The sequence below is a fragment of the Amblyomma americanum genome, chromosome 2 (genome assembly GCF_052857255.1).
Source record: "Amblyomma americanum isolate KBUSLIRL-KWMA chromosome 2, ASM5285725v1, whole genome shotgun sequence".
Classification (NCBI taxonomy): Eukaryota; Metazoa; Arthropoda; class Arachnida; order Ixodida; family Ixodidae; genus Amblyomma; species Amblyomma americanum.
This window is the reverse complement of record NC_135498.1, coordinates 74,782,403-74,853,551: the sequence shown is the minus strand read 5'-3', so window position 1 is coordinate 74,853,551 and position 71,149 is coordinate 74,782,403. Positions and strand designations below refer to the sequence as shown.

The 71,149-nt window shown below is 46.6% G+C and overlaps 4 protein-coding genes across 4 annotated transcripts in view; all 4 read right to left on the bottom strand.

The window, feature by feature from the left end:
- Positions 1 to 18,263: 18,263 nt before the first annotated feature.
- LOC144121432 (fatty-acid amide hydrolase 2-like) lies at positions 18,264 to 36,397 on the bottom strand. Its single transcript, XM_077654621.1, has 7 exons — positions 36,077 to 36,397; positions 30,335 to 30,554; positions 28,197 to 28,406; positions 27,001 to 27,120; positions 24,439 to 24,593; positions 22,636 to 22,731; positions 18,264 to 21,394 (listed from the first exon to the last, which is right to left on the bottom strand). Exons 1-7 carry the CDS (start codon positions 36,263 to 36,265, stop codon positions 20,825 to 20,827), a joined length of 1,560 nt encoding a protein of 519 aa, XP_077510747.1. The 5' UTR covers positions 36,266 to 36,397; the 3' UTR covers positions 18,264 to 20,824.
- Positions 36,398 to 44,278: 7,881 nt separating this feature from the next.
- LOC144118693 (fatty-acid amide hydrolase 2-like) lies at positions 44,279 to 45,753 on the bottom strand. Its single transcript, XM_077651544.1, has one exon. It carries the CDS (start codon positions 45,671 to 45,673, stop codon positions 45,176 to 45,178), a length of 498 nt encoding a protein of 165 aa, XP_077507670.1. The 5' UTR covers positions 45,674 to 45,753; the 3' UTR covers positions 44,279 to 45,175.
- A 1,080-nt stretch (positions 45,754 to 46,833) lies between these two features.
- Positions 46,834 to 60,875, bottom strand: LOC144119794 (fatty-acid amide hydrolase 2-A-like). The gene is made up of 6 exons (XM_077652334.1): positions 60,612 to 60,875; positions 53,663 to 53,882; positions 50,151 to 50,360; positions 49,402 to 49,521; positions 47,822 to 47,976; positions 46,834 to 46,968 (listed from the first exon to the last, which is right to left on the bottom strand). Exons 1-6 carry the CDS (start codon positions 60,798 to 60,800, stop codon positions 46,834 to 46,836), a joined length of 1,029 nt encoding a protein of 342 aa, XP_077508460.1. The 5' UTR covers positions 60,801 to 60,875.
- A 6,464-nt stretch (positions 60,876 to 67,339) lies between these two features.
- Positions 67,340 to 71,149, bottom strand: part of LOC144119793 (fatty-acid amide hydrolase 2-A-like) — a 19,966-nt gene continuing 16,156 nt past the window's right edge. The window contains exons 5-7 of the mRNA XM_077652333.1: positions 71,007 to 71,149; positions 70,390 to 70,485; positions 67,340 to 67,906 (exon numbers count right to left, since the gene is read on the bottom strand). The exon at positions 71,007 to 71,149 is cut by the window's right edge and continues 9 nt beyond it. Coding sequence (XP_077508459.1) covers positions 67,340 to 67,906; positions 70,390 to 70,485; positions 71,007 to 71,149 — 806 coding nt within the window. The remainder of the gene's footprint in view (positions 67,907 to 70,389; positions 70,486 to 71,006) is intronic.

Genomic DNA, 71,149 nt, shown 5'->3' with positions numbered 1-71,149 from the left:
TCATTTGTTGTTGATTCAAGGCTGATTCACCTACTTTAAAACAATGAAGAACTGCTTAAGATCTTCCACACTAAGGTGAGAAAGGCAAAAGCTTGGAGTCGTTTGAAGGAGGCTGGATTTATTAAAACACTGAGCCAGAAAATACTATCAAATATAATGCAAGCGCAAAGCATTCCAATATCGTGCCAGATGACAAACCAAAGGAAACAACTTATCAGCATGACACCAGTGATTCCCTTCCCAACTATACCAGGTAAGCGTACATGCAGTTAGCGATATAGTAATGATGCCTGCAACACATATCAAATCTTAGAGAAGTAAAACTGAATTCAGGTCTGGAGTGTGAACTAAGGGTGCCCATGATGTCGCTTGCACAGCGTGAGAGTGGGGAGGGTTAAGGAGCAAACACAAGTTACTAACACCCCACTTGAGATGAAGAGAAAATGGGAATGGGCAGCAAATCATTGATTAGTAAAGGGGCACATCCAGGTCGGGATATGACATCAGGAACCTTGTGGGGTTAAGGCAGCCGCAGCCGGCATAGGTGGAGGAATATGGGAGAAGCCTTCATCCTGCAGTTGGCATATTGTACCGATGATGATAGTTGGAGTGAACACACCAGCCTTATTTCTTGATGATTGGTGGCTGCATGTTAACAAGAGCAGCGCACACAGAAACTACTTTGTTCATGTGTGGCATCAACTTGATTGGAATTTTGTTGCTCATAATGCGGTAGATTTTTATTCTCTGAACAACCTTCTCAACATGAATGCGAACGGATGCGATTTCATAAGTCTTTTCCATGGCTTTTTGAGACAGTTGACCACCTCCTACATTAAAAGGAGGCATAAGTAAGAGCGCACCTTTCCCCTCAACAGTAGTTCTTATGCTAGGAAACCTTTGTCACTAAGGACTAAATCCCCTGGCTTCAGGAGTTCCAAAACCCAGAATCTTGAGTTATAAAAGAATCCGTCTGACGCCCACCATACACATTAGACACAAATTCGATCATTCCATTCGGCATGATTCCAACAAAAAATTTTATAGTGTAGCCGCTTTTGTAGATTGAATACATCGCATACTGATATTCAGGATTAGACGGCGTTTCAGTTCGTACTTCCGTGCTGTCAATTATGAATGTAACATAAGGGTAATGTTCCTTGAATGGCGGTGGCATAGACAGGCTAATCAACTCTCGTGGAGGTACAAAAATCTACTTTTGCAAGACCGCACTCAGAATGTCTAAAGTCTTCACAAGCACATTTCATGCTGTCGTTGCTGTTACATTAAACATGACTGCCAGTGCGGCGTAGGCAATCCCGAGCCAAAGCTTTGTAAGAAACAAGCATAGTTTGTCCTCAGCTGCCATGTCACTTCTTCTGTACCTAGAACAGGGCATAAAGTTTAGTAGGAGGCAAAAAACCGGCAGTGGGACTCCACACCGGTCTCGCAGTGCTTCTTCGTTGTCTTTAAGAGAAGAAAATCCAGAAAACCCACAGCTTCTCTTTCACGATCCATCTGTCAGGGTCACCTTCATGGATGAAAATCAGTATTAATAAACCAAGCTGAAAAGACACCTACTTAAACGAAGCATTTTAAAGGTAAGTAATTAATAAAAACTACTAATTCACTGCATTAGAACACAGGTCCCTAGAACTTAACTACAAATAAAGATTAGCCAAACCTGGTCTGTCAGTTCTGTGTGAGACACCTGGGTGGATGCTTCACTCCCATTCGTCACAGACAGAAGCAGAATCAGCCTTCCTGAAGAAGAGGGTGCTCTTTGGCAGTCCTAAGAGAATAAATTTATAGGTGTGTAAACTTCAGGCACAACTATGCCGATGCTTCCCAGTACGATTCTAACCCCAGACAAAGTGCCACATCGCAAGGGCTTCTTAATCTATGGTGAACATCTCACAGATTGCAGTAGTTAATATTTCGTTATGAACACAAAAACTTACAAATTGGGTAAATATAAATTTCCACGAATCGCAGCTTTCCCCTTCCCCTAAGGCACATATTTTCCTTATAAGCAGTTGCAACACATTGGATTGCATTTTATTTGGACAATGGTAGGTGCATGAGCTTTAAAATAGTTTTGAGATTACTTCATTTCAAAGCAGCACGGCCGTCAAGGTACATGTGAATACCTGGTAATGAGTTTCAAGGCTTATTCCTGTTATGGTAGCATAATACCTGCATTACCGTTATTTCGTTTATTCCTAACCACCAAACACAAAATTTCGATTATATATGCAAACAAACATTTAAAGCCACACTTCAGCCGAGTGAGAAGCAGAGGCTGCTGCCCCAGCCCCATTCATCCCACAAATTAAAAGAATTTCCACGTTCAGCAGATTTTGTCTAGCAACTCAAGAATAAAACCTGCTTGAATGTCATTATCTTTGTTATAGCTTCTAGAACTGAAGGTGATAATGAAAGTTCCCTACAATGTTGCCAAGGTGTTCTCTGGATACACTGAAGTGTCTGCAATCAAAGATGTACTTACAACATCAGCATTTCTAGGGACGGGAGCTTCAGGTGCAGTGCTGTTCATAGACGCAAGCTGCAGGTCATCCATGGAGTTCGCTGAATCAGTAGAGTATGTAGGAGTGGAGTCATTAACCACCGCTTTCGGCTGATGCTGTGATACATCAGCTTCCTCTGGTGAGGATGCTGCCTGTTTAAAACGCTCCAGACACCTGTGTTGTAAAAGCAAAAAAAAAACTAATTATGACTGCCATCCTCTGCAAGCTGAATGAATACATGCTTTGCACAATTTCTTGATAGGACATCTATGCATCTTACCACTCTTTAAGAATTGTTGGTGTCACTCGTACATCCAGGTATACATACTTCTAAGGCATTTTTACATACCTTTTTGCCCTCTCTTGGTTTGGCATTTTTTTCCTGTAGACTGAAGGGAAGATGCTGGGCACATACGAAGGATGGTGACTGATATCACTCTTAGAGTTGCCCACGAAGTGGTCGCTGCAAATTCTTGATGAAGCCTTTGGCTTCCATGTGGTGCCGTCGTTACTGCATAAAGAACAGTACGTAGTGCAGTGAGACACCGGGCATAAGCCAAGAAAATCATAAAGAAACTGTTAAAGCTGTATTCTGTGCTTTACTGCATTTTCTAATGTAACAGCAGAACGAAGTTATATTTATCACTGTAAAAAATCACAGTGCGAAAAAAACTATTAAATCCTAAAACAAAGACGCTGAGCCTCCTAATTAAATGTCATTGATCAAAGTGCCTCTCAGGAGCTGTAGCCCATAAATGAGCATAATATTAATATATAGCTCAAACGCGGCGTGCCGGGGTAACACTAAACAAAAAAGTAGCCTTTGCAAAAGCTGTTCAGGAGATTAATAACGGATACTTGCTTTACCTGCCCTTAAAAGTGGCCACTCTACCTAGGCCCTCCCCCATAAATCAGCTGACGACGATGAATTCGCTTATCACGACACATTTACCGGGCGAAGCCAACAATCCGGTGCCTTCATGACCTGTCACTAACTACAGCCGAAACGAAAACTGTCAAGTGACTTAGTGTCATTTCGAAAAGCACCGCGAAAAACACGAGAAGCGATTCAAGCGTCTCTTGTCGTTCGGTGTTTCGTCCTGTTGCGCTGCTAATCTAGAATGAATCAAAAACCCACTCAAATCTCTAGACTGCAAATTATGCGGCACTGTCATATTCATTACAATCTACCTCCTAAAAACGCGCGCTGCCTTCAAGTGCGCGATAAACATAAGAGCCCATCCACACATTCAGCTGCCGTGCGCATCGGTTGCGGGCTAAGCCAGTCTTCGCGCTAGTTAGCCTCACAGGTATGATTGGGATCGCTAGTATTACTTCGCGATACGAATTAAGCTCACACTACCGCAAAGGAAACACTTACTTGATTCTGCGGACTGCTGAGATCCACGCTTGGCACCTCTCTTTCTCGTACCACTTGCCAGGGAAGCAGTAAAATTTCACCGGCGGTTCCCGGTTCTTCGTGTTGCGCGGACTGTTATTGCACTCCACAACGCAACAGTAATGGCTTCGAGGTTTCCGTGAACACGAAAAAGCTGTCGCCATTGCAAAACCTGCAATAGTATCACGCGATATGAGCGTTTGGCACTGTTAAGCGCGCCGCTGCGCTTGGTTTTCCTAGGCGCGGCACACCCTTCAACTTCGCCTCGCGCCGAAGCGGCGCTGCTGTCGCGCCGTCAAACTTGAGCTTGGGAGCCCTATAGGCTGTGACTTTACTGAACGCTGCGACTTTGCATAGTGACTTTAATTTCCTGCGACTGTCTTTTCTCCTTCATCTTTTTCTCTCCTCACCCCTTTCCCCCCATGCAGGGTAGGAAACCGGCTATTCATCTGGTTAATCTCCCTGGCCTTCCTCCTCCTCCTCCTCATTCCACCCAGTCGTATTGTTTGGCTTTCCTTTAAAAAGGTTGAAAGTCCGCGCCGTGTCCGTAGTAAGTACTCTCTTCTTGATGCATCTTTTTACGCAGCTTTGCCTCTGCTTACGAGACTTATTTGCCGATGACACGCCTTGGCCGGATGGCGTTAGTACAGGGTGTTCTGACTTGGTGGAATCACTTGAAATTTTGTTCTACGTTGCAACAAGAGCTTGATATCTAGTTGCTGTTATGACTGGGAACAGGACCGAGAACTTCACCGCAAGGCAGTGAAGTCGGCAGAAGACGAAGGCAGCCTGTAGGAGATGTAGCAAACTTGGATGTTCATTTTACATATTTAAAATGTATACGGAATACTTGAGAGCACGTAGACCAAGGAGACCAAAAGTGAAATGTGAAACGAATAATCACTCAAACTCGCCGGTTCGCGGTTCAAAAACAGTTAATTGTTCCCAGGCACCTAGCTAGGCAATCTAACGGTTTGACGAGCGTCCAATGATGTGGTAGCAACTTCATAGACTCCACCCCACCACACGTGACCACACACGCACACAAGGAGGACTCTTGGCGCCTTGGAGTCGCGAGGTGTTTTGTTTTCAGCAGCGAGGCCGACCAGGCCCAAAGGGCTGTCTACCTTCATGCGGTGAACGCGACCGTGAGAAGCGGGGGATCTGACGAGTCCCACCGGTGAATGCCTCCGCTCGGAAGGTGTCCATTTACACCCGCGCTTCATCCTTCGCTCCAGAGCACGCGGTCGGTGTCTTGCTTGCCGCCGCCGCTCTGGTTACTCATCCGCTGACTATCTGCAGAGCACTAGTCCGTACAAAGCGCCGTAATCCAAATCGTAGTAGAGCTCAGGCTTGGAGGAGGAGGAAAAGGAGGAGGAGGAGGAGGAGGAGGAGGAGGAGGAGGAGAGGAGGAAAACTTATTAAGAGAATTTATTAAAAGAATAAATACTGGGTTGGTTCAGTAGGAGAACCCATTGGTCGCCAACATAATCCGGTCCCTCTCAACCAGCGACTTCTGGTCGACGGGACTGTGGCTATGAAGGGTTGCCTCCTAGCGCTCATATGTCGGATCGGGATCGCTGTACAAGTCTGGGTTTTCTTGACATTCCCAAACTGTGTGAAAGAGTGTGCCAACTGCTCCACAGAATGGGCAGGATGAATCGTAGGTGTCTGGATACTATTTACTCATCAAGTGCTTATCTGAGTGCTTATTTGCTTTGCCCAATCCTTCACACTTGGAGAACTCACGTGCACGGATCCCAGGCGGGAAGCATGGAGAGGGCACTTTGTGCGCAGCGATCGTCCGTGCCTTGGCCGGCATCGGCGAACGGACGCCTCCGAGCGTCAAGGGGCACTTGTTTAAAGTAGGATTACAACATTGCAAATAGCCTATCTAGCGCACAGACCTTGTCATATTAGCTTTCCGTGGTAAGTAGTCGCTAAGTCATCTTTTCATTATTTTTCTCATTAACTACCCCGGTATCGTCAATAAGCCCACTATGAAGATAATCTATAAAAAACTATTTCTTACATGTGTTCGCACGTGCCTGATAGCCAAGCTTTTCATTTTAAGCTTCTGCGTTGACTACCTAATTAAATGCTCAGGCATGCCGAGGATTTGCTTTTTATCTCGCTGTACGAAATAAACTTAGCCATCGGGGGCGTGTTAACAATACCTTACGTTGGGCTATTACCTATAAGGATCTACTTGAAATAGATGTTCATTTGCCATTTAATTTTGATTGACGTCAGCCTGACGGCAGCCTCACACATAAGCAGCAAGTGGCCAGTCACAGAAATCTGGAGGTAGCGGGTCCCCTAGTCGACGACAGCCTTCACCAACCGCCGCACGCATCGGTTATCATAGGCTACGTATCGCAGCCATTTGCGAGATCGGGTTGCCAATGGCCCAACGGTTTGGTTGCTTCCCACTGGCGCTTCAAAGATGCACCTACGTCACCGATAAACAGTGACTAATGCCGGAGGACGAAATGAATCCGAAATGCATAATGTATAAATTGATCTTTATAGCATACAGCTCCTGGTGATAGCTTGCCGTCCTTTCGAATGGATGCTGCACCATTTTCTGGTGAGTGAGCAAAGCTCCTACTTCGCTCTTTCCGCCTTCTAAATAAGTGAGGAGGGCAAACAAAAATGTATTTTACTGGATCTGGAGTGGACGTAAGCGGGTGGACCTGGTAGCGGATGCGTTAAGGGACCTAGTTTTGGTACACAGCAGTAATTATCACTGATACTTCATACAACCCGACATGGAAACAATATGCCGGGAATTTTCGGGCACTTCGTGCAACTCGGGGTCAGCGGGTAGGAAAATTGGGGTGTTATTCTTCAGAAACAGGCTGGAAGTGTATCCTGTCTGTCGAGGGTTTTGTCGCTCATAATATAAAAAAAATTAAATATAAAAATTTTATCAGAGTAGGTTTTCATACAAAGCAATATTTGCATTTTGTGATAATGTCTGGGAAAAAAACTAAGGTGTAAAGCGCCTATGTGACACCTGACGGGACAACATTACCTTTCACACCAGATGGCGAAGAACAGTGTCACTGAGTTTAATTCAACGTTGTTTTCTCTCTCAGTCGCAAAAAATATTTATGGTGACAGTCAGAGTCAAGGGTGCTGCGAAAACTTCATTCAAGTAAAAATAGCTGAGTAGCAGCTCTGAAACCAGTTTGAATAATGATGCGACGATGAGAACGCGGCACAGCAAACATGCCAGATTATTAAAACACGAAATAAAACAGAACATTCATGGCACAGCCAACCGCAAAATGCTGCACTTCCTTATATATATTTTAGTCAGAATGAGATCCGGAAGGTTCGTTCATTGTTTGACTCTATCAGTGACTGAATCGTTTTCATTTTTTTAAGGTGTCGCTGCAGCGTTCGGATGATCCGCATTTTCGCATTATTTTCTTTTCTTAAGTCTTTTTTCCACATCTTAATTTTTTCTCGTGTACAGCATTGATGTTCTGACTGTTGCTTTAAATATTTACCCGCTAAAACGAGAAACTAGCTATTCTTAATTATTCCTGATTAACACCTTTTGTACTTGCATGTGATGCAGATATTTTATGCCCCCCACTCGATGTCTCCCCTAACCGTTAAAACCGATACTAGGCTTCATGAGCAGAAAAATGGGAAAAAATGATATCAGAGAGAAGGGTCTCGTCCTGCTTACACAGACAAGTCGAGTTCATTCGGTTCTGGTGTGTTCTGTTACTCTTCACGCAAAATACTCGATATCGGCAAAACCAACTACTTGGAGCTTAAGGTAATATGAAGGAATGAGAGTGGAAGCAACAAAGTAAAAATATTAGGCAGTCTGTAAGGGTCTGAAAAAGATATAAAAGAAATAAACAACCAGGGGCTGATACTCAAAAAAACCGTGCAGAGTCTTAGCGAAATATAAATGATGTCTTTGCATTAGACTTGCCCCGCTGTCTTAAATATTACTGACCGTTTCAATGTAGTGATTAAACACGAGGTAACCTGTCTTAATATTTTCCGAAAATCATTGAATGGAAGTGTAACAAAGTATATCACCGGATGTGCTGCCTCACTTCTGGTACCTTTCGGCGGATTTCCAGCTCTTCACGGTGTCTCTCCTGATATTGCTGATATTTCAAAGGTAAGTAGCTTACGCTAATTAGAACAAAATAAAGGCGACCTTGGGGGAAAGAGACATAAAGTGAAAAATACTGCTATATATAGTCTTCATTACGAGGACATGCAACACATGGAGAACGAAAACTTCAGTACTACAAGTCAGAAGTTTTCGGGATACTGAACTTGGAGGTGACCATGATAGTTTTCTGCGGTGCCTCTTTTGCGATACGCTTGCATATGCTTGTTCTTGCCTGCCGATTTTACATCTGTCGTTAAAGAGTGCCAAACAAGAAGTATGAATGGAGAGAGACGCGATGTATAGGATCAACTGGCGCGAGCTTCTATGCCACTCGGATACCAAGATATTGAAGTTAAGACGCAGTGCAGGAAGTGAACAAGGACCAAGAATTTGCAAAAGCAAAATTTCAGCAAAGACCAAATAGAAATACGTGCACACTCTGCGAAAACTTTCTTCTCTGAATAGAAAGTTACTCGGCGCGGAACGATCTTTATCAGTAAACTGTTACGAAGTACTTCGCGGTGCAGTGATAGGACGAAACGCTTAGAGGTGTTTGCATGGTGAGAAAGGAGAGCGCCTGCTCAGAGGATGCGATAGCCATTAAGGAAACCGGTGGGTTCCCAGAGATGGTTGAGAACGAGACCAACACTTCGTGAATATGAAGTAAACGCTAAGCCCGTAGCTCACCGCTGCGATTTCTCGTCACCTTTCTCGTCGGGGACGTATAACAAGACGCCCATCACACATAATCTGCGAACGATACCGAGCAGTCCTCAAAAGCTTGCATGTTGTCATCTGGGGCTCGTTCAAATGCAGTGCATTGACGATACCTTTGGCATGAAAATTTTCTCTTCCCAGCCTCTGAACGTGCTTGAACGTGGCGTCGAGTGTACGTAGTCATCAAAGTCGTCAGCTGCTTATTATACAGCTCATAGGACGTAATCACCTTCCAGGTATTTCCCGTGAGCTGAAGTAATGTCTCTATGCCGCTGTTTAAGTAAGGAACTGCAGTAGTGTGCCTCCGCACTACAGATCGAGGACTCTTCAGATCTGCCTTCCCTCACCTTTTTCCTGCCAGGTTTCTTCAAAAGTTTCTACCAGTTACCAGCATAAGATTTATTTTGTAATATCGAGTTGGCAAATGCATAAATCGCGGAAGCTCGTGGTCAGGAATAAAATTTTCTTTTTGAAACCATCAGATTAACAAAAATTCATTTCCTAAATTCTGGCTTCTAATGCGTGTTAAAATAAAAGTGTATCGGAGGTTTGTCGGACCAAACTGATTTTCCCGGTCTGATTGGGTGTCTTCACTGGGAGTGAACGCTAGAGTATTTTCAACCGCGCGAACTTCAGTAAGGGTAGCGGATCGGGCTAGTTGGTGCAGATTTGACATTTTCAGAAGCGCTAAAACACCGAGGACGCAGAGGGAACAGACAGGGACGAGCGCTCGTCCCTGTCTGTTCCCTCTGCGTCCTCGGTGTTTTAGCGCTTCTGAAAATGTCAAAACTTCAGTAACAATTGTGAATATTTTTGAACAACGGTAGAATCGCCAGCCTAATAAACAGAATCATACGATAATCCGTATATATATATATATATATATATATATATATATATATATATATATATATATATATATATATATATATATATATATATATATATATTGAATAATTGTTTCAGTATTTTATCTATACACAACTTCACTTCTTGTTATGAAATATAAATATAGACTGTTGCAGGCAGTTTTTGAAAATTTAGAAACTATACAATTTATGATCCTGGAGCGATGATTTACAATGTGTGAAATATCATAGGGATTTGAACACTGCAAACGTTCTCAGTCACGTTAAGTTTATTTTTGAGCAGCAAATCCATAAAACTGATAAGTTCAATAGTGCAGTTTAATGTTTTTGTACCCAAAAGTTTACAAAATCTTGACGTCTTGTAGAAACAATTACGTTGCGTCGCTACTTCTACCGGACGCGATAATGGAGGTGTGACATAAGTACACGAGACTTGCACTTAACAGCTGCAGCTTACAATGCCGTCTCTTTTAGAACGCTGCCGGAACTCTCCCAACACAAGAACCGTGTCGATGTGACCATAGTTCGGCCTTGCGATAATGCTAATACTCTTCCAATATTCCATTAAAGTTCTTCCCCTCCTCCTCTTTCAATGTCAATTATACAAGCCCAAACTGAGGTTGCATGCGCTTGTGATCAAATCAATACAAATCAAATCAATGTTTATTCATCTTTGTTCAGCAGATGAGTTTTCCTGTCCAACCTAAGCACAGAGTGCTTGTTGGTTGTTCAGGCAGTACGGTGAATCACCGAATGTGTAAAAAACAATTACACATAAAGCAATGACATTAGGCACACCAGTACATGCATATTATGCAAAAAATAAAATTAATATGTATACATATTGAGTAACTAGGAATACAACTAAAGAAAGAGAACCAAAAATGACCAGAGGACATCATAACAGCTTGAAATGTGCCATATCTAAACAAATCTAAAATGTAAAAAAACAAGGAAAGTAGAATACAGCATGCAAAGGCCATCAGTGATTTATCTGCAAGGATGAGCACCATTTTCTCATAGATTTAGTCATTTTACGTTTAGTATTGAGATTAAAAACTCTTCGCCAAACTCATTGAACATTTGTGGCACGCAGTATGTCCATATCTTTTTCCCATAATGTGTGAAGCATCGTGGCTTAATATAAGTTTCTACTTTTCTTAAGGCAGCGTTTTTCTTGACGGGCATTTTGAAAGTATTTGTAAAGTAATGACTTGTGAGCACTGCGTAATAAAATAGTTCCCTCATTTCTAATACGCATAGTCTATTGTATTTTTCCTCCTTATTAACATGATTATTCTATGTTACATGCTCATCAAATATTCTTACAAGATATTTAACTGAAGGCGCAAACGGTATGGCCTTACATGTGCATTACATGTGTGATAACACTGATAATTAAAAATCACAGGCACGCAAGTCAAGACAAGAGTAGTATGTGATTACATAGAAAAGAGGGTATCACACTTGTTAAGCTTTCATAAATGATTTGCCTGATTTGGTCACTGATTTGAGAATAATCACTTAGTTTTCTGGAATAATTTAAAAGTGCAACAGCTCGAGAAGTTCGTTATTGTTACTTATACGTTTAAATGTCCAGCGCGTACTGAATTATTTCCACGCAAATTCTGAACAGCTAGAGTACTTGAGCTTCTATTTATTTACTCTGTGAATGCCGCCTGTACATTGTGGTTACTGTCTATCGTAAGACGCCTATTAAGTGAACACATTCTGTGAGCAACACCATTCATTTGATATTTTCTCGCAACTGAGAAACGCATTCACTGGAGTCTGTGAAGCTAATTCATGACAAAGCATTGACGTCCTTCCTTTGATGACTGGACGACTGTTACCCATTACCTGTAATCCCAGAGTGTTTCCAGGATGCGGAAGATAAACATGCCACCACATGCAAAATAGAACGTGCCACGCATTGTTTACCTCTCGCCGGAGTGTACGTAACGCGTTAAAGTATATGATTATTTGTAAAAAAAAACGATTCTCATGAAATTCCGGAATTAATTTTTCGAACGTTAAAGTTGCGGATTATTCAGTTATATTTTTGTAACCGATTACTGGTAATCACTTGCTTTATTGCCAAAGACAAGTTGGAAACAAGGGCACAGCGTCGGAAACCTGAAGTTGGCAACAAAAACTGATACTAGGCAAGCTGGTTTCTTCGTGACAAAGCGAGAAAAGACCTTGTGCGGATAAGCATCGCTCGGCATCATGCCACCACCTAGTAACAGGCATCTCCCACGGCAGCCCCCATACCGATAATTATAACATGACCACTTTGTAGAGAGCCTGCGTCATGTCTGATGGCGCTGCAAGTTGCGTACTACTAAACCCAATTCGGCGACATCCACACAGATCACGGAAGCGGGGATGTAGCTCAAGGAGGCGTGTAAAGCAAGGATTGTGTCTAAACCAGCACTGTTAGAGTGCTTTGTAGTATCAGGGGCAAAAGTATGTGGGAAACTTGGGCCTCAATATTGAAAAAAACAAAACACCACAGGGAGCACAAAAACAAAACGACACAGCTAATGTGCATGTGTCCTTTGACTTCTTTAGTCCTTGTCTTTCTTCCACTTTTTTTTTCTAGTATGTGCAACTAACAAGACTCACGTTCTACACTTGATTTCTCAAACGTTCTACTGTAAAAGCGCTTAAGAATGCATCCAAAAATTCAGGGGCATGCAAAGGGCCATACGCCAAACAAACATATGCATGCCTACCGACACAGTGAACTTGCATGTCCTGCGATATCCTGCTGCAAGAACGAAAATATTTGTATCTGCTTCAGCGGTGCATCTACTTTTTTTCTGGTTAGTACCAATCTATATGCGCAGTGAAAGTTAGTGGTAGTATTACGAGAGTACATTCGAAAATTAATTAAGCACACGGCACTACTGTCGTTCCTCTGTTGCGTGCACAAAGGTAACATTAATATAGTTTTGCTACTCAAGGCGCTCTTCGTGGGTGGCTGGCTGCTTTGTCCCCACGAAGCTCTGGCGGTATGACGGAGTAGAGGGTGGGCAGGATGGTGGAGAGAGGTGGGCCGCACTTTCTCTGATGATATGACAGAGGGTACACAGGCTCATTTCCCTTTATTCTTCTTGTTTATTGTGACGGTCCTCATTTTTTCGAACCTTGCATACACTTCCTGACAGTCACTTGCGTTCCTTGCGTAGCGCTGCTATGGACAACGCTGTTATGTTTGTATGTTATGTGCATTTAAATGAGCACGCTTGGGTGCACGCAGAGTAGAAAATTTGACAATGTGAGGGTTCGGGCTAGTGGGCAGTTACTGGGAACGTTCATAGCGCATCACATATACGGCACGTAGGAGAGAAAACAACAATGCGTAAGAGCTAGCGCTAGTGTCCTGTTTGTTTCCTCACTACATCCCCGTGTGTGTGTGCTGCGCTATATATGTTCACACTACAAACTTTTAATACCCGTGGCGGTGGTTCAGTGGTTAGGGCACTCGGGTACTGATCCGGAGTTCCCGGGTTCGAACCCGACCACAGAGGCTGCGTTTTTATGGAGGCAAAACGCTAAGGCGCCCGTGTGCTGTGCGATGTCAGTGCACGTTAAAGATCCCCAGGTGGTCGAAATTATTCCGGAGCCCTCCACTACGGCACCTCTTTCTTCCTTTATTCTTTCACTCCCTCCTTTATCCCTTCCCTTACGGCGCAGTTCAGGTGTCCAACGATATATGAGACAGATACTGCGCCATTTCCTTTCCCCAAAAAACAAATTTTTATTATTATTGCAATAGTTTAATACAACACCCGGTCATATCTTCCACCAGGCAAGTCAGTATTTACAGAACAAACAAACCTCGAGCAGGAGAAGCGGTTAGTTTGCAGGTTTTATTACTGCTATTGCCTGCAAGAGGTAAGGTATTTCCTTGTAGCTATATGTTGTGTTATCGAGAAAGCCTTGTGGTAAGTCGAATGGCTTTAATCTCTGTAACCTATGGGTCTACCCGTTGTGGTCTAGGTAATTAACACTATAAAATTTACTCTGTTCGCAAGAAATATATGATTTTTTTCACTGGCTTTGTGAAAGGCCAGATGCGCGATCAAAAAGCACAGGCGAGGACAGAGCAATTACTTCTCGCACAGTGCACTGTTTAATGAGCTTGCGCTTTATTTCATGCATCGTCTGTGTGTTCCTTTGCCTTTGTCAGTCCTAACTATTTAGAAAGTGGCTGTAGTCTTAGGGAAAGAGGTCATAAAAATTAAGAGCGTTTTGAGCACGTTTTAATCATACAACTGTAAAACATTTTTAGCTATCGTTCTCGACATACTCAGGCGAACATTTTTTTCAACATGGTGCCAAACCTTAAGATGCACTTTGCTAATATTTTCGCCCGAATGGTATGTATTTAGTCTCATAATAAAGAAACAGGACTGCCGTGAATGGAAGAGCGCTGTTTGGTCGTTCCAAGGCCTTCAAGGGAGATTCAAGGGGCCACGCGCTGTAGCGTACGTGTTATCCAAGCGGCCTCACGGCTTTATTGCTGTATAGCCACTGCCTGAGGTATATACGCTTGCCGACGAGAGCTTCTCCGTAGTATTACCCGCAGCGCCTTATTAGAGCGGCAACAGTCGTGACAGTCGCTTGACTTTGGGACCCCCGCCTGTATACCAAACTTATGTACGTGCTTACCCAATATGTACTGAATAAATTCAATGAAAATTTAAAAAAAAACTAAAGGCGGCGCTTCACAAAGGACGGACACCATCATCGAAGCATTGCAGTACTACTAGCTGGTGGGCAAGGTCTTCAAACGTTACAAAACCACCCTTCCCTCCAGTGGGTACATCGCGAGAGAGAGGCAGAGAAATAATTTTACCAAGAGATTTGGGGCACGCAGGTTGCTGGGTCCCTGCACAACCCCACTGCGCTAAACGTTCATGAGTTCATGAAGTTGCATGACGTGGTAGGCCTTGCAGTGTAGATATTTTGCCTGGCCGGTTCCGTCAAGTGCAGTAGGGTCTCCCATTACTTCCAGGTGGTCAGGAGCTCCGGACCCCGCAGGGGGGCGTCCGCCAGATATTCAAGCAGAATGTGGGTTAGAGTAGAGGGGGGGTAGGAACACTGAGTAGAGGAGGGGGTGTATGCATCCCGGTAGATGCGGGAAATGAAACAGGGGGTGGAATGAATGGGGGGGGGGGGGGTCTGAAGGCGGCGCCATAATAACTGCTGGTTATTGTCCAGGGATTGGCGGGGATGGGGTATAGCTGGCATATTGCGGAATATATCTGGGACAATTCGCTGAAGAAGTGCATGCGATCCCGGGAAGAGCTTGACTTCGATTCCGCCGCCGCCCGGTTGATGAGACCTCGGGTTTGGTCATTGGCGGCTTCATTGCAGAGCTTCCTAGACTGCGCAAGCACCCAGATCAGCTAGCTCCACATGGCGAGGCGGGTTTGTGGGGAGGCGAGCTGAGGATGCGGACAGCAGTCGCAGGGAGTCACACTGGTGAAGAATTCAGGAGTGCGATTTTTGAGTCGGCAAAGACGTAGCGGGAACTAATGTGTCTGAGGGCAAGCGTGATTGCGGCCTCTTCAAAGGATTCCCGGGCCGGATGAGCCAGGAAGGTGGGGAGCCGCGATGGGATGGAGTATATGGCGAACGACTGCAACTGCCGCGTCTTCACCCGTGCAGGCCACGTCCACCCATACGGCGTCGCCTTCCGAACCGTGGTATTTGTGGAGAGCATGTGCACGGACTAGGTGTATGGTGTACGAAAGAACCTTTAATGTCGCTGCTGATATCTTCATGAGGAAACTGGAATAATTAGCGACGACAGCTTCGAAAAAAAACTTCTCGGGAAAATTAACAACGCGTGGCCTGAACAAGAGAACGAATCAAGCAGCCCACTCTAGTTCTTTTTAGTCGCAGTATATTTTTAAGATGGGGATAAAGTAGCAAAGAAAATATTTCAGTAGTAATCGAGAAGTTTTCTTTTACTGTTTAGTTATGTTTGAGTGGCTCTAATTCACCGCTGAAATTTGTTACATTCGAGATTAAGTAATTGTGATTGTAATCGGTTACTTCTTTTCTGTAACATGTACAAGACGGGCGGACGACAGTCGGTTGCGAAAAGAATCCAAACACGTCCCACAACACAAACGTGCAGGAACATATCGACGGAAAAATAAATGGTGCTTTTTTTCTTACAGCGCACCAGCTAGCTTAAATCCAGCTTTTCATGTGACTGGCGACATCTGCATAACAATCTGCGAAGATAAGAAATCATGCGAAGTGTGTCTTTATCTCCCTTTGAGAAATCATGACCGTTCATGGCAGTCATTTGCTTGAAACGTGCAAAATATGCGGCAAAATTTTTTTCAGCATACATTAACAACCTCACAGAGAAAAACAGCGAATTTGGTTGTCGATGTCCGCTTGGTACTCTGCTTGGTACTCTGAAGTTTTCTTCTGGGATGTACAAAAATAGCTTCAGTTTTATTTCAAAATATTTGTTGAATCGCTGCAATAAAGATTTCAGGTTGAAAATAAGGAATGATGCTGTAGTTTAATTTGAGCCTAAATGCTCAACTTCTAATACAGATGCAGGAGAATGGGGCACGAATAATTTTTTTGTTCAGAACTGCCCGTGATTAGTGATGGACAATAGCAGAAATGCAGCTTGAATGTAGCAAACATGAGCCCGGGTGAACTTTCTCCACCATCTTTTACTCAGGAGGTTCTTGTAGGTTGGGGTATGGCTTAAGCCTCCGTCTATTCCTGTGGTCTCTAAACGTGGGCACATTCCTTCATCACAATAGCAGGATGCTGGTCGTGGTGGCGTTTTGCCTCCTGCCGCTACTGGGCTGCGCTGTGAGAACAGTCGTTGTAGCCAGTTGGGAGCTTCCGCCATTCATAATCTTTCCCGGTCCCATTTTGCAGTGAGTGCCTATTGGAACTACTTATGCAGGTACAAAGAATAAATTTGCACAGTCTTTACGACCCCACAACGTGCTGCAAGACTGGTGCGCAAAAACCTGGTTTCCTGTTCGAATCACTTCCACAATAATGGCGAGAACACAGATAACCATGTTTTCAAAGTAATCGGCATCGCTAGGAATACCCGCCACATTCACCCAGATGTATGGCAGTCGGCTAGTGATAGTGAGCTTCTAAGGACGAGCTCGGAAACAGAGGTCCGATTTCGATGGTGACAAAATGTAAGAAGCCTCAATTGCTGAAATTTCTTAGTTCGTCAGAGAGCTCCTTTACACTTCACGACTCCTCCCTTCATTTAAGCGCACAGAAATATTGATAGATATTTTCACGACCTCTAAGGCTTGCTTTAAAATGAATTCATCAATGAGAATATAGTGAAAAATCATGGAGGGGCGCCTTGGCAGAACATTAAAGTTTAGTTTAGTTTAATTTATATAGGTTTAACATCCCAAAGCGACTCAGGCTATGAGAGACGCCGTAGTGAAAGGCTCCGGAAATTTCGACCAACTGGGGTTCTTTAACGTGCACTGACATCGCCCAGTACACGGGCCTCTAAAATTTCGCCTCCATCGAAATTCGACCGCCGCGGCCAGGATCGAACCATTTCGACCACCTGGGGTTCTTTAACGTGCACTGAAATCGCCCAGTACACGGGCCCCTAGAATTTCGCCTCCATCGAAATTCGACCGCCGCGGCCAGGATCGAACCATTTTGACCACCTGGGGTTCTTTAACGTGCACTGACATCGCCCAGTACACGGGCCTCTAGAATTTTGCCTCCATCGAAATTCGACCGCCGCGGCCAGGATCGAACCATTTCGACCACCTGGGGTTCTTTAACGTGCACTGACATCGCCCAGTACACGGGCCTCTAGAATTTCGCCTCCATCGAAATTCGACCGCCGCGGCCAAGATCGAACCATTTCGACCACCTGGGGTTCTTTAACGTGCACTGACATCGCCCAGTACACGGGCCTCTAGAATGTCGCCTCCATCGAAATTCGACCGCCGCGGCCAGGATCGAACCATTTCGACCACCTGGGGTTCTTTAACGTGCACTGACATCGCCCAGTACACGGGCCTCTAGAATGTCGCCTCCATCGAAATTCGACCGCCGCGGCCAGGATCGAACGATTTCGACCACCTGGGGTTCTTTAACGTGCACTGACATCGTCCAGTACACGGGTCTCTAGAATTTCGCCTCCATCGAAATTCGACCGCCGCGGCCAGGATTGAACCCGCGTCTTTCGGGCCAGCAGCCGAGCGCCATAACCACTCAACCACCGTGGCGGCTAGAACACTAAAGTGGAGGACAAGCTAAGGACAGAGCAATCAATGGTGCATGCAGCGGCCTCCAGCTTGCGCTTAAGACCAGAGCACCGATTGTGAGGGCAGTTTTCAGTCTAACTTTTGTGCTCTAGCATGGGAGAGAGTCATAGCTTCTGTTCGGTCCGGTACACGTGGCGCGGGAAGTGGTAGCTCTCCTGAATGTGTTGTCTGCGCTAAAGTAATCCGAGTAGTCTTCGAAGCTGATGCTGTCAAGGGGGTGACGTGTTATACGTCTGCCGATGCCCCAGATCACAAGTCGGCCAACAACATGAGAGCTCCTTTCTCAGTTATTTGTGCATAGATATGCTTTATTCTCGTACAGGGTGGTGAATAAAACGACGATCGAATAATACATGCGGCCTTACTATCATGCCGTGTGTTTCTTCAGCGGCTGCGTGACGTTCATTGTCATGGAGGACTTTATGAAGAGGAAACTAAGTAAGGCAACTGTTCAAATGTGAAATTACTAACGCTCACAAGCACAAGGGCTCTTTATCTATAAGAAAACGTATTGTGGCAGCCACCTGTTCCAGTTGAGCGGGAGCGTCCCTTGCTTGTGTGTGAAGGTATCTGCGCGTGGACCGTCGCTGTGGCTCCTTTCTCCTTCGCATAGAGGAACGAAACTCTGTTTAGGGCATAAACATATTTTCTGTTTCCATTGATTTAGGCCAACTCTCACTTGAACATTGTCCCGAGGTGAATATGACGACATAAAGAGTAGCAGAACACGCTGAATCCAACTCACTCCCCCCCCCCCCCCCCTCCAAAGCTTAGACGTTAAAATTTTTGTCCAAACGGTACCCAGCTAAAAAACAAAAAGTTCCTTTTGCTCCCAGCGGCCTTCATAGCAGCGTCGCGCATATCAAGTAGCTTCATTTCTCGGTGCCTCATAAAATTCGCTAATTGCTCCAAAAACCAGGGCATACTACAGGCAGCGCCACTCGCTGGCGACTAATTTATTGCGCGTACAACAAATGTCAACCAAGTGCATGAGTGTCCTCGTGTCACCATGTTCGCGCATTAGTAGACGACAGGATCTTCAAATATCAAACATGTTTTGGCTGCAGACTTTCCAACGCAAATGAAAAAAAAAGAAAGGACGGCCATTGATAGGTCTATACGACGGGAATGCCTGAGCATGATATGATTGGATTGCATGACTCACTTCCTGGGTGGCGCCACATTGGTATGATTATTTGCACTGGTCTGGCTCTTTCCTGCTCTCTGCTGCCGTTGTTGTTCAGCACTTCGAGCACGACGAAAGTCTGCCGCACTTACCTCGGCACTTGAAGAAGCAACTGCTTGCATCACGCCGACAAACTAGGGAAACACGCCGTTAAAGCACACAGACCAAGGTTTATTTAGGTATACGAATGAACACGGAAGACCACACAGCAAGATCCTTTTGTCCGTGCATACACCGGCAGACGCACACCGCTGCCGTCCTAAACTGCGGAAGGCGCGAGCTCCACATGGCATCCTCCTGCGCGCCTCTCTTTCCCCCTCGGTCTCAGCTCCGGCCACCGAAATATAACACCGTCCCCCTCGGCGACCTCAGTCGACGGACGCTTTTTCCCGACATGGCCTCTCTAAAGTTCTGACATTAAAATTACCATATCACCTATCACCTTGATACGTACAGCGAGTTTCAGCGATAACTAGAATTTACCCGTATGGCTTCAGGCTGCCTAACTTTGCTGGCACAGTAGCTGAACGACTATGTCATAGCACGCTGGCGGGCCCAAGTGGAGAAAGTACAGTTCCTAATGGGTAGTTCGTGCCCCAGCCTGGTTCAAGGAATTTCTTTACGGGGTGTAAGAGGGTGAGTCAGCTGCAGCATGTCGACCAGCTTCCAGAGTATTGGGTGGGAAAGAAGAGGTGTTTGTAAGAGAGGTTTCGAAATTGTGTGCATGAATTTGCAGTTTGTCTCTTGTGGAGAGCGTTCCTCCCTGGTGTATGCTGTGTTACAGCGGTTCGAGTCCCGGCTCAACCCCATTTTTTTTTTCAGCGCAATTGTTTTCCTTTCTTCAGAGTCACTACGTAATGGTGGTGAAATGACGTCACTACCCTGTACACCAATGAGGAATTTTGTAGTGACGTTCTCACTGTTCTGTCTGATCGTTGTGGTTTGTTTCAATTTTAATAAGCTGTGGGGTTGGACTATTTGGTAATTCACTCTTGGCAACAAATATTGTCGTTTCTCGTCTCCGTCGTCTTCTGCGCGCTTTGTTAAGAATGAATTACCCGCGTGGAGGTCATGCGGTTGTGACGTCACGACCTTTTCGGATATATTGGGCAGCAGGATCGGCACCGACGGCCCTCCTGACAAAGCGGGCGGAGGAAGCAGGACCTAATCGAAAATAATTCATTAATTTCCTTTGACCCTTCTTGGAACCCATTAATCAACAACACCAATTGCCTTTCATTCCCGCGCTTTCTACAATACTTAAATGCACGAGGGAAACAACAGATAACACGGATGCAAAACCAACAAGACCAATTTGAAACTCGCGTGAATTGAATTGGTCTGTTTAATACCAAGTATTTTGTCGCAATAACTCGACAATTGTGGCGGATCCACGTTAATATTTCCCTGCAAGCGTCCCGTATACGGAGAAAGAACTCCCATAAAGTAGCCGAGTGAACTACCTGGAATACGTTAGAGCAAATGTAATTGGCTGCTCCTAACCGACAATCGTCGAAACTTAAATTTTTATTCATAACCGGCTTAATGCTAGGCACTGAAGACGCACAAGCGCACTTATTGTCGTGCGCCGCGATCAGCAATACTTAGCAAAAGTACGCTGATATATCTTCAACCCCTCAAGTACAGTTCGTCAATGACTTCAAAATCCTGGCCGAATCCATCCGCCGAAGTGCCGCTCGATCTCCTTGGCCACGGCGAGACAGAGCCGATCGTTGCCCCTCTTCGCCACAACTTGAACAGCCAGAGGCAGTCCATTGCCAGACTTCGCAACGGGACACACCGTCGCGGGCACCTGGAGTACACTAAACAGCGCCATCATTCCTGGCGAATCGTTGAAAAGTAGATCTTGATTGTGGTACGCAGCTACGCTCATTGCTGCCGGCAGTATAAGAACGCCATCGTCACCCAGCGTCTCTTCGAGGCGGCTGCGTACGGACTCGACGAAGGCGAGGTGAGCTTCCGCTTCCTGCTTGGACGAGAAGCGGAACGCCGCCGCCGTTTTGGAGTGAACCAGATAGGCCAGCGTGTACCGGCCATTTCCCAATAGCGTACGGAGGAAGTCGACGAGCACGTTCACACCGCTGAGGCCGATGAGTTCGGGGGCTCTGGCTGCGTATACTTTGTACCATGTGATCATGGCGTACTGAAGCTCCGGTACGTGCAGACGGCGAATGTCTGAGCCAACTGCTTCCTGGAGGTGCCGTGCAACCTACAAAACAAAGAAAAAAATGAAAGACTGTGTATAATTTTAACACTGGCCGTCAAGGAGGAGCAGTTAGGCATTCGCTTGCAACAAAGATCGAACGCTTTATACACTTCAAGCAATATTGAACAGCACGCCATTCGCTGGAGAGGCTGCTCTTTTTTTTTGTTCTCTTTAGTATAGAGTGCAATTCATTTGAAATGGCCTCAAGAAGAAAAAAATCGAAACCTTACCGCATGCCGATAATTATTCCATATGACGATCTCCATTATTACGCTTGTTTCCAATACAGCTTATGTGGTTCATCTCGAGAAAGAGCGCGAAATACAGGACAAGAAAGATGGGCAACACAGAGCTCGTGTTGTGCATCTTCCTTGTCCTGTCTTTCGCGCCGTTTCTCAAGATTAACTTACAAAAACCAACCTAACTCTATACGCTTGGGCTTGTATAGCATTCCATGTGTGCGTTGGACATGTTTTCTATGCGGCTATACAAATTCTGCGATCTATACAGTCCACAGGACGACAAAAACGAGCCGGGTTGCAAACACATGTACTGATACGTGAAATACAGAAGGCAACAAAGTTTTGCGGAAAATTTCAAATTTTCAGGTCATTTCTCGACTAAGCATCCGAATCACTTTTGGATATTATACGCCAAGAGGATCTCTAGGTAGAAAAAAAAACTATGCTTGTGACATATTTACGGCGTCATCGAGAAGTGAACTCAAAACTTTGTTCCCTCTGATACTACCCGCGACTGCACTGCACATCCTATTACACAGATCTGAACAGGCTTTCGATTGGCTTACTTTGATTCGCATTCTAGTCGACCAATCGAATAATTTTCCTCCACCAAAAAAGCATTTCCTCCTGTGTATGGGAAACAAAAAAAAAATCCCGACGAAGCTATAAACCCTCAGAGTAAACGGGTCATTGTTGTGCTCTCAACGTCAAGCTTATTATGCTGCTACCGTACAAACCTCAAGGTTTATATATTTTACCTCTTTTTTCAACGACTGTCGTTTTGTATAACTACATGGGAGCAGGAAAGATTTTCAACGTGAGGAAAGTGATTTCAACGTAAGAAAGCATCGAAATGGGCAGTAGCAGATGCATTTGATAAGTTCGCATCCGATACGCGCATTCAGCGATGCTGATTACAGTAGATAATTAAGATTAACTGGCACCAGGACTCGTTTAGCTCTCTGTGCGGAAGGCCTCATGAAGCAAAATAGTAACACTGACCTTTAAGACAACCTGACGAGCCTCTGCGGTGACACGGCTGAAAAAGCGGCTTCCTTCTGTTTCCGTGAAGAACACCTTGAGTCCTTTGAGATTCACCTGCAGAAACATCGCAATCTTAAAAGGAGCACAGCAAGTATCACGGTTCAACTGCAAGCTATATATCTATGCTGCGTCTTGCTGGCCTCAGAAAAAGAAAAACCGTGGATATATAGAGAGCAGCTTGCACCTATAGAATAAATACCATTTCTTGAGCGTAACCTTTCTCAATATTTTAATATGGTGGTCACAACCCCGTGGAACTCCAGACGAGCAGGCTGACGTGGTATAGTCGAACGAGTTCTTTATTGGCCTGCCTTGCACTCAGAAACAATTGAGCAAATCTGCAGCGGCGAAATCAGCACGCGTGCTCGGCAGTTGTCGAAGAACAGAATCACGGCCGCTCTCGAACGCACTTCACTGAAAATTGACGAAGAACCTTTGAGATACTGGGGAGGAAATGCCTACGACCATTTCGAACAACGTGGAACCGATTGGCGCGATTAGGAACACTCCATATAATAATAATAATAATAATAATAATAATAATAATAATAATAATAATAATAATAATAATAATAATAATAATAATAATAATAATAATAATAATAATAATAATAATAATAATAATAATAATTTTAATAATAATAATAATAATAATAATAATAATAATAATAATAATAGCCTTTATTTCCATCAGCATGATGGGGGCGATTGGGGAAAAAAAGCTGGACAGATTGAGTGGTTCCCGCCCCCCCCCCCCCCCATATAAAATACACAATTGCTTCCGGAAAGGCAGAGCTAAGCGGACAACAGAACACAACATTTCAAAAACTAAGCGCAGTCATAACGATCATGAGAAATAAAGATAACACATAATAAAACAAGTTATCATGAAACAAAAGAAACAACGTAGTATCAATAGTGATGACTATTTGTACATACTGAGACAGTTGTAGTGCTATTGAAGATATGTCGCATTCACATGGCTCTAGACATCCACAAAAACTACAGATGCATATTTACACGTAGAAAGGGGTATAATTCAAGCCATTACATACAAGAAGAGTATGCATAAGGTAGCAATCCTACTCGAAAACAAACTGACAGGTCTGCGTGACGAGGTCATTGGCAGTGAATAAACAAACAATACAAAGTTTTTCGACAATAATTTTGTGACAATAAATTCCTCCTTGTGGGTTGCCACCAATTACCTCAACGTGAAAAAATAACAAAGTGCGTTCAGTTCACTGTGGCCTATCGTCTCGCTGGTCGCTCGACCAAACCGCCACCCTTCAGATGCAAGCCTGTACCAAAATCGTCAATGGCGAGCCACACTTTTGCGGCCCAATGTTGAGCTGTTCCCACCATCAAAGACGAGTTGCGGTTGGCATTTAGGTTGATTGCAATCTTGTACACTAGAAGGTAACGCAACAGTCAATTTCGCCAGAAATCGCCAAAGAAGTTTGGCGATATTGATAAGTTTTTCGGAAATTAATTTGTGGGTTAAAGGGTAATCAGCATGCTCGAAAACAGCAGAGTGAATAAATAACGCCTCTAGCACGGAAGCCCTATTGCGCGGTAAAACAAAGAACCTTGGGAACAGCTTAAACCGCAGCCAACACTTATTCTTATGGGCGCTAGAAACGCGAAGGCCGCGAAGTACACTCTATTGCACAAGCGACCCTATCGCTTTGTGAGAAACGTGAGAAGAATGCATATTCGCCGGTGATGCGAGCAATGTTTTTTTTTTATTTGAATGCATACCTCCTCGTCTAGCCTCAGCCGATCGGCTGCACCTCCAGCAAGAACCTTGAGGAGCAGAGGCAGGTCCTCTGAAAACCTAGTCATGGGGCCGACGCAGTTGTACTCTCCCATGTTTTCTCCTACGTCGGGCAGGAGGCCAGTGTTTGGCACCACTCCTGCGAGAGTATTGGCAGAAAAAAATGCCGATGACAAAAACAAAGCCACGTGCTAGCGCTGCCTGCAAAAGCACACCTTTTTTGTTTGTTTATTAGTCCCAACGCTTGCTAATGAGCTGCGAAATTCGACGAAAATATGGCCATCTTATTAAAAAGGGACGCGGCATTCAAAAATACTCTTATTTCTAGGCGGTTTTTCACGATGTTTTGTGAGAATCCTAAAAAAATAATGAAATGGCTGCTCTCATCAAACATCACTGTTATGTCAAGAGCATGCTTCCCACTATATATTTTTTCTCTCAATCTCGTGCAAAGCCTGCAGAGTTGACGAATAGTGGGAGAAGGCTGATTTAACATTTAACGCTTCTCTGCGGGAACGGTACAGGCTAAGGCATGCTTAGAGTTTTTTTTTTTTTTTGCGAAACGACGTTTTGAGTTTTGATTTTTACGATGCCGTGGCCGTAACAACTCTGGACTGAAAAGAAGGTTTCATACAAGAAAATTAAGATTACTAAAATTGAAAAACAAAAAATCTTCTGGCGTGTAGTATGCATCTGAGAGCGCTAAAAAAGGAACGCGATCAATATAAACGAAACAATACCAAAGAAATCGGCTGCAAAAAATGAGCAACTTGCGAGAACTAAATACAGTATAAAGCATTTAAAGTTCTCTCCAAAATTTGCCCGTCCTGAATGCACCACGGTTGAAGTCCGCAGCATCTTTTTTGAAAACTGTGTTTGTTGGCTGGATCTTTCTGCCCTTGACATACTTTACAGCTGGTTGTAGAGGCTGCTGCGGGGTCTCAACAGCTCAGAAAGAATTCAGGTACACGTTTATAGCGTCCACCGATCAAGCCACTTTCCGCTTCCTGAAAAGGGTTGTAGCACCAAAAAGGACAACGCATAACAATCGAGACAGGACAGGCTCTACCGCGCTCTACCAGCGGAGCTTGAAGATATCGGATACGCGTCCATGGCACCCTCCCCCTTAGCCCGCAGATAAGTCTTCTTACTATTTTTGACCGTTGGCGGCACTCACTTCCGGCTGCCTTAACAGTTTCCCGTTTTGAACTATATTTAAAAGAGCATCGCAGCATACTCTCCGAAGTCCCAACTCAAAACCTGCACCTCCCCTATTTTATGGCGTTGCCAAAACAACACAATACGAGATGGTCGAGCAAGCGTAGGCAATCGATTGCAAGAGAAGACGCCGCTTCAGAGCTTGCTCGTAGAGTGCGCTGTTTGCTGGGGGCAACCACGGAGGACACAAGTTCTGACGCGCTGCTGTCACATGGCGAAACCTTGAAACGTTGGATTTTTGTATCATTGCTTCTTAACTCAGCGTTGATCGAGGCACCATATTTTGAGGCGAGGAGACAAGCTTTTCGCCGAAGCCAAGACAGCATGAATTTGCGGCGGCGGCGTCAAAGTGCCAAGGTTGAAAAAACAGCATTTTCTTCTTGGCCTTTGAAATTGTACAGCATGCGCCATAACGGTTGTAAAGCAATTTTTTGTGTTCTTTCTGTCAGGTTGCGGCAAGAAAACTTCTCGACAGCACACAAAAGATGTCTTTCGAAAATATACTACGAATTTTGAAAAAAACGATTATTACTAATAACAATAACAATAGTAATAACAACAACAACAATCACAACAACAACAACAACAACAACAACAATAATAATAATAATAATAATAATAATAATAATAATAATAATAATAATAATAATAATAATAATAATAATAATAATTTTTGGGGAAAGGAAATGGCGCAGTATCTGTCTCATATCGGCGGACACCTGAACCGCGCCGAAAGAGAAGGGACAAAAGAGGGACTGAAAGAAGAAAGGAAGAAAGATGCCGTAGTGGAGGGCGCCGGAATAATTTCGACCATCTGGGGATCTTTACATGCACTGACATCGCACAGCACACGGGCGCCTTAGCGTTTTGCGTCCATAAAAACGCAGCCACCGCGGTTTTTATGAAGGCAAAACGCTAAGGCGCCCGTGTGCTGTGCGATGTCAGTGCACGTAAACCTCCCCAGGTGGTCGAAATTATTCCGTTTTTTGGTAATTGAAAATTGGTTGCTGGACAAAGGAAACGGCGCAGTATCTGTCTCACATCTCGGCGGACACCTGAACCGCGCCGGGTGTCCGGGGGAACTCCGGATCAGTAGCCGAGCGCTCTAACCACTCAGCCAGCGCGGCGGGTTATTCTGATTTGAAAAGACGCGTGGCCCCTTCAGTTCCAAGTAGTGAATAGCACATAACTAGATGAGGGCCGCACTGAATTGGTTCCCCTTCATGCTTTCCGAATCATTGCAGGGTCAACTCGGGCAAATCAAGAGTGTCATGATGAATAGAGAAAAGCGTTTACAGTGCACCCTTGAAAGACGGCAAGCAACTCACCAGCTGTTGGCTTGTGGCCGAAAATCCCGCAGTAGGCGGCCGGTGTTCGTACGCTTCCGCATATGTCTGTGCCTAGTCCTACCAGGGAACCCGCCGAAGCCAGAAGACTGCCTTCGCCGCCTGCATCAACAAGCAACCGGTGGTTACAGTTGCCCGACACATCTCGCGACACACTTATGCCGAGAATATAATAAAACAATTGTTCACTGTTACCGCACCGCAGCACGTCACGGTTCTGCTGCAGCTTCTCTGGCACTGAAATTTAAATGACACATATACCGCTGATACAGCACAAAAATAGACGCGTCCGTTGGGCTACCAAGAAACAAGGCAAATAAATAAAGCAAATAATTCTTGTAATTCTACAGTATCCAACAATTCTAGACGAAATCATTTTTCAGTGGCGAAGAGTTTGCGAACGCAGTTTTTTTTCATATATTGAATGATTTCACTGATGAGATTAAGAAGTTTGCGGGGATACGGCGGCCGCAGCTGCAGTGGGCGTAGTTAGGCTGATAATGATTTCACTATAAAAATCATTATATCTGCAGGTCTCCCGTCGGCAAGCTTGCACTTGTTTTCTGTGAACATTTTTCCTACCGTCAAAAACGTTCCCCATTCGTTTTTTTTTTATGGCAGTCTTAACTGCTCGATGCGAACGATGGGAAAACTAAGAGAAAGATTTTGCTACGCATCAGAATAATAGACCAATACCTTCAATATTTCCATTACATTACCTTAAAATATTCTAGTATTCAATTATTTTGTCCAAGAAATGCTTTGAATCTAGTCGCAAACTTACTGTTTACCAAATGTCAAATAGGTTCGCGAACATTAGTCACAAAATCTGTTTCGCTCCTCGCAATACCCGCCCTCGTTCGCTGCAGCCTATGTGCTTCCCTGCAAACAGACCCATCAGCGAAACATGCGAGAATGCATAATCGTGGAATTTTTTTTTGTTAAAATCTCCTTACAAGAATGTCGACGTACTTGTGCCCGTCCGTAATTAAAATCACCAATTCCCCTACCCCAAAGTACTGCTCCGGGTCAGCTTCCCAATGGTGGTCACGAATTTTTATATAATGTTCGACAGAAGGGACACTTGTGCGGGTCCCTCGCACAAAGCTCCGTGCACAGGTGTATAGCTGGGGAGGCACCATCATGGTTTGTGTTGAAATACACGCCAGCCAACTCACCGCTGCTTCCACCGGGTCCACGGCGCGTGTCGTGCGGGTTCCGAGTGGTGCCGTACAGCAGGTTGTGGGCGTCGTCCCACGCGCACAGCTCGGGCACGTTGGTCAGGGCGAGAGGAATGGCTCCTGCTGCACGCATCCTGGAAACGGCGGGGGCGTCCTCCACAGCGCGGCGACCGCGGTACAGCAAGCAGCCGGCGTCTTGCCGCATACCTGGAGGGAGGCAGAAGTTCTGAAGTTATTCTCCCTTCCCTACAGATAACAAGTAAAACAGACCTCTTTTTCAAAAACTGCAGTTGGGCTTAAGCTAACTTGGACGATTAACCACTGGACGCCCCAGTCCAGTTGTAGCCAACATAGTGCTGTGCGCGTGTGTGTAAATAGTTTTTGTATATTACCTCACCCCCTATCCTCTCTTCCTGTCCTCTCACCTCTTTCATTTCATTTCACCATTCTGCCTGATATCCTTTAATTCCGCTGCTTCAGTGCTTCAGTATTAATAGGAGATGGCGGGGCTAGCAAAAATCTCATCCTTCCTTTTTATCATTATTTTAATAAACCAGTTGGGCTTTAATCATTCTAAATTTCGAACACATTCTTTAGTGCCTTGAATATGACAGGAAGGAGAACGATGAGGAGGAAAAAGTTATTCAGCTAGCAAAGACGTGGCATCTTTTGATAGGCTAACAACAACAACAACAACAACGTGGCAAATCCGATTGGTTACATAAACCTCGCATCGAGAGGGGGAGGGGAAGAGCACAGCGTACGGAGTCTTTTTCGTTTCACCTCCATTTAAACGCGGGTGCCTCGGCTCGGGTCGAACCCGGGTCCTCCGGCTCAGTAGCCTTACGCTCTAACCACTGAGCCACCGCTGCGGTGAGAATGTAAAGGCGGGGAAATACTCTGCACATCGGTCTTGACGGTGAGGGCGCAGTCTAGATTGTTTCGAATCCGTGGAGTGCTAACAAGCCAAGTGCGTCTGAAAACTAGAGACGTCCATCGCTGCCACTGAAACGACCAGGAACAGAATCGACAGAAATTAACAGTTTTACAACATGGGCCTGGAAATGAAAGCCACTTTTACTCAAAAATCTATCCTAGTAGCATACGTTGCGATATCCTGACCTTACCACAAACTTCACTGCAACGCCGATTAATCGGTCTATAATCCTTCACGGAGTTGATATCGCCAGTGTCGTGTAGTCGGTTTGTCACCATTTTTCCGCGCTTCTGCGACACATCAGATGATGAGGCATTGCCAATGCAAGCTTCCAATCTTGCACAATACAGCCGCCGTACACTAAGAGACCTGCAGTTACTCGGCCCTTTCCTGCGGTTTTTCCTCCTACATTGCTTTTAAAGGGCAACTGCGGGGATTTTTTGAGCATTTTAGTTGATAAGCACATCACATTCCTTAGAGTCCCCTTTCTCCGGTACATAAAACAGTTTTCAAAATATCAGCAAGAGTTTTAAAAGAGCAATTAACAGGAAACAACAACTGAAATTTGATTTCGACCACACGACGGCGTCATGACAGACGAACCTATGGCCCCATGTTTACTGTCACAAAACCAAACGCATGCCGTTTATTGGCTAAACTCGCACTGTAACTGAAAGCTTGGGTCATTATTTGCCTGAAATGATCAAAATAAATTTTGAAATTTTCTCCTTCAGCAAACGTAGAGCAAATACCGACAGGCGCCCACCCAGTGGCGCCCCACACACAAGGTTGCCCATAGAAGTCTCTGGAACCGAGGCCACGAAGTGGCAAATTTTACGATTATTTTCTACCGCAACACAATCTCGCCCTGCTACGTAATTTGGCACAAATGACCACTAAACTGCGCAGAACGCACCGTGATAATTTCAGTAAATGCGAGAAGGTAGAAAAAACACTAGTTTCCCTTCTGGCTTCAATTTCATTTCATTCACATATAAGATTGAGTCGTATAACATGAACATAATGCCGAAAACTAAACATTTTGACACATTTAGCTGTCTGGATGTGTTTGAAGACTTATAATGCGCAGAGTTTATTATGAACATAATGTCATAACAAGCGATTTCAGCTGAGGTTAGCAAGGTAAAAATCGGGAACAATGGTTCATTAAGAGTTTTGGAGGAATCAGCGCCTGCACCTTTAATAGCGACGCTATCTTTCGCACTGAACGGCACCCCTAGGAGCGGTTTCTCTTGGCTCAGCTGCTGCTCGCTCAGTGTGCCAGATGCCACCAGCTGGTCAGCCGCTTCCGCCTCTCGCATCGCCTCATCGAAACAGTCTTCAACGACAGCGTTGATGACGGGCTGCACCTCCTGGATCCGCTTGATGTACGCAGAAACCACATCGGCGCTTTTTACCTGTAATTAAAAGGAAAACAATGGCGGCGAGAATCCTTTGACTCTCCCTGAAATAAGTGTCTGACGAACAAACCCCGCACTTATAGGAAACAGTTTACGTAGGGATGCACGAGTATTCGAAATTTGTAGTGAATAAAATACCGTATTCTTAGACTCTATTCGAAACAAATAGAATATGGCCTAAACTTTTTTTCACTCCGGCTCAGTGAATCTGTGGTTAGCAAACGGCTGCTGAGCCCGAAGTCGCGGTTCGATACCTGCCGCAGCGGACGCGTTTAACTGCAAGCAAAACTCCAGGCGCCAATATGTTGTGCGATGTCGGTGCATGAAGGACCTCAGGTGGTCAAAATAATCCGGTGTCGTCCACTACGGCTATAAACTCCATATATTAACTTTTAAAATAATTTCCGAGTAATTAGTGAGCAGTTCGTTTAAGGCACGACGTAGTTATCTTCGGCGAATGATTCAAAAACAGGCCATCACGCAACGTGGTGCTGCAGTCGGTCTCCTTGGGATGAAGGGTTCAGAGTCGCGGCGTGCTTCAATAGCGTGGCAACTGTCAATAGCTCTCACAAATGGTCTCCAATATCGGGCGGTATGCCTGGGTTCAGTCATGTTTAGCAAATTCCGCCTTGTGGCCCGATATCGGAGTCCTTGGTTCATAGCTCTACACTTTCATGTATTGAGATGTGGAGCTAGTATTTCCAATTTCATCATCAGCAGAACATAATTTTTCTATTCATATGATATGAGGACAATATAGAGTTAATATACTGAGTTCGTGTAGCGTAGCCCCTGGTGAAGACAGTGTTACGTCCTTGGGCAAGTAAAGCTTTATCTCCATGAGTTATAAATCCGTCGGCAGCGCCGTACTGCCGCGGGTTCGCCCTTCAGTGTTTCGTGGGAATAATTGTTTTGTTCGTACATTTAACGACCATTTGTGCGAATTGTCGACTGGTATTCGATTCTATTTGGTTATATTACTTTATTCTCTGTACATTTTGACTTGTTCACCTGCACACAAGGTATTGCGCAGTATGTATATAGAAGGTAGGGCCAAACATTTTTCATGCTCACTTACACCAAAATATCTGTCTTTGTTGCTGTGTCTTATATTTTGATGTGCGAAAGTGTCATATGTTTGTAACAAACTTGTTTTTGCGGTCTTTGCTCAGTACGCCTGAGGTGTGTGCGATGAATTACATTATCTTTCTTTTTTTAGTTTCGTTTGTACAACTTTAGAAGTTTAGTCGTTGCTTGTCTGCTGTTGTTGCCTGTAAAATGGGGGCTGCGGCCCGGTCAAGCTGTTTTCTACAGCTTTTTCTGCAGCCCATCTGCCCATGTATCTTTGAGGCAGAAATAAATTTATTATTGTTATTATTTTTCGTTTTCGATTCGGTAGTCGTACTTATTGGGCAGAAAAGTTATAGTTTGTATTTGAACCTGTTTTGCGCCAACAGCATGGTCGAGAGATTTCCGAGCATGTAGAGAACGAAGCTGTAATCAGCGCAGGGCTCTTTGAGTGCACTGTAGTATACGTCACGGCTCGACCAACCGAGGTTTCTAAAGGGTTAACGAAATTTCCGGCTTGCAGGCGCCGCCGTGCGGTCGCTTCTCTATTACTTAGCTTCTTATCTGGTGGTGGCACCAGTTTTCTGTTTAGTCTATGGTTCTCAACAATTTCGGAATAGGTTTGCGCGCGCTCGTCCACGTTCCGACAGTCCGGCGTTTCCACGGTTACCCGGAAGTACAGCTCGGGCTAGCTCATGTACCGCTTCGTTGGCGGGAAACGACGCGTGCGCTGGGGTCCAGTACCAGGGGAACACGAAAACGATCTTTGGTTTTAGGGGGGTTTAACGTCCCAAAGCGACTCAGGCTATGAGGGACGCCGTGGTGAAGGGCTCCGGAAATTTCGACCACCTGGGGTTCTTTAACGTGCATTGACATCGCACAGTGCACGGGCCTCTAGAATTTCGCCTCCATCGAAATTCTACCGCCGCGGCCGGGATCGAACCCGCGTCTTTCGGGCCAGCAGCCGAGCGCCATAACCGTAACCACTCGGCCACTGCGGCGGCTCGAAAACGATCGAAAACTTGCGGAGAGAGGGGCACCAGGCCTCGACCACATAATATGGGAATGTGCCGACTCCGCTGGAGTCGAAGAAAATATTCATAGCAGATAAAGCTGGGAAGCCCTGCTGCGGAGCGAAAATCCCGCTCGGCAGAAACACGCTATCCGCCTGGCGGCTGGGGCCGCGAACAGACAATTTCTTTGTTATTCTTCAGTCTCGGATGCTCCGGCCCCCTTCCTCCAGGCCTGCGTGCCAGGGCGGGGAATAGTAAGGGGTCTCCAATTCCGGTGGAAATAAAAGTTGTCATCCATCCATCCAATCTAGTATTGCAGTGGCAGAGTGCATGAAGCAGCACCACAGTGCATCGACATTTTATTTCAATCAAAGTGCAGCAGTCTTTACCCGACGCCGGGCAGCGGTTTCGTTTTCTCGACGGAACCAACATGATGGGCCTAGTTCTCAGAGTGCCAAGAGATGGCGCTGCGAATTTCGCATATCCTGCATTGATTTGTTCAAAACATTGTACAAGGCAATCTATTCCGGCTTTTGTGCCGACGCACCTGAAGCCGCATTCGGTGCGGAGCGTCCGCTGTGCTGGATGCAGAAGCTGGTCCATATCTTTAATGCAGCAGCCGTGGAGAGAAGGAAACTGTGAGGCCTTGCGCTGTGTACGATGTGCTTTCCTTGGCCATTAATTTGACACAACAACGGTCAGTAAGTGAACGCCGAGTTATCGGTCATGATAAGCGAAAGACGACGCCTTTTACATCGGGAACCGCACCCTGAACAGTTATCGCTGTGAGATAATGAAATTACAGACTGTTACGCGAGTGGCAAAACATAGCTTATACCGGCGAAAAGCTGGCGCGGTTCCCGGGGCGCGCATCTCGTCGTCTATTCGGCGTTCGCACTTCCCGGGCCGGGAGGAGGAGGCCACTGCGACAATCCATCATCGGCTGCGGCGGCCGTTGACGGGCCAGGCCCCATGAGGGCCTCCTCCATCTGTTGGTTACGACGTTCGCGGGCGTAGCTGCCTTTCATCTGACAGCGATGCTACGTCTGGTCCCAGCGATGAGCAGCTGCACTTTCCGCTGAGCTTACGGCTGTGTCTGGACTGCTACGAGGAGAGCCCTGGCTCAGATCAGTACCAGCGAACGCCACTTGCGGCGCCGCCATGTGTGCAAGCCGAGCCACTCCCCGCCACGCTTCATCGCTCTTTCTCGCCCTCTCTTACACCCACCCCCTCCGTTTTCCTGGCGATTCCCTCCGAGGAATCTACGCTGTCAAGCTTGTTAAAGCACGGGAAGCCAATTCAAACGGCATTCGGGTTTGTGCAATTCACGCGGCAGGGCCTCTTGATATTTGCTCCGATGCGTATTTTGCCGCATTAGCCATTTGTTTGCGGTATTGCTCGTTTTACAGGTGCAAAGAGCTTTCAGCTATAAATCATGAGTATTGAGAACTGACGTGCACAGTCGCGTTGGTCGTCGTTCTTCCCGCCTTAGTTCGACGTAGTTAAGCAGTGTTCGCCCAAAAGCAAGGGTTTAAGTACTTAAGTTGCCCTGTGGACGCCACTGCATAAGCTGCTGTGTGCCGACAACTTCGCTGTCTGCACCATTCTGCCCTTGCTATTGGCGATTGATAGTTGATATCAACCCCACCAATTTATTTTAGGTACAACAAAGCTCTGAGGCTACTGGTAATATAGGTAAATCTTTTCCTTTACTTAAAATAAACAGCAGCAACAGCAACGGTCTGAAATTGACTTGGCGGTGACAGAAGATAAAGTAAACGAGCAATAGAGAGGACACAACAGCCGCTCGTCTGCAAACTTGTATTCTTAAATTCGCTCACTTGAAGTACGCATGAATTACGTGTCAGCGCCTTTAAACTCAATTCAATGTGACTGAGATGCTTTCAACGCAGCTTTTCTCCGCCTAAATTTCACCCATGACCGATCTGAGTGCTCGCTCGCTGCCCTGCGTTTGTTTTGTAATGAAACTGAAGCGATACACTATTCCCTCTTTATATGCTGCCAAGTGGCCTCCCTCCGCCAACTTTTCTTTCATATTAGCCTTCGAAAACTGTCCTTGAGTGTTGCTACAAAGTTTGGCATTACGCAGTTGGACCACCGCCACACAGCTCTTCGGTCTGCTATTCAGAACTTGATCGATGACTCTGACCGATTCCGCTATGGCGGCGTTCATGTGGCGGCCTTCTGTTTCCATAGCTTCAATATATAAATCTGCATTCTGGGCTCGCATTGTTAGTTGTTTCCGTTTTCGTTCGCTGATTGATGCAATTTCTTCCTTCGTTCTCAGGCGTCTGATTGTTCGTTCTTTGCCCGATCCCTATCCCGGCCGTCGGTTTGCGCCCTTTTTCGATGGCAGAACAGCAAACCGGTATTCATTGTTCGCAATTACAGATCGCAGTTTCAGCTCTTGTTTAGGGTTCGTGTTTTCGAGTCAGCGTCTTCCGTTTTTAGAGCTCCGCATGGTCTCCAGGATTCAAACGTTACATAAATTAGCCTGTATCTCGTTCTAATCAGTCGCAATCAAGAACTTCGGCATTCACGGTGTAATCACTCAGACTGCTATATAATGGACCTCGGAGGGTACACACTCAGGACTGTTGCTCGAGCGGTCATGTTGACATGGCGGACAATCTCCGTGCGAGCTTTCAGCGTACACTCTGAGGATGGGGCGGTGCTTGAACCACGCCCAACCTGTACTTGTTTCGCGCCGTAAAAGGCGCCGTTTCACAACATTCCTTACAAGAGGCTGATATGTAATTATGAGAACATGAAGCCAGAATGATATGGGAAGACAGCTGAAATCACTTTTTTTTTCATATTGTATATAAGTAGTCCGTGTAGTTTCCACATCATTTCGGTATTGTGAGAATGACGTCATGCGGAATATCTAAATTTCGACGTCTGCATGAACGGTACATAGTTTCCGCATAAGCTTCGTATCTTCGATACGATATGGTTTGGTTTATGGGAGTTTAACGTCTCAAAGCGACTCAGGCTATGAGGGACGCCGTAGTGAAGGGCTCCGGAAATTTCGACCACCTGGGGCTCTTCAACATGCACTGACATCGGACAGCACACGGGCCTCTGGCATTTCACCTCCATCGAAATTCCACCGCCGCGGCCGGGATCGAACCCGCGTCTTTCAGGTCAGCAGCAGAGTGCCATAAGCACTGAGCCACCGCGTCGTCAGAATCGTCAGAAAGGAATCGTCAGAAAGAACGCTTCACAAGAGCACGCACTTCCCGGCAACCAAATATGACGTTTTTATCAGCAACAGATCGACACTAAAATTGCACTCAGATTTAGGTCATATTAAGGCGGCGATGGTGCCCACGATGTTTGCTCAGGAGAAAGTTCTTCAGATAGAAGCGCTTTAAAAACTCCATGCAAGCAAAGTAAAAAGATGCAGACCCTCACCTCGCCATTTCTGATAGCGGCGGCGAGCGAAGTCGCCGACCGAAACAGAATGTCGTCCTTCGGAGGCGGCAGCGGTTGCGGCCTTTGCCAGAAAAACCATAGGTGGAACAGGAGCCTCGTGGCGTTACACCACAAGTACACGACGATTTCCACAACCACAGCCCTGCAGCTTTTCAAGAGGGAAGCCATCGCGGCAGGAGTAGCTTTCTTTTCCAGAAGAACCGCTCCGTTTACGGACTGCTGCGGAAATCCAAAGCGCGACGCGACGAAGCTATCGCGGCAGCGTACTGCCACGAACAGCCACAACACTTCCGAGATTGCGCGAGGATACTATCTGTGTGGTCCCTAGTCGGCCGTCTCCGCGCGTCTCCTTATGGAGAGGGGCGTATGCTGCGTATGCTCTCGCAATGTATGCGGCGGCGGCGGCGCTGCGCGCAGTAGGAGCTAATCGACTGGCGCGTCGCCGTAGCTCCGCAGCGTATCTCTGACGTTTTCGCGTGTCTGTTGCCTCGCTTATCACAACGGCGGCGCTTTAAACCATGCCTGCTCGGCGCACACTTTTCAATCTGCGTCAAGCGCACTCCGTCAACTAACCTTTCACAGCCAGCCGAGAATGATTTTTGCTTCTTCACGAACAACTAACGCCCCCTGCAGCTTGTCGTCTGCTCTCAGCGCAAGCCCAACGGATATTTGCTTAGATATGATAACAGCTTCTTAGGACGGCACGTGTCAACACGGATGGAGAGCGATGCACTTGAAACAGAGCGCTGTAAACTGCAATGCACACCGCAAGTTTCTGTGGTGCTTGGGTGAAAATACGGTCATTAAAGTTGCGCAGAACATGGAAGTGGAACGGAATAGGAATGTCGGTGAAAATAGAACTGAATGTTGGTAAAGAGTAAAAGTATGTGTTGCTTGGGGACCGCAGTACACTGTACTTGTCAAAGCATTAATTCGCTCACAGGACGAAGGACTGTTCCCCGCCGCCGCGGTGGTTCAGTGGCTACAGCGCTCGGCTGCTTATATCCTAAAGACACGGGCTCGATCCCGACCGCGGAGGTCGAATTTCGATGGAGGCGAAATTCTAGAAGCCCGTGTACTCTGCGACGTTAGTTCACGTTAAGAACCCCGGGTGGTCGAAATTTCCGGAGCCCTTCAGTTCGGCGTCCCTCATAGCCTGAGTCACTTTGAGGCGTTAAAGCCCCCTAAACCATAAACTGAAAAAAACTATTTCATGGGAAGATCGAGGGAAAATCCACAGGGAATATTTATTGCACCAGAATAAGTGCTAAAGCGCGGATTTCTGCTACGTAGAGGACGATGATGCGCTGGCAGTTCAGCGACATGATGCAGATTTAAGTAGGTGAAGACGACACCCTGCAATGCACAGCGCGAGAGTGTGCAGTGCCATTCAGCCTGATGACATCATCATCATCACGGGACGTGTTAGGCTGCGGCGATAGCATGAGAATGTGTCTGCATTGTGGAATAGTATGTGCGTACGTAAAACACTTGGTAGCTCACCGGGGTTTATTTCCATGCAATAATAAAAAAAAATACTTTGGTGATAGCCTAGAGGTCTCGCGCACCGGCCTTTGAAGCCAATTTGTTAGTGTCGCCGCGGGTTCGACTTTAATTCGTGGATATTAATGCGATTTCTTTTTTCCTTGGCTCCGAACCCCTTTCAGTGATCCCGCACTAAAACAGTACTAGTGCTGCACGTCGTAATGAACACCCTTAAAAGCAAATATTTGGTTTAATTTTTTTAACCTGGCGTGGCCCTATGGCTGCGGCGGCTCTCTTTTGCCTTACTACATTTGATATAAATTTTTGCATTATTTATTTTTATTCCGTTTACATTGGCAACCTCTCTCAATCTTTTCGTTTTGTTTACTTTACTTCACCATTTCTTCGCAGTTGGCAGGTTGCTGTCTCAAAACCGTCTTTTATTTTTAGTTGATCATTACTGTTTCTTGTAGAGCGTAGCTCGCAGCGTAGTGATACTTTTCCCGGAGTTATTCGGTTTCCCATTCCCTCGTACCTATTCATCTTCTAACTGGTGACAGGTTTTTTCCCCCGTTCCTTCCCCATTTGCACAACATGCCTGTGTTCGTCGCGAAGCTTCTCTTTGTCAACTTCAAGCCGCATCGCTCCTCGGTTGTGTTGTGGTTTTAATTTTGCGAAGTGCTTCGTTACTTGTCGCTTAAACCTCATCGGTTTGTAGGTGCGCCCTTATGTGTGCATCTTGCGTGCAGATGACACGCTGCAGTTCGCGTTGGTCACACTTGTGGAAGAGCCTTCCTGCTGGGCTGACCGTGAACGTGCGCTGTGTACACTGAACCAGTACAACTCTTCAACATTCTTTCATTTCGTGATATGTCTTCCGTATAGTTACTCGCTTCCCTACAGCGCCGCATTACGCTGTGCGCAATTGAGTAAAGCCGTATCTACGTACATTATTTCTACCGCGCCCAACGAAAAATGTCTTCCGAAAGGCACTCAAACACGAGCGCAGCCGTGCGCACTTCCTGGTTATGACTCCCGTGCTCTATACGAATCCAGATCTCTCTTGGAACTTGGAGATACGGCTAGCCAGCGGACAGAAAATTCTATTAGCATTTCGAAATCCTGAGGAAAGAGCTGGGCAGAGAGGAACTACTTCGCAGAAGCAGCAGCAGCAGCAGCAGCGGAGGTGGCGCTTTATAGAAACAATAAGGAAGAATAGTATAGACCTATATAGAGCAGTAATGCGGAGGCTAACGAAGAGGGTTCGACTTTAGAACAACGGAGCGAGCTATGGAAATGAAAATGGCAGGTGTAACGTTGAGAGACCGGAAGCGGGCAGAGTGGGTGAGGGAACAAACGATTGTTAATGACATCCTAGTCGAAATCAAGAGGAGGAAATGGGCTTGGGCAGGGCATGTAATCGAAGGCAAGATAACGGCTGGTCCTTACGGGTAACGGAGTGGATTCCAAGAGAAGGCAAGCGTAGCTGGGGGCGGCAGAAGGTTAGGTGGGCGGATGAGATTAGGAAGTTTGCAGGCATAGGGTGGATGCAGCCGGAAAAGAACAGGGTTAATTGCAGACATGGGAGAGGCCTCTGCCCTGCATTGGGCGTAGTCAGGCTGATGATGATGATGATGAATATAGCAGCCGCAAACACCTGATATGCAGCCAGCTGGTGGGTGAAGGAGCCGACGTTAAAAAAGAAAACGTTAGCACCAATGGGAATCGAACTGGAATCAAATTCACCAAACAAGACAACCAGTCGGGGCCATGAATCTAATGGGCCATTCACTTGGTTTTCTTGTTCCAGTTAAAACTGAAGCGAACTATTAAATATGTTTAAATTCATAATTCGCAAACTTCCCAAGTTTAAAGCTCAGTCGAACCCGCTGTTTGTTTTTCTCCTGTGAAGAGACTGACGGGTTAAGCGAGGAACACCTAAAAGGCGAGCAGAGGGGACTATATTTACAAATATGCAAACTCATTGCATGCTCACAGCTGCTCGCGGTGTGCGAGAGCAGAAAGTGTTGAGATGTGGTTGTCGGCGCTATAACGTTAGGAGGAAAATTTGAAACAGCTGTTCTTCTGGAACGTTTTCCGCTCTTCCAAAACAGAGGCAAGCAAAAATGCGCCGCTGGAATCGACTGAACAAGCCCAGCTGCGCGAAAGCAGCCGCGTGCCGCCCGCTGTTCCGATAAGCGGATGGATGGATGGAAAATAGGAGCGTCCCCTTTGAAACCGGGCGGTGGCAGTCGCCACCATGATCGGCTTTTTTCTTTATGTTTATTTAACTGTGTTACAAATTTCTCTTCAAATCTACCAGTTTCCATAAAAACGTTTTCAGTGCGACACTTCTAACCTTATGTCACCTTTCTGCTTCTGAGCCACCAATCTTCCAATCGTTTTTTTGCTTTCCATGACCATTGTTATCTCTAAAGCCTATAGGGCCTCAGGGAAAGTGACTATGTTTGCTTCGACATCCGGACGGATACCATCACATTCGAGTATGAGGTGTTCAATTATTTCTACAGATTTACCACACACATTGCATTTGTCATATTCGTTAAAATTCTTTATGTAGCTGCGCTTTCTAAGACACCCTGAGCTAGCTTCAGAAAGTGGGCACTGCTTCTTGAGTTATCATAGAACGATTACTTCCTGGTCTGCCTTTTCCAGTATCGATATAGTTCTGCACCATGCTTCTTTTCCATGCAATTAATCCAGTTTTTACCTGCCGTCGAATGCTCTCCTACCGCTAGCAGCGCCACCGCTGCATGAATTACCAAGCTGGTTCCCCGCCGAGAGAGAGACGGCAGACTTACACATATTCTAAGGACTATACTATCGGCCAGAACTATTTGAGTGTTGATACTCCGCTTGAGGCCGCTACTAGATCTTGTTAGCCGTTCCCTGTAAATAACTCCATGCGCAGAAGGCCCATTGCGGTAGGCTTATGCCGCGACATTATCTGTGCGCGCTTTCCGCCATGGCGAGCGGTGGAGGTGGCTGAGTACCTAAATTTATCCTTGCACACTGCTATCGCCTTATCTGGACGTGGGGACGAGATTAAACTTCCCGCACTCTTTCCGTGACCGGGGAGGTAACGCGAGGACACTTAGCAAAAGCAATTTCTCTGACTCTAGAGAAGCACTCATCGCACTAAATTTGCCGAGTCGCTAAACTTACCCTATCTTAGCAATAACGCTTCCTGCACTGTGGCGGAAATTCTTCAAGTGCCGACCAATCTTTTAAAAAATGACGTTTGGGCCCCGGCTTACGGAGGCCTTGCTCACCAGCTCTCTATGGCTTACTGAAACCACCAGATTAGCGGGCTTTGTTTACAAGCCACTCCCGTTTCCCTCGCAAAAAGTGGGATAAAACGTGAAGTTCGAGCAAACAGCAAGCATGAAAACTGCGGGTGCAAAAAGTCGTCTAGTGGCAGGCTACTCCACTTGTGTACGAAATATGAGTTCTTGACACTGATGTGCTCCCACCCATCATCGGTACGCGTCGCCCGTCAGAAACAGAAGAGGGAGCGAAAGGGCCACGAAGCCGCCGCACTACCGACGGCGGGACACGGCTAAGAATGAATGGGTATAGTACGGCATATTTGCCTTAACAGGTGTTCGTCATTGCCATCCTGGAAATACGCCTTTGGCCACGAGGCACTGCGGGACGCTGTGGGACATCGGGTGCCTCTCCGACTATAGCCTACGTCGTTAGGGGGTCTCGTCAAGGCGGCGGTGGTGCGTCCAACGACCCTATCCACTTTGCTTCGGGGGGCTCTCGCTTGTACTGGGGAGCCGCTTCCGCGTGTGCCGGCGTCCTGAAAAGGGACGCAGCTGGAGAAGAGCGGCGGCCTTACAGTCTCCTTTTCTTTTTTTTTAAATACAAATTCTGCTGGCTTCTACGCAGCACCAATTTGGAATCCCCAACTTGTACATTTATGTCACTTTTCTGCTTTAAAACCCACAATTCGAAAAGATCGTTTGGTTTATATGGGTTTAACGTCCCAAGGCGACTCAGGCTATGAGAGACGCCGTAGTGAAGGGATCCGGAATAATATCGACCACCTGGGGTTCTTCAACGTACACTGACATCGTACAGTACACGGGCCTCGAGAATTTCGCCTACATCGAAATTCAGCCGCCACGGCCGGGATCGAACCCGCGTCTTTCGGGTCAGCAGCCGAGCGCCATAACCACTCAGCCACCGCGGCGGCTACAATTGCAGAAGATTTTTTTACCAACAAATAAAGACAGCGGCGGAAAACAAGGGAACACAGGACGGAGAATAGACAAGGACGGCCGCCGCGGTGGCTCAGTAGTTACGGCGCTCGGCTGCTGACCCGAAAGACGCGGGTTCGATCCCGGCCGTGGCGGCTGAATTTCGATGTAGGCGAAATTCTCGAGGCCCGTGTACTGTACGATGTCAGTGTATGTTAAAGAACCACAGGTGGTCGATATTATTCCGGATCCCTTCACTACGGCGTCTCTCATAGTCGAGTCACCTTGGGACCTAAAACTCGATAAAACCGAACCAGTAGAGAAGGAAAAGCGCTGAATTTCAAACAACTTTTATTAACGAGTAAGAATTACATACATACTCTACAAGCCGGAGGTTGTCGTATGTGTATGCGCAAATATGCCAGCTCTTTGAGAGCTAGGTGATGGGAGCTGTGCTGACGCAGCCCTCCCGCAGTTTAAAAATCCGCTCAGATTCCACTATTTTTAACTATTACCATCATGCCCATTCGCAGCATTAAGCGAGGTGATGTTTTGCTGCCACTTATTACAAATACATTCACAGTACCTCCGTGACCTATAAAAACTAGGGCCTCAAGGACAGCAACTGTGGCTGCGTCCACGTATGGATGGCCAACCCCCATTCTATCCAAACACGCTCAAATACTTCCACAGACATGCCACGCACTGCACGTGTGACACTCTCTTTGTTTGTGGTTTATGGCGGTTTAACGTCCCAAAGCGACTCAGGCTATGAGGGACGGCGTAGTGGAGGGCTCCGGAAATTTCGACCACCTGGGGTTCTTAAACGTGCACTGACTTCGCGCAGTACACAGGCCTCTAGATTTTCGCCTTCATAAAAATTCCGCCGCAGTGGCCGGGATCGAACCCGCGTCTTCCGGGTCAGCAGCCGAGCGCCGTAACTACTGAGCCACCGCGGCGGGTCCCTCTTGGTTATATTTCTTTTGTTTTGTAGCTTCGCGCTCTAAGTAAATGATCTCGCTTCAAACAGCACCGCACTGCCTGTTCAGTTAACAAAGATCGAATCCTTCTGATTTGGCTATCCCACTTTCTCTGCACAAAGTCTGCCTTTTTTGACTGAATTAATGGAGTTCTAATTTTGTGCGTGCTTGATCCGGCGCTTCAAAGTCTCTACTTACACGTTCTGGTTTTCTGCATACTGAATGGCTTCTGGCCTTTCTCTGCCCCATCGAGCTGATGCTGTTTCTGTACAAGTACTCGAAAGCTATAAAATGCAAGAACACCTAATAAAATTTCACCTTTTGCCGGACCGGAATGGAGAAATTCGAGCTTATGCACACACGATGGATACAGCTGGATTACGTATAACAACTTGTTCTTGAGGGCTGATTTCGCTAATTTCACAACTGTTCTTCTGATTGCACAATAGTTATTTTTTTTTAGTTATAAGGCTTTTATTTAGTGGGTCAAGCAATTCTGATGATAGTTAACTTTTATGGCGGATGGGCATCTGCGGCCAAAGAGTGCCACGACGCAAGGTATTTTCGTTTGCTCAAGGTGGGATCAAAGACCCATTTCCCAAGAATTTCATTCTAAATAAGCCGAGCACCAGGCGAGGGGAAGCTTGTGCCCATTGTATCACCGGTGGGTACCCGGCGGCACTGGGGATCGAACACCTCACCTCCCGCATACGAGGCGCATGCCCAACCACTAGGCCGCCGCTGCGGTCCAGGGTCAAGCAATTCAGAAATAAAAGTTCAATGCTTGCTTTGTTATTTTAGAGGCATTGCCTACGATTTATTTTGTACGTCAGTTGTATTTCGTTCATATTTTCCAAATAAAAAGAAAGCGAAAGTGTCATCAATAAATACCGACAGTGAGATTTTCACAATCTGAATTTCTAATCACCCTAGTTGGCTCCCGTTCAGCCTTAAAGAAAAAACTGCCCGCCTTGTCACTGCCCTTATCTATGTACTTTCTTGGGGTGAGGAACATTACCATTGATTACTCCTTTAAAATCCTTGCCTATACAGGAGGATTTGATGATTGAATGAAAGAACTTTTATTTCCATAAAAAAAGGCACTTCCTTCACCGCCCCCGGCACGCAGGCCTGGGGTACGCCCGCGGAGTAGAGGCTTGCAGGCAGTCCTTGGCTTGTTGCGGCCTCTTCCGCCAGATGGATGGTGCGTTGCTGGATGGTAGGGAGCAGGGTCTCCCAGGCGTCTCCACATACTGTATTTTGTCCCACCCCTGCGGATTCTGGGCACGCCCACATTATGTAGTCGAGGGTCCCTCTCGCAACTCACTCGCAACTCACTCGCAACTCGCAACACACCGACTAATGCCCCAGCGATAATTTTTTTTTTGTGAGTGGGGGAGGGGGGGGGGGGGGGCGGAAAGCCACTTCTACCCCAGTTTTGTCGTCCAAAGTGTTCGATAAATGATAATCCAATAAACTTCCCTCTCCTAAACACCTCTTCTAAGAACGCATGGTAGAAAGAGGGACGGAGGAAGGGAGTGACGACAGAAAAAGTGAACAAGGGTTCAGAGGCGAGCCTTAGTGCGCTTAGCCTACGTTCCGACTAGAGTCCACTTTGTTTTGTGTTGTACACATCTAAGTGTAACCCATACATCTACTCATAGGTGGTTCAGAAATAGATTTTGGCGATTGGAATGAAAGCCAAATAATACGCTCTATGCAACGCCTGCAAATGTTCGCATTTTGTAAAAGAGCATACGCCACAGTAGGGCGAATACTTAGTCCTAGAAAAATTGATAGCAGCGTGGTCGTAGAAGAAGAAATCGCTGCGAAACAACTGGAAAGTACTAGCATTACACAACGGAAAGGAATTGGCGCTCCTTTTCTCCAGCCTTACCTTATTTCCTCGTTCGCTATTCCTGGACATATTGTGCTGCCGCTAAATCCATGCAAAACTTCATCGTACCCGCCTGTGCGAATAGAATAGATGCGTTCGCACTAACTCTTTCACCGACTTTGTCCTTCCAGAACCCAGAAATTGAAAAAGAACCAAGCGAACTTATTCGGTCACTTACCAAGCAGGTGCTCGCAAGAAAACGTGTACCTCTCAACCGCGGGAGAACGGCGATTGGTCAGTTGGAAGAAAGCCCCTTAATTCTCGCTTATGGTGCAAGAGCTGGCATCGAATAGGCGCCGCTATGCCACATAGTATGTGACATGACACAATGATGGCATACAGTACTTCCTGCTCGCCACTGTCGAAACTGAAAGTTTACTACATGCATAGTTTCGAAATTAACAACCATGTTCTCGTGGCTTGAATTTTCATACAGTTCACAAAAGTCCGCTGATGTCTGCGAGGGTTCATGCAAAGCGAGCCGTCGCAATCAGTTGCGAACCCATGGCTGAATCCATCCACCGAACTGCCGCTCAATCTCCCTGGCCACGGCGAGGCACAGCCGGTCGTTTCCCCTCTTCGCCACCACTTGAACAGCCAGAGGCAGCCCGTTCGCAGACTTCATAACGGGACATGCCGTCGCGGGCATCTTGAGGATGCTAAACAGCGCTGTCATTTCTGGCGATTCGTTGAAATAAATATCTTGACGGTGGTACGGAGCCGTTTTAGTTGCTGCCGGTAGGATGAGGACACCGTCCTCACCTAGCGTCTCTTCGAGGCGGTCGCGTACGACGTCGACTTCGGCGAGGAATGCTTCGGCTTCCTGCGTGTTCCTGAAGCGGTACGACGCCTTGGTGGTGGTGGCAATCACCATTGGTACTGTGTGCCGGGCGCCTTCTGTGAACGCAAGCAGGAGTTCGGTAAACACGTGCGCATCCTCGAGGTCGAAGAGTTTGGGCTCTTTCGCGACCGACACTTTGTACCACATGCTCAAGGCATCCGGAAGTTCTGGTACGTGCAAAGGGCGAACGTTTGAGCCAACTCTTTTCTTGAAGTGGTATGCAACCTGAAAAAAAAAAAAACGATTGTTTGCACGACATTATAGCAGCGGTTCTTCGATGTTAGGAATTCGACAGCATCTGGGATGGAAAACTATAAAGCATTCCAGCCACTTCGAACAGAAAAGCCTTCGCTAGAGGAGCTGCTGATCTTTTGGTTTTCCTCATTTGCAGTGCAATTCGCACCGTAGAAGACCTAAAAGAGAGCCGACGGATGCCCTGTAGCATCCGTAGAGAAATGCTCCTCATTACGATGACCACAATTCGTTCTCTTTTCGGCGCACCTGTGAAATTCCGTAATTATTCATTATGTGTTCCAGATAGCAGTGTCTGCGGCCTGCACTCATTTTCCCCTCCGCTTCTATTTTTTTATTTTATTGGGACAGAATCTACCACCACCACTAACACATGACAATAACGAAACGTATGGAGCCCGTACAGACTTTAGCAGCAGCTTATACAGAGAGAGTGGAATGTATGATAACGAAGTCGTGCACGTGATACGGAAGCTGGAAAAATGCGCAGATGTCAGTATTCTTTACGCATCGAATGAACTAAGATTAGGTTTATAGACTTTAATACTCCAAAGCGACTCAGGCTATGATGGACGTCGTAGTGGAGGGCTCCAGAAATTTCGACCACCTGGGATTATTTAACGTGCACTGACATCGCACAGTACACGGGCCTCTACAATTTCGCCTCCATAGAAATGCATCATCCCGCATCATCCGGAACAGCAGCCGAGCGCCATAAACACTAATATACCGCGGCAGCGCGCCCCCTCTGGAAGCAAAAAAAATTATTCATTACTTGTAGTTTTGAGAAACGGCACATAATGAGAGTATTAAGCTAAGTTTGGTAAAGTTAGGCATCACCGTGCTCTAAGCGCTAAGCTCAGGATGTTGCAACCGGTTTTGATGAATCGCAGTATCTACTGCGGGAAAGGAAGTATTCTTGAAGCTTAGAGACTTCAGCGACAAAAGATTATAATTTATGAAGCGTGTGCACTCCATATTTTCGTTTCTACAAGCACATTAAAACGTACTGTCGAAGCAAACATTTTAGACAGCTGGCATCCGCGACCATTTAGCTATGTGTGTGTTTGATCAACTTCATTAATGGTACTCGCCTTAATAACTGCCTGACGAGCCTCTGCGGTGACGTAGCTGCAGAAAACGCGTCCATCGGTTTCTGTGAAGAACACCTTGAGCCTTTCCAGTCTGACCTGCACAAACATCACGATAATGATAAGAGCTACAGCAGCCATCACGACTGAGTCGCAAGCCGTTTGCTGTAGAGAGCATCATATCCATCTCTTGAAAATTAAAAAGCGACTGTTACTAAGTTTATAGCTTATGGTGTGTGTGTGTGTGCGGGGGGGGGGGGGGGGGGTTAACGTCCCAAAGCGACTCAGGCTATAAGAGACGCCGTACTGAAGGGCTCCAGAAATTTCGACCACCGGTTCTTTAACGTGCACTGACATCGTACAGTACACGGGCCTCTAGAATTTCGCTTCCATCGATATTCGACCAACGTGGCCGGGATCGAACCCGCGTCTTTTGGGCCAGCAGCCGACTCCGTAACTACTCTGCCACCGCGGCGGCTGTTACTGTTACTAAGTTTAGCACAGCCCATAAAACTGGTGATATTAAAAAGCCCTCTGTTAGTGTGACCGCTCTATATAATTTTGAAATTCTTAATTGTTCTTTCTGTTGTGAAACTAGTGCCTTCCAACTCACAATAAAACTAATATTTCGGTGTACCGTGTCGCCTTTGTGGTGGCAAGCCGCCCGAAGCATCTTGACACGTACAATTGACGCGCGGAAAAACAAAGGAGTGAATAAACCGGCATGTGGGAACGGAAGCACTGTGCGCTCCAAGCGACCGTCAATAACTTTCCCAAGCATGCATGTTTTGTGCCCCGCACAGACCCGGATGGGGGCTACAGGGGCGATGAACTGAAATTCCAAATTCCAGTGTTGTGTGGCGCACTCCACCCTCATACTTTGTTAGGGATGTACACAAAAGGAAGCTTATTTTCTGGCAGTGCTAGGAAATGTTTTGACCTGGATACATACCTCTTCTTCCAGCCTGAGCTGATAGGCTTCACTTCCCGCAAGAACCTTCAGCACCAGAAGCAAATCCTCTGAATACCTGGTCATGGGGCCTACGCAGTTGTACTCTCTCATGTTTTCTCCGACGTCCGGGAGGAGGCCTGTGTTTGGCACCACTCCTGCGAGATTATTGGCAAAACAAATACGAACAACCCCTTTAGTCCTTACAGTCTGAGCTGCACAAACATTGCGATAATAGTAAGAGCTACAGCAGCTTCCACAATTGAGCCGCAAGCTATCCGCCGTAGACAGCATCTTCTACATCTCTTGAAAATCAAAAACGACTGTTACAAAGTCAAGAACAGCCCCAAAAAATTGTTGATATAAAAAAGCCCACCGTTAGCGTGAACGTTATTATAATTTTGCAATGTTTAGTTGCAAGAACTGCAGTCGTGGGCACCTCTGTCTAGAGTACGCCGACGGTGCCCTGCGGTGCGGAACAAGTCAGCGCCATCTAACGTTCGGTTCTGGGTTTGAGTTATGCGTCTCGTGCGCATGCGTTACAAAAACAGAGGAATGCCTGCTCATCGCTTCCTTGTCCAGCCCTCCCCCCCCCCCCCCCCTTGCGAGTTCGTTTCGTGCCGCCAGGGTTTCTCTGCCTTCGTTTGTGACCGTGGTCAGGGTGTCGCCATGCCACCGTGTTTCACGAGTGTAACGAGAAGGCCAGGCAAGCAAGCGGGAGTGATAGCGGATGACCGCGTGTTTCTGCATCCAAGTTCCTAGATCTGTACGGATGCAAAATGCTGTGTTCTTTGTAGCTGATAACTCGGCGCAAAGACACGACATGAAACAATAGGCCAGCAACGCATGGTGCGTGGTAGCAACGCGCTAACTTTATACTGTACACAAGACGAAAACAGACACCGAGGAACCGACTAGTCCAGATACTCGCACTCTTAGCCGTGTTTGAAACGCGCGATCACCCGTGTCACTTGCACTTGCTTGCCTAGCCGCTTTGTGATATGCGCGAAACGCGTTAGCTTTCCGGCCGCTGTTACATATCATTCAGCGCGGCCCTGGCAGCGTGAAGCACAAGCACTGAGCGGCCGAGAACCCAAGAGCAGGCGCCGCTTTATTTTGGCCACGCATGCACACGCGCACGGGACGCAAACCTCAAACCCAGAGCCCAACGAAAGATGGCGCTGACTTGCTCCGCAGAGCACCGTCGGAGTGCTCTAGACAGGGCTGCTCACCCCTGTACTCTTGAACTTGACGGCGGCTGCAGTTATGTCGAGAACACCGATCTCTTAACGAAGGACATGTTTCGCAGCCGTCTGCTGCGCCCACAACTCAGCCCTTTCGACCGGAGGGCATGATTATGGAAACTTCTTTGTTCTTTTATTAGTCTCGATGCTTTGTAGTGAGCGATACTCTGTAAAGAAAAAATCGCCAGCTAGACGTATAAGTTAGCCAAAATATTTCCATATGCCAAAACTTCGAAGGGGTGAATACCACAAAGCAGTACAATGAGTGGGTCAGAAGAATGCTTCCTCTTCACGATTGGGACTTTGAGATGCCAGGACAAGCTGTGTCTCCTGACTCACCAGATGTTGGCTTGTGGCCGAAGACCCCGCAGTAGGCGGCCGGTATGCGCACGCCTCCGACCATGTCTGTGCCTAGTCCTATCAGGGAGCCCGCTGAAGCCAGCAGACTGCCTTCGCCACCTGCATTATCAAGCAAGAGGTACATACATGTTCTTGTCTTTATAACTTTTCTATAACCATGAATTGGTGGAAACCATTCAAGTTTGTTCGCCATTAGGACACCGCAGCACTCTTACAAACTGTTTCCGGCGGCTTTATATTACTGCTCTATCGGAGTGCAAAATTTAAAGTAACTTTTGACGCAAAGAAAGGAATGAAGCAAAACAGTGTAACAAGATATGCGCTTTGCTGAAAAAACAAAGTTCGTAAATCTAGAACACACTTCATGTAATTCGTGTGTAGAATTTCTTAAACTGTATTGAGACTTCAAGCAGATTTGTATACGACAGTCACAATTGTGCTTTGCTTCTGGCGGCATGCGCGGACGTTTCTTCCAATCCTGGCCTTCACTCACGATCCATCTTGCCTACAACACACGATATGTTCCTATACATGGATGCTGCTAGCGCTTGTGTAGGTAAATCCTTAAAGCAGATATCCTGAAAGTGAAGTCCACTGCGACTTCAAGCCTGTGATTACAAAGAATGTGGTTATCTTGTTATGCATATTACGAGGCGTTGTTGAAGGTACAGCGGTATGGGTGTGCAGCCAGCATCAGGGAACGTCGAAATACGCGCCACTCAACTCACCGCTGCTTCCACCGGGACCTCGGCGCGTGTCGTGCGGGTTTACAGTTGTTCCATACAACAGGTTGTGGGTATCGCCCCAAATGCACAGCTCGGGTACGTTGGTGACCAGCAACGGAATAGCGCCTGCCGCGCGCATCAAGGCCACGGCGGGGGAGTCGTCCGTGGAGCGGTTCCCCTCGTACATCAAGGAACCAGCGTCCTGCAGCATGTCTGGAGGCAGAGGATCTTTCTTTACGCTCTCTATTGTGCAGGTGAAGATTTTAATCACGATGCATTTTTCAAGGAATGCTGTCAATATTGTCAAAAAATTGCTGATGAGAAAACTAAAGACGCAATATTTGTCTTACTCTACGTGGGCCACGCCGTGAGGGTTGGGGCGAAAAGAGGGTGAAAGAGCAAAATGGGAGCTGCAGTAGACGATTCCGAATTAATTTCGACTATCCATGGTGGCAAAGCCCTTGTGACAAGATATATATATATATATTTTTAATTTTCGTCCAGATATTCTAGTACCTTCAGGATAAGTAGAAGGTTAAGATCGACGAGGTTCCAAAATGAAAAAAAAAAAAAAACTGGTAACTTCCGTGCGTATCCCAACCGCATCTGAAGAAAGTGACAAGAGAGAAGAAAAAGACAAGCAGAATATGAGAATTATTCTGCAGTCTTGATGTGAAAGGGTGGTTTCAATTGAATAAACATTATGGGCTGTCTGGTCGGGCGGAAGGCACCAAACACATGGAAACAGGAGATGTGCCCAAGTACGCCGAGTCAGTTACCGCCAGCGCTTAGTGAAGTTTTGGAGGGGGTCCCTGGTTCAGTCGAGTCAAATCATCGCAGGAACGTTCATTCGTCTTGGTCCATCTTTATGACGAATAAGATGCTCACGACATAAAAAAAAAGAACGAAAGATGCGCTGCTGAATTGTACAGATGTGGACCATATTTTAAGCGAACGAAGCAAGCGTGAGTGCTAACACTGTATGTGGAGATTTCATGTTCCCCACAGCTGCCTAAAGCCTGCGTAACTGCGTATACGGTTAAATGTTGAATGCTCCGTCCAGAAGCCAAACAGTTCGTTTCGTTGCTTAACGTCGAGTTGTTTTCATCGTGTTAGCAATTACCTTAGTATACCATTGTTCTAGCTAAAAGTAAAGCTTTTTAAATAGTTTTCCTCCTCCGTGAAACTAAGGGAAGGCTTTGAGAGTCGGGTGGCCTTCTATGCAGTAGTTTTCGCTCTTCATAGCCAAGAAGAAAGCACTACTAGTGTAAGTGTTTAAATATTGCCTCGAGGAATAAAGTGTCATTGCTAAATCATTCACCATTGCAAGGTACTTGAACGCCTCTCTTTCTGCACACCACAGAGAGTAGTCATTCTGTCTGACTTAAAGTCTGCACAACTGCGCCCGCGAAGAGAGACACCCGATGATAAATTTATACGCCGTGTTCTCACCCGGCTGAGGAAGCTACATTTGAAAAGATTTCAAGTTTGCTTCCAGTGGCTACCATCTCACGCTGGAATCGCTGATAACACGGCGGCAGACCTTGCTCAACAAGACCGGTCTAATCCATCTTTAGTGGCTTTCTGAAAGATAGGTTTTATGGTTTATGGGGGTTTAACATCCCAAAGCGAGCCAGGCTATGAGGGACGCCGTAGTGAAGGTCTCCGGAAATTTCGACCAGCTGGGGTTCTTTAACGTGCACTGACATCGCACAGCACACGGGCCTCAAGAATTTCGCCTCCATCGAAATTCGACCGCCACGGCCGGGATCGAATCCGCGTCTTTCGGGTCAGTAGCCGAGCGCCAAAACAAGTGAGCCACCCCGGCGGCTATCTCAAAGGTAGAGAGAGAACTTTGCTAGGCAGCTAGTGGTGCAACACTTCTGAACTTCGGCCACATTTGCACCTCCATTGCGCAACGCGAGGCTTGTCGCGCGACAGAGGCACTCTTTCATCGAGTGCGCACGGATTCTTCCTATACTCTGTATCGGCTGCACAAGATTCACCTCACCCATATGTGCACACTGATGTTGTGGGTGATGGGAACCTTTCGTCTCAGTGTGCCCGCGTTTTTGGGCCGAGCGAGAGACTCCTGGGAAGCATGACGAGAAAACGTTCCCATGGACGACGTCTCACGCATCGTGTACCCTGAGGACGCCCGAACTGAGAGATTATTAGTATAGCCATCCCTGCTGAAGTTTTTGGAGGACACTGACTTGATGGGCCATGGGAAGGGACTCGAGTCTAAATTCAGTGACTCGGGCGGAGCAATTGCCGGCAGGTCTCTGTAAGGCTAATCCCGCTTGTGTAGACAATGTGTCCCAGCCAGTGACAATGCTAGTTAATTAGAATATACTATTTCTCTGTTTTTAATCATTGATTTCCGAAGTAGCGTCAGTTCAGAAGTACAGATCGTCTTGAAAAAAAGGTAGGCTAAATGTTTGCACCAACGTTGGGGGTGGTGGCGTCATTACACAAGCGGGATTAGCCTTACAGAGACCTGCCGACAATTGCTCCGCCTGAGTCACTGAATTAAGACTTGAGTCCCTTCCCATGACCCATCAAGTCAGTGTCCTCCAAAAACTTCAGCAGGGATGGCTATACTAAACGTCGCTCAGTTCGGGCGTGAGACGTCGTCCATGGGAACGTTTTCTCGTCATGCTTTCCAGGAGCATCTCGCTCGGCCCAAAAACGCGGGCACACTGAAACGAAAGGTTCCCATCACCCACAACATCAATGTTCACATATGGGTGAGGTGAATCTTGTGCAGCCAATACGGAGTATAGGAAGAATCCATGCGCACTCGATAAAAGAGTGCCCCTGTCGCGCGACAAGCCTCGCGTAGCGCAATGGAAGTGCAAAGGTTGCCGAAGTTCAGAAACGTGTTGCACCACAAGCTGCCTAGAAAAGTTCTCTAGCTTTGAGACAGCCGCCGGGTTGGCTCAGTGGTTTCGGCGGAGCAATTGCCGGCAGGTCGCTATAAGGCTAATCCCGCTTGTGTAATGACGCCACCACCCCCAACGTTGGTGCAAACATTTAACCCACTTTTTTTTAAGACGATCTGTACTTCTGAACTGACCCTACTTCTGAAATCAACGATTAAAAACGGAGAAAAAGTATATTCTAATTAACTAGCTTTGAAGAATGAAAACAAGTTTCGTTACACTTACCTGGGACACATTGTCTATCTCGCGGGCAACATTGTCACTTAACCGTTCAAAGAATTTTCAAGTCCATGAAACCGACTGTCCCATGTGCTAGTGTTACGTTAGTATATTTCTGTGCTTCCAGTACACTCGTTATAACGTATCATTATACAGACTGTCAAGATTTTGTGCTGTCATTTAATCTTTTTTTTTCAATTTCGCGCTGCTTTTGAGGCTTCAAATTAAGTTCATTCTGAAATGCTTATCGATTTGAGGTACATACAACTCGTAATTGATTCCGACTTCGGCGAGTAAAAGGTAAATCAGAAATAACATTCCGTCCGCAGCTTTACAGAAACAAATTCGCACCTTGGACGGCGATGCCATCTTTGACACTAAACGGTACACCCAGCAGTGGTTTCTCTTGGCTTAGCTGTTTCACGCTCTTGGTGCAGGAGACCACAAGCAGGTCGGCTGCTTCGGCATCCCGAAGCGCATCGTTGAAACAGTGATCAATGACAGCGTTGATGATGGGCTCCACCTCCAGGATGCGTTGGATGTACGCCAAAACCAAATCGACGCTTTTTATCTGCAATAATAAGAATGAAAGAAAGGCGCCGAGAAGGCTTTGAGTAAGTTCAGTAGAGCCCTCTACCTTTGGCACCCCCCGAAACGTGTGAACAGCTTGTAAGAACGTGCAAAGAAGGAAAGAGGGGAAAGAAATGGAGGAAGTAAAACAAGGAAATAAAATAGGAGAAATAACACAAAGAGAACGAACAACAACGGACGAAATCTGACTGGAGGCAGGTACCCGTAAATACCAAATTTATCTCAGCTTCCGCTCGGTAACCAGTCACTGCTATTCGTTTTAGCGGATCAAGCATCCATGCTCGATCATGCTTCCGCGCTTTCCTGTGAATGGTATTTCTGACTGACCTGATATTTTTTTGTGACGAATGCGCATTCTGTAAACGTTTGTGCACCATTACATCAACAAAAGCTCTTAGATTCGTCGCGTTTTGTAACGCTAGCTATATTATGGTAGTATTTCGAGCCTTCAGCGTGGCGGCGGAACGTGACCGTGGGGGCGCCGCCACGGTCGCGCCGCCACGGTCACGTCGTTAGTCACGTGGTGCGGAGCAGCTGCCAGCGGCGCGGCGTCGTAGCTGGCCACGTGGCTCGTCAGGTGATCAGTCACGTGACCAGCCACGTGGTTGGTCGGGTGGTGCTTAGCAGCTGCTGCTGCCTGCGGCGCGGCGCGCCAGCGGAACCGAGCTGCAATAGCTGTGGGCATGCGCCCTGTCAAGAAGGGCAAAAGGACCAATGCCCAGCGAAACGAAGCGGCTAAAGACCGACTTTGCAATTCGACTGAGCAAGTTCCACTCGGCCAGCTGTAGCTATCACGTCACTCCAGGTTTAACTAAAGCTAAACCACCACCAATTTTTTTTTTCTGCGGCGAACATCTATCTGACAGCAACGGTTCCTACCCGCGCCTTCGCTGGACATCACGGAACGAGGGTAATTTTTATATGATTTGGGATGACACCACAAGGCATCGTGAAGTGGCGCCCGCATGCAGTGCAGCATCGCCCTAGCACTGCACGGTTCGCAACATGGAGGGGGAGTGAGAGCCTTGACGCCGACTCTACAGGTGTGGACATAACTGCATTCAGTGCAACATAGCTGGGCGCCATGGAAACTGAAATGCGCAATGTCCAAATACAGACATGCCTTAAGAGGCGAAGGCGCAGAAGTGTTTCGGAGGAGGCTTGGGGAATGGTACCGGATCAGCGACGCTGATCGAGTCTCCCGATGGCCAGACGGGATGGTATGCTGGCTGGCCGAAAGAAAGGCGAGAGTCTGTTGGGGGGGGGGGGGGGGGGGGCTGCGCACAAGTCACACCAAAAGCTCTTTTTTGACACCCTGCATGATTAGGTTGTTTTATGGGGTTTAATGTCTCAAAGCGACCCAGGCTATGATGGACGCCGTAGTGAAGGGCTCTGGAAATTTCGACACCTAGGATCTATTAACGCGCACTGAAATCGCACAGTACATGGGCCTCTAGAATTTCGCCTGCATCGAAATGCGACCGCCGCGGTGGAGATCGAATCCGCGTCGTTCAGCTCAGCAGCCGATCGAGCGCCATAACCACTGATCCAACGCGGTGCCGACACCCCGCATGAGATGGCAAAGCCTCTTGTCTCCCGCCATGCTCAGGTCTGCGCCGTTAAAGTGGTCATGTGCTCGAAGTACACCCTCCAAGTTTTTAAGATACACACGAAAGTGGGCCACTTAGAATATATATAAGCACCGTATCACGGAGCACCACAGCGAAAGGTGCGAGAGTACGCGCGTGCAGGCTACGAGTTACATTCCGATGCAAGGGTCCTATTAAAGGCGGTTCCGTGAAACTGCCCCGACCCCCATTTCTTTAGAGCACGTTACCGTCGTCGTCATCTTGTTTTTCATGAACACTGCCATCAAGTTATAAATTCACATGGCAGCCCGGCAAAAATGACAACTCATCACATTTTACAACCTTTGTCCGTAAACTTCCGAGACTGAGTCCATTTTTAAAAAAAATGCGTTTAGCATTGAAATCATTCGTGCAGCAACCTTTCGAAATAGTCTCCCTTGCAGTATATACACAGCTTGCAACACTTCTTGAGGTCTTGGAAACAGTTGAGAAACGCTTCTTTTGGCAGGGCTGTCAGCTCCTTTGTCCTTTGTCATGGCGTCTTGAATGGCCTCCACGCTCCCCATTCAGCGACCTTTTAGGGCTCTCTTTACATGAGGAAACAGGAAAGAATCGCATGGGGAGAGGTCAGGCGAGTATGGTGGATGGGGAAGTACAGTAATGTTGTGCTTGGCGAGAAATTTTGTCACGCTGAGAGCTGAGAGTTTGAGCACGCGGATATAAAACACCTGATTCACCGTCTAGCCTAGTGGGACGAACTCGTGGTATGACACCTCTGGCATCGAAAAAAAAACTATCAGCATCGTCTTTGTTTTGGCCTTTTGTCGCCACACCTTTCGCGACGCCAGAGAGCTTGTGGACCGCCGTTCGGTGCTCTGCCTCTTTTTTTCAAGATCGTATTGAAAACACCATGTTCGTCTTGAGCAATGATGCTGTCGACGAATGCAGCATCCTTCTCTGCCTCGGAGAGCAAATCAGCGCTCACTGATGCCCGCCTATCCTTCTGGCCCTGTGTGAGTGAGTGTGGCACAAGTCTGGCATTCAGCTTTCGTTTCCTTTAGTTCTCACGCAAAATTTGGTGGCTTGTCTTATGTCGAGAACATCTGGTAGCATGCGGACTGTAATCGTGCGGTCTTGCTGTACGATTTCCCTGATCCAAGCCACGTTATTTTCATTCCGTAAGGTTAAGGACGCCCTTGCCTTGTGTCGTCTTCCACCGACTTTTTCACTTAAACGAACCTCTTGTGCCACTCGAAAACTCGCGCCCGCGATAAGGTCGCGTTGCCGTAAGCGTCACGAAGGAGCTCATACGTCTGTGTGGCTCTCTTGCCAAGCTTCACACAGAACGTTATGTTTGCACGCTGTTCGAAGTCGACGTCCATTTCTCCAAATTCACTCAGAGCTCAAGCCACCTAGCCATGACTTATGAAATTTTACTCTTCTCTTGATTTTAGCCACCAATCAGATAACCTTCGCTTGGTTACTTCTACCCGCTTAAAATCTACTTTCCCTTCACTGTCCATAAACCCCATTGCCTTGGATAAATCAGCCCCGCTGCTTTCCACTGTAGGGTGAAGCCCTTTACAGAAAAGTATCGAGTATTAAAACAAAATTTCCAATACTATTTTTCTACATGTAGTACCATCTAGCGGCTGCCACAGCAATTACCTAAATATCTCAGGTTAGACCTAAAAGATGTCGCTGCACATACGCACCAACATTTGTTTTGGGGAATCATTTCTAGAGAAGAATAAATGAGTGCCGAAACTTTAAGGACAAATATTGTATCTCTTCATACTTCGCATTGTGCTAGAGGAAGGAAGGCTGTTCCATACTGCCTTGTGGCCTTGTCAGCGGCGTGCACATAGCAGACCAGAAAGCGATAACGCAGTCAAAAGCAGTGAGGTAAGTAGGTTATCCGGAACAGCCTAGCAGAGGACATGCATCGACCTATTCCTTGCGTGCATGCGCGTAATGCTGTGCTCAGTAAAGCGGAACTTGTCGACTCGGCGGTGGACTCTCGTGTAAAAAAAAATGAAAACGTACAGGCGCACCAAAAGTAAAACTGAGCATGCGAGCGATGGCCAAACTAGCCAAAACTGCATGCCGTCGCGCCCTATCAGCAGATGCACAGCAAAGAGCGAGGGTGCGTCGGGAAATCCTGCTGAGCCATTTTGATTATCTGATGCTCGCCTTATTACCGGAACTAGCGAAGCCGCTGTGCTACCATCACTGCTCGTCAGGGACGTTTTCAGTGCTTCATGGAAGCGTTTATTGCTTCGGCGGCGGGCGCTTTCTGCTTCGCCAGTAACGGCACCATTTCCAGCCAGCGTAACCGTCCTGGTTCGCGTTGCACTTGGCGGCGAGTTTGCTGCGCTATGGAGTACAAAATATAGTGCATCGGTTTCGCAAATGCGGTCAGAATGTGTCTTGGCTCAAGAGAACGCAAGAAAAAAAAAGTATAGCATCCATGTATTGGCTGCGATGTATTGATGGTACAAATAGATACTCAACGCCATACCAAGTAAGGTAACTGAAGACCACTTGGTTTAATACAAAGTGGCTTCCTTGAACTAGAGAACACAGTCAAACGAATTTTAATAGAAAAAAGCTCGTCTCTACTTGAGTCTTCCTCGATCGGTTCTGTTTTGAGCATCTATATCATAACGACCACGCAGCCAACGCATGCTATTTTTTCATGCGTTTCCTTGAGCCAAGCAAAATTTTGACCTCACTTGCCAAACTGATGCACGTGCGTTTATATTCCACAGCGCCATAAACTCGCCGCCAAGGGAAGCGCGAACCACGGCGGTTACGCAGAGTGAAAATGCATGTAGCATGAAGCAATGCATGAAACATTGAAAGCGCCCCTGGGGAGCAGTGATTGTAGCAGCGCGGCTTCTCTCGTGCCGGAAACAAGGCGAGCATCAGCTCATCGAGATGTGTCAGCGGGATGGGCCCACTCCCCCTGGCTCCCTGCTTCGCATCTGCTGATAGAGCGCGATGGCATGCAGTTTCGGCCAGTGTTGCGACCGCTCGCATGCACCGTTTTACTTTTGGTGCACCTGTACTTTGTCTTCCTGAGGCTGGTTGCGCGAGTGTGGAGCAGCAGTTCGCTTCCGGTGATCGGCTTTGGGAAAAAAAAGGCCAGCAGGTTCCGGAAGAAGGCCTCTCAGGATGGAAACGAAGCCTCATAGTTTTTCGAGCTATCTCAGGGCTTGTTCTTCAAGTGCAAAACAGACGTTGTGCAGCTTATGGTGCAGCCTTAGCAGCGGAAGGCACGCTCGAAGGGCCCGAGTCAACCTTCGGCGTCCTCCAACACGTAGGCATAAAAAGACAGGGGTGTTCGTGGGTGATGGTATAGGATTTGGGCAATGAGCCTGCTCATAGGTGCCATGGCAGCTGGTTCCGCTTACGTTCGAGGCTACGTGGCCCTTGATAGGCGGAAGGGATCCGGATTCTGGGAACGCTCCACGAAAGCGGCAGCCGCGGTACTGGTGGACCGCGGGGCGACACCAGCACGTGCTGGCCAGTAGCCTACGTGTGTCCGGAAATGCACTTGACTCCTCCAGCAAATTTGAAACGGATATTGCACAGCAGGCAGTCGGGGACCGAAGAACTTCCACAGCCGGCCCAGCGAGCACGAGTTGTTGCCTCTGAAGCAATGGCGCATGTCCACGGGGGTGGATTGGCCAGAGTCAGGTGCCCGTTCAATCAGGTGAGAAATCCTTCCAGACTTACTTCAATGGTTGAGTGGGAAGGCGAATCATTTCTGCTTCTTCGTATCCTAAGCCCATATATATGCCCTTATGTGCAGAATTCTTCATTCCCTACATTCACATATCTCTGGAAGCTCCTATACCAGCCCTGGCGCAGTGACAGCGTTTCTCCACTGCTCTGCCGTGGCAGGTGCTGTCAGTAGTGGGGATTGCGAGAATCGGGTTGCTCTTCCCGAGAAACCTCTCGCAGCCAGTCAATAATTTACAGCGTTAAGTTACTTACGGCTTTACAAGGTCAGGAGACTTAGGTGGCCAACCTGTCAAATATATGTCCGACCTAAGTTGCTCATCTGGAGTTTTTCTGGTGGATTTTTCGCTCACGGCCAACCGCGACGCCAGAGTTTGTGCGACACACGCCCCTTGACGCTTTCGCATTAAAATGTCGTAGCCAAGAACTACCCCCAATGAGCGGGTGATCACTGAGAATGCTGGTGGGGTGGAAAAAAGGGAAACACGCACTGAAATGTGGCCTGCCGCAAAGGCTCAGTGGTTAAAACGCTCGTATACTGAGCCGGAGTATCCGGGTTCGAAGTCGACCGCGGCGGCCGTGTTTCGATGGAGGCGAAACGCAAAAAGCGCCCGTGTGCTGTGTAATCAGGTGCACGTTAAAGATTCTCAGGTGGTCGAAAATACCGGAGACCTTCATTGCGGCACCTCTTTCTTCCTTCACTCTCTCCTTTATTCCTTCTCTTACGGTGCGGTTCGGGCATCCACTGATATTTGTGAGACAGTTGCTGCGTCATTTCCTTCCTTCAAAACCAATTTTCAGTTTACTGAAATATCTGCCTTGTACGGTCAAAAGAGCAAGGTGGTCCCTCCATATTGAGCCATGTGTCTGTTCTACTTCTTTGACGCCAAATACAAATATGACCTCAACCATAGGGTCAAAGAGGGTCCATTTTTATAAGTGCTAGCTAACTTCCCTGGACATAGATGCAACCTGAAGATGGGCGAGCAGTGAAGGCATAAGTTAGGGTTACGTTATGATATTGCAGGTGCATGCCAGTGTTAATTGAAAATTGGTTTTTGGGGAAAGGAAAATGGCGCAGTATCTGTCTCACATATCGGCGGACACCAGAACCGCGCCGTAAAGGAATGTATACAGGAGGGAGTGGAATAATGGAAGAGTTACCGTAGTGGGGGGCTCCGGAATAATTTCGACCACCTGGGGTCCTTTACGTGCGCTGACATCGCACAGCACACGGGCATCTTGGCGTTTCGCCTCCATTGAAACGCGGCCAGTGTTATTTCAGCTCCCGAATCTACATATGCAAGGAAAATCAAACGCATAAACCGCAGTGATATCTGCTAACAACAAACAAATAGAAAGCACAGCCTCACCTTGCCATGCCTGATAGCAGCAGCAAGCGATGTCGCCGAGCACATCAGAATCTCGTCAGTCACCGGCGGTAGCCGCTGTGGTTTCTGAAAGAAATACATGAGGTAGACCAGGAGCCTCATGGCGTGGCAACACAAGTAAATGCAGACATTCGCAAGCACAGTCTTAAAGCTTTCCAGGAGAGAATGCATCGTTAAAAGAATCGTTTTCGTTTCGGGAGACTCCGCTCGTTTTCGACTGCTGCAGGAAGCAAGCGTGTGCTGCAGTGAAGCCTTAACGGCGGCGTGTACTGCTGCACTTCTAGATTTCGCCAGGGCATCACATTTTCAGGAAGTGACAAGGGCGTTAACGGTTTCGCTGTCGCATCTTGGTTTGCCCGATAATTCGGCGCCGCCCCACGAAAGCCCGCCCCCAGGTTATCGAGAAGCAGTGGCAACAACGAGATTGTCGAGGCCCGCAGCTAAATTGAACTCTATCGCTTCAAGCCCTCCAGGTTTTACTGATAAAGCCGCGGCCGATGGCTTTGTTTTCCAGGCACTATCGCTTTCCTTAGGTTGTAAAAGCTGGTTTAAAACCAGCTCAACGAGCAAAGAGCAGGCCGAAACGGTGCGTGCTCAAAATGCCTTTTTGTGGCAAGCTTTTTCTCATCTATACGAAAAACGAGTGCAAACGCCACCTCAAGGCCCGGTGGCTTGTGTATTATTGCGGCAGCACTAACATCTCCCATATCATATTTCTCTGAAATTTGTCTGTCTAAAGGCTTGACAGGTGGCATGGTAAAACACTTAGCGGGGAAACTTGGCGCATAGCTTCCCGAATTCAAGCGCAACAAAGCACACAGAAAGAGGGGACATGCGCTGTCCCGTCGTTCACCTTTCTTTGTGCTGTTCTTGTTGCGCTTGAATTCTGAAAGCAACAGCTAGTAGCCTGCCAACCACGTTGTGGGTAATCTGTGAGCAGACTTGATGGCTAACTATGCAGAACTGTTTATGGCAAAACACTCCATATGCGTCAGTGAGTTTCGAACCCGCGGTGACTCGAACAGATAACCTTCGCTGGCCCCTGCATAAGACCACTACTGCACCGCCGCAGTCGAACATGCCGCCTGTTTAACTACCAATCTATCGTTCTGTAGTTCGTACGTCGCCTTCTTTATCACCGTCCATCCGTGCGCAATGGATCCGGAATACACTGCTATCCCGCTGGCCTCGATCAGAAACCGAAGTGCGCGCGCACCTAATTGTCATTTGTCCTAACCACCCAAAATCGTCCGTTATTTCATTTTTAGTGCGGGAGCTCTACTTCACGAGCAGCGCTGCAAAAGCCGCGCCATCGCTGAAACATGGACCTTGACCGTGAATAAATAAATAAGGAAGAATATTTCCGCTACTGGGATTCTAACCCGTGGAGACGCGAACAGATCAGCTTCGCTGGCCGCTGCACGTGAGCACTATGCTATCGCCGCAGCCTAACACACCTCGTGTAAAACAGCTACACACTCTCGCGCTGTGCATTGCACATCGTCGTCTTCATCTGCTTCCCTCTTCGGCGCGAACAGATCTCATCAGCTTAACCTAGATTAGAGCTTAACCTGAGTCTAATATTAAAGGGATGCGATGAGCCGATCAGGCCAAACACACGCTTTCGCACGTCTGATACCATATTTTTAAATACTTTCTCTGCTTATCGCGTCTCGCACAAGAGATTGTCACTTTGCTGCAGGACTAGCCACCAAAGCGCTCTAGAACGGAGATATTCACGCGCAACAGGCTCTGCAATGTTTCGCGACTGTTGTCGGCGTTTGCATTTGGTTATCTAGGAAGCTTCTCCCTTGCTAAAATTCAACATTGCTTAGAGTTACCGTCGTGGTAATACTGACGACCACACAGTGCTTTTACTGTTATCGCTGTGGATGGGTTATTTTCTGTTTGGGGGCACAAGCCCGCCTAAAAAAAAGTTTGTCCTTCGCCTGCCTCATTGCTTGCCATTTATGGCTGCCTCTCAACGCAGACGCTGTGACACCGTGGTTTTGTGGCGATATTTGTGCGAAAGACTTCCAGTTGGACGAAAAGCGAAATGTGGGCATTCGCGTCAGCTTCATATTTTATTTCATTATCAAAAGCTGCCGCATTGACCTGCTGGCGTATATTTCGGAAGTGGGCCAGAAACATGGCGCCGCAGAGTCTGACTTCTGTGAACATGCTATTCTGTGCTCTCTTCTCATGGACGCCTATGTTTATAATTTTATGTCGGCCCGGTATACTAGTGCCATTTGCTGTAGAACCTAATTATTTTGGAGTCATTTCTCTATTAGCATTAAGGATGTGAGAATATTGGACAAATTCAAATGCTACTCGAGTTTAATGCACTTCATGCTATTAATCGTTTGTGAAGCTCATTTGGAATATTGCAGCGACATAAACTTTGGATGCAATGCGAAGACCCGGAAGTGCGTACTTGCACACGCAGTAGTTTTCTTCACTGCAGGCAACGCTTGGCGAGCTTCACCGACAGGCACGCGACAACATATGGCCCCTCTATGCACAGTTCTCTATTAATGTGATGCTTACGGAATATGATACTAATAACGCGTGATATTTTCTCATGTGGTACTTTTACGCTACGTTTATATTTTAGAGAGTGGGGGAGGAGAATGTGGGATATATTCTTACTGCACTGCGCGGTGCTACAGCCAGCAAATGTCTTCTCTATTGCATCAAGGTCTTTTGAGATTATAAAACACAGTCACGGTGACCTTGTGAACAAGGATTCTTTTTCGACCAGTGGTCACACTGATTGGAACCATTCATCTGGCATTCAGTCTTATTGGTTCATTCTTCAACGAATCCAACGTGTCAGCATGCGAAAATATGAATTCTGGTCTCAATAAATGCATCTACGCCTAATTATTTGCAATTCGAAGTCATCTATCTGTATTCGATTCTCGATCGAAAAGTTGATCTTCCCACGCCTCTGGCTAGCATGCATTTTGCTAAGTATTTCTTGAAAAAGTGGCCGCACATTATTAGGAGCTAAACCATCCAATGCGATAACTTAGGCCCTAAGATATGAGGTGTTAGTGGTAGACCAGGAGGAAGAATGCCATCGTTTCGCAAGTTCGCTGGGCTAGAATATGTGCAACTATTAACTATATGCAACTTTTCTCTTAATACATCGGTAATTGTAGACCACTTCTGCTAATTTCTGAATAGTTGTTCTTTCCTGGAGGAGAATGTGGGATATATTCTTACTGCACTGCACTGTGTATTAGCCAGCAAAGGTCTTCTCTATTGCATCAAGGTCTTTTGAGATTATAAAACATTCAACGTGAGCTTGTGACCAAGGATTCTTTTTCCACCAGTGGTCACACTGATTGGAACCATTTATCTGGCATTCAGTTTTATTGGTTCATTCTTCAACGAATCCAACGTGTAGCATGCGAAAATATGAATGCTGGTCTCAATAAATGCATTTGCGCAATTGACGATAGTTTAAAATACATATTCTGTTTGTTCACTATTCGTAGGTGCACACTAATAAAATTTGGTTTTTGCCTTTGTCCAAACCAACAGAGTGAACAAATAATCTATATCGCAAGGTTGCTGTTGATTTTATTTGGTAACATCTATTTCAGCTAGTTCATTTTCGTTCCCGTTCCCAGCGGTAACACAGCGCCTTGCCTGTGCGCGCTGCTTTCTATTGAAGATGTTCATTATAACAGGTTATACCTACAAGCATTTTGAGAATGCAAGAAAAATCATAACTGTTCTAAAATTAGAGTTGACTTGTCACAAGCATCGTCAGAATCACACTGGCCATTCCATCTGAAAGAAGAAAAAGGTTTACCTAATAATTAGCGTTATAAGAGACCCTAAAACCAGGGTCTGTGTGCCGTTGGGCTTTGTCTTGGGTAGTTAGAATGACTTTAATAATTTATGTGTTTAAGTATAGCCACCTTGGTAAAGTTATCGCCAGAGTCGGCCATAGAGGTCCAAAGGCTGGGAGTATTTCCTAATATTGATTTTCGAAATGAACTTTCTCGATTTGCAGCAATTCCCTAACTCTGAGTACAAGAGCATATATAGCCAATCATCAAATTTACCCTGAGGTTGTCTCGGCAGGAAATCTTACCGTGTGGCTCCTGCCTGGGTTGTGGAAGAGGCTACTTTGTGCTTGTTGGAACAGTGATCCTTGATTCCTGGTGGAATGCGTAGCTGAGGTATTGGGTTTGCTTTTGTTGCTAGTGTTTTTTATTTCACTGCCTCGGATTGCGTTCACTAGCAATTATTGGCACCTGAAAAGCAATCCCGGTGATCACCGAATTCCCTGTTTTATTTCCAGACACCTCCCTTAATATACGCATGCAACATGAAATTCAGTATACTTCTATATTACTGGTGCATCTGGCACCGCGTAAAAAGTCCATGGTAGAGACAGAGGTTGATAAGATGATTCTTTATTATCACAAACGAAATAAGGGAGGGAAACCTTAGGGGACTTGCCAACGTTTCGACAAGTGGACTTGTCTTCGTCTGGCCAAAGCGTTCATGATTGGCAGGGTCTAAATAGGGTCATCCCTCCGAGGAGGAGAGCCCGGAGGGGGGGGGAGGAGGCTGTGAAATGATAATGGCTTTAGGATGGGCAGGGTAAATCTTGTCCAGGCATGATGCCTGCTAAAGTCGATTAACTGGTTGTCCTGCAAAACTGTGAAAAGCAAATGCCAGCTCCTCGGAAAGGAATCCAGGAGTGTGGAGCTTGGAGAAATAGCGGGCGTAAGCTTGAAAGGCTGTGTGACAGGCTGCGACAGGTGGCTTGGTAGGACGGACTGTGTTGACCTGAGAAACTCAGATAGGAGGTTAGACAGCATGGCAGAACAAAAAAACGGTAGAAATATAATACTAGAAAAAGAGAAAACAGACAGCATAAAAGGAATGGTAAGCGTGGGGGGGGGGGGGCAGTTGGAAAAGAATGCGGAAGACAAGTGTTCCTGAGAAGTGATGGCAAGAGAAGCAGGGCACAAGGAAGGAAGGAAGGCCTGAGACGTTGCTGGCACATACCCACTACGGGGGAGTGGACAAGACACAGGCAGTTAATTACTGGATACAGGAAAGTTTTGATGGGAAAAGGAGTGGTAATAGTATGTAGTCTGATAGATTGGAAGAGGGAAGGACATAGGTCCAGTTAACTTGGAAATCGAAGACGGGACAATGGCTTAATGTGCATAATAGTATACAATGCCTGTAATGTTTCAATGGGCACAAGGAAAAGATAAAAGTGGACAATGAAGAAAGAAGAAAAATTGTCATTGAGGGGGTAAAGGACAGGTCGTGCTTGAAAGGCAAGGTGAAAGAAGCGATGCTGGTAAAAGGAGTGCTGGTAAATACTCTCATCATGTGCAAGACCTGTGTAAAGAATTACGCCAGTTACGGATTGTACCTGAAAGATCAAAGTTGTTTCCTCTGGATATGTTAATCTCTGCTGATTGTAAGGTCTTAAATTTGTGAATTAGGAAAGTCTCTTTATTTTCTGCCCCTTGCAGATCTGAAGCCTAATTGAAGAATGAACAGTTTAAGGTCATCGAAATTGTTATTGCGTTGATTAGAATGTTCCGCCACTGCTATCTGTAGGTTCCTTGCCGTGTCAGCTCGATGACCATTCAGTCTTGCGCTCATTGATTTCCATGTTTCTCTGATATATTGTTTCTGACAAATGGAGCATTGAAGCATGTAGATAACATTAGACCACGCGCAGTTAATGCTAGTCTTTATATATAAGCGGAAGACGCTTACAGTGCTTCTTGCAAAAGTAACGCCTATCGGGCAAAACTGCTGCTGCTTCCTCCGGAGCGTCAACTATCACCTAGAACTTGTCCCATAGTTGTCTTCGCTTGGATAAAAGACACCTAATAACTCGATGGCATATGAAATTCCTTTTTATGCATCGCAAGTACTTATATTCAAATGGCTCCCTCGATGTGCCACTGAAGCTCCAGTGGGCTTCATCCGGCACTAAGTAGCACAACTAAACTATATTTTCCCATGGATGGAAAATACCATTTCAAGGTTTCCCTGAGTCAACGCTTGAGGTAAAGGTGTTTCAAGAGCAAAGAAAATGGTGGCTAGGAGGGGCAGTGCGACCGGGCATTCCATAAACCCGAGGGAGAAATTTTATTCGGGAAAACGGCATTAGCCCTAATCTTTTCTTTTCTGTAAAGTTTTCAAGAACTCCGTTGTCCAAATAAGAACGCCTCATTCACAACCACCCCTCCCAAGATTATCCAGAAATCTACCCTAGGTTCGCTTGCACATCAGGTTCGGTGATTGCAAGAGAAGCCAGCATATGCGATGCGGATCCTAAACAAGTATGCTTGACTTAAAACACGCCGACACTGCAGTCGGGCTGGTATACCACCATGGCGTTTGGAAGTCAAAAACAACAAATATCCCTGCTCAACATCTGGGCAGTACTGCGCGTATTCATTTTCATACAACATGTTCCACTCAGTCGCTCGAGAATGGCGGTCGGTGGATAGCAACGTTACTAGGTTATCCTGTGTCAATTTATGAGGTCGAATACCACTTTTTGCTGGTGTAAAAAGAAAAATTTATTTCATAAACGGTTCCAAACTAGAGCCACATTACTCCCGCGTGCGACAGTCTGAAATACTTAACAAACGTCCGGTGATGCATGTAACCCTTCGTGCAAAGATAATTCGCGTTCAGTTGCGCACTCAAGGCAGAATCCATCCGCCGAAGTGCCGCTCGATCTCCTTTGCCACAGCGAGGCAGAGCCGGTCATTGCCTCTGTTCGCCACCACTTGAACAGCCAGAGGCTGTCCGCTCGTTGACTTCCCAACCGGGCACACCGTCGCGGGCACATTGAGAATACTGAACAGAGCAGTCATTCCTGCCGAATCGATGGACAGCATGTCTAGATCGAGAGAACCAGTGCGCGTAGCCACCGGCAGGACGAGGACGCCGTCGTCACCCAGCGACTCTTCTAGGCGGTGGCCCAGGGCGCCGACGGAAGAGCAGAACGCTGCTGCTTCACGCCTTGTGGGGAACCGGGAGGTCACCGCCATGCATATCTTAACGAGAATAAACTGGTCTAACCTGCGTCGCCCCGCTATCCGGAGTGTACGCAGAAAATCGTTAAACGCCTTCTCCGCGTTGAGCCCGAGCAGTCGGGGCCTTCTCTTGGCAGCCACATTGAACCACGTGAACAATATATGCTGAAGCTCTGGTACTTGCAGCAGGCGAATGTCTGAGCCAGCTGCTTCCTGAAGATGCCGTGTAACCTATATAACGAGAAGAAAAAAAAAGTGGCTGGGGTTCAGCATGGCTTGAACCTTGTTATACGAGCGAAAGCTCTGTTAATCATGGCCTCCACTGTCTCAAATCAAAAGTCAAGGTCAGGTACCCAGTGGTCATAGTCATGATCACGTGGTTATACAACCGCAGCTTGGTCCATACCACCACGCAGCTAAGTTGCGTTTGACCTTGTGAGTCATTTCAGGTAATTGTTCTAAAAACAGTTTTTTTGTATTGCTTTAGGTGCTGTCCCTCAGGAAAACTTGAGCACTCCCATACAGCCGCAAGGTGCATTGTAACAAACATTCCACCGATTCCATACTTCATATTATTGGCTCCTGAACATTTTAGCGAAGCAATTCAAACTCCCGGAAAGAAAAGTAAACTAATCCTCGCCGCATTTCTTTATAACCATTCCGTGTAACGCTTCGCGCTTCTCAGAATTCTGTTAGTGTGCAATAATGCTAGAATGGCATTCAAAAGCCTCCGCTCATTTCTAGCTGTGTTGCTTTGCAGGACGCCTGCACCCGCGGAAGCGGCTTTCCATTGCAAACGAGATGCCCCGCAAGCACAGTGCAGAAGTGAATTGAAGAGGGTCTTTTGACGCACCGCCGCAGTCTTCATGGGACCTCCTTACGCCGTAGGCTATTGTCAGAGAGAAGCCCGATGTCCCACAGTTGCCCGCACTGCCGCGTGGCCTAACAGAGTCGTCTTTCAAGGATGGCAGTGACGAACACCTGTTAGAGCAATTACGGCGTCGCTTTGACATACTGCCCCAATGCGTGAGAAACAGGACCGCTCCTTATCTAGTTTGCCGAAGCCGCAAAGGGTGCCCGAAAAAGAAATTACGGCGACTCACACGGTTGACGGGTTGGAGCGCACCAGTGTCAACAATGTGACTAGCAACGCGAGCGGATATGCGGCTGCGGGAGGCGAGTCGGAAGAAAGCCCCCGACGGGAGAGGGTGTGAAACCCTTATTGGAGAGAGATTGATGTATTTGTTTTTTATTTGGTTTGTGTTGCTAGCTGGACCCTGGGTTAGAGGCTGAGCCCCACCCATAGGGTAGTTCACACCTCGCATGACATTTTTAATTGGAGATTTGATGCTTAGGGTGGTGGACTGAAAATGACCGCCCCTATTTATTTGTTAATTAAGAGTTCAAGAACACAAGTGAACGAACGAGTCCAGTACGGTCAGAGTTGGGTCTCCATGCTTAGCATACAACGTGTTTCTACTTAGGTTCTAACTACTTAGGTCGATCAGTAAAGTACCGGAATGTTTGTTCATTGTTAATTCCCGCTTTTTTATATATATATATATATATATATATATATATATATATATATATATATATATATATATATATATATATATATATATATATATATATATATATATATATATATATATATATATATATTCACGAAAATTCATATTCACGAAAATATATAGTCACGAAAATTCTACTATTGGCATTCCAGACGAATACGGTATTTTGTGCATGTGGCTTTAACCGAACAAAAGGAGTCTGTGCAGTCTGTGCGTGTAATATGCATGCACAGGGCAGAACACATACGGACTCTGAATTGCGTCCCGTACATAGCGCAGAGTCCGTGCGAAAACAACACGGAAAGAACCAAGATGCTTGTATTCTTTCAACATCACACAGTCTCCGCATTTTAATGATTCCACGTGCGGGTGTCATATGGAACATTCCAAAACGAACGCATGCGGACACATTAAAAACATTCTAATTCCATTCAAATTCCGTTTCGATATGATTCTCTGAGCACTTCTTAATGGTCCCACGCCCTCCCTGTCACTGAAATGAGTCGGGCGGATGTGATAATAATCAAATGCACTCAACCGACAACAATTGTGCTATAGCGGTCTTACATTTCTCGAGATGCCTTCCATCCCCTGATTATAGCAAATAATGATTGCAAGGCGCGGTTAACTTCTACGAAAAAAAAAAGCGTGTGGAAAAGGTGATCTCTTGGTTCTCGCTTTCCACATGTAAACGACAATACAAATTTATGTTATTTAAAGTAGCAAGTGGATTAAAAAGTTTTTCAAACAAAATTAATGGTTTTACCACTGAGCATTGAAGCGACCGTAAGTGGCGAACTTTTGTAGCTTTGTTCCTGCGCATCCAGCCTCACAATCGCTGGCTCTCACATGAGTTGTTATAAACTATGAAAAAGTCTTCACTGTGGGTGTTGTTGATTTCAAATGTCGGCCGTTAACAAAGGCCAGGAAATGATTTTGTCCTTGAAATTCTTATTCATTGACAAACTCGGTAAACTTAAGGCTGTCGATGAAAATAAGACAGCAAGCGACTTAAAAAATTCTTTTTTTGTCCGTATCTCCTTCACATCCTATTCACAGATACATTTCGCGCAATGAGGCGGATGCACTTGTTGAGGTGTCTGTGTGGCTTCTTGGTTGAACTGCAGTAATAGTACTCACCTTCTCCACACCCTGATGAGCTTCTGTGGCGGCGTGGTTCGGATGAAGGCTTTCATCGGTTTCTGTGAAGAACACCTTGAGCGCAGTCAGGTCAACCTGCACAAGACATCGCGAACGTTTCAAGCGCAGCAGCAAATTTACAGTTTCAACTGGAAGCTATTTGACGAGCCAATGTTCTCCTTATTTCCTTTAGATTAAAAAGAAACAAATTAAGTGAAGTTAAAACAAAATTGTTAGAATAAGCAGTTCGATGTTGTTGCAAGCGTTAGTTTTTTTTTCACATTAAATTTCCCCGTCAGTGTCGAGCTGCCGCATGAGCCGACAGTGAACTTCGATCCGTTCGATGCTGCCCGTCGTTTCGCTGGCCACGGCGAGGCGACGGTGTTAAAGCATCAGTGCATTTGCAATGAGCACTATTAAGCGCTATGACCAAAACAAACAGGCTGTTTGTTGGCAGCCCATACTGAGTCCAATAGGCGCGAGAGATGCGATGAGTGACTAAAGTAGCCGGAGTTGCGCTTCTGCTCTATCATGAACCCTATCATTTTGATGCAACGCGCAGACGAGAATGCATGTTCGCTGATGGGCTCAGAAAATTTCTTGCGCTGAATACACACCTCCTGGTCCAGCCTGAGGTGATCTGCTGAACCTCCTGCAAGAACTTTCAGGAGCAGAGGCAAATCCTCTGCATACCTGGCCATGGGGCAAATACAATCATCTCGTATGTTTTGTGCCTCAAGTGGCGAGCGTCCGATGTTTG

What these genes read in the sequence shown, in the direction of transcription:
- LOC144121432 (XM_077654621.1), bottom strand. Translation starts at nt 36,265, where the DNA reads ATGGCTTCCCTCTTGAAAAGCTGCAGGGCTGTGGTTGTGGAAATCGTC. An exon ending in CCGCTATCAGAAATGGCGAG is followed by an intron (nt 30,555 to 36,076) that starts GTGAGGGTCTGC and finishes TTTTAATTACAG; the next exon opens with GTAAAAAGCGCCGATGTGGT. An exon ending in AGATAGCGTCGCTATTAAAG is followed by an intron (nt 28,407 to 30,334) that starts GTGCAGGCGCTG and finishes GCCTCCCTCCAG; the next exon opens with GTATGCGGCAAGACGCCGGC.
- LOC144118693 (XM_077651544.1), bottom strand. Translation starts at nt 45,673, where the DNA reads ATGTGGTACAAAGTGTCGGTCGCGAAAGAGCCCAAACTCTTCGACCTC.
- LOC144119794 (XM_077652334.1), bottom strand. Translation starts at nt 60,800, where the DNA reads ATGCATTCTCTCCTGGAAAGCTTTAAGACTGTGCTTGCGAATGTCTGC. An exon ending in CTGCTATCAGGCATGGCAAG is followed by an intron (nt 53,883 to 60,611) that starts GTGAGGCTGTGC and finishes TTATTATTGCAG; the next exon opens with ATAAAAAGCGTCGATTTGGT. An exon ending in AGATGGCATCGCCGTCCAAG is followed by an intron (nt 50,361 to 53,662) that starts GTGCGAATTTGT and finishes CTCTGCCTCCAG; the next exon opens with ACATGCTGCAGGACGCTGGT.